The sequence below is a fragment of the Poecilia formosa genome, unplaced genomic scaffold, assembly GCF_000485575.1.
Source record: "Poecilia formosa unplaced genomic scaffold, Poecilia_formosa-5.1.2 Scaffold98, whole genome shotgun sequence".
Classification (NCBI taxonomy): Eukaryota; Metazoa; Chordata; class Actinopteri; order Cyprinodontiformes; family Poeciliidae; genus Poecilia; species Poecilia formosa.
The window spans coordinates 328,272-398,871 of NW_006800037.1; the positions used below are offsets into that span (position 1 = coordinate 328,272).

Genomic DNA, 70,600 nt, shown 5'->3' on the forward strand with positions numbered 1-70,600 from the left:
TTCATGTTTTATTGGAGTCTCAAAATCACATTTCCTACTATGCCATAACCTTGTACGTAACCAATGGATATCAGCTGCTCTTTCTCCGTACGTGACCATTTTCCATGAATTGTGGAGAAAAAAGGGACATGAAATTCCCTCACTTATGTATAATTAAATTTAGCTGTGTAATATATCTTTCTGCTAAACCTTTTTCCCATTTGTTTTGGCTCCGGTCCCTGTTTGGGCCAGTCGACTCTTATGAAACACGACAGGTTACGACCTCTGATCAAGTCAGTGACCTTCTGCTAACACCTACAATGCAGCCATATAACCGCATGTCTTTACAGTGGGCTATGACTAGATCATAAAAATATGACCTTATATAATCGGTTGTGAGCGCAGGCTCAAAACAAACCTTAAGCAAGACACATGAACTCCTGATGCTTTTCTTCCTTCCCGGCTTTCTGCTGCAAAAATGTAAAACTCCCCCCCGCCCCCGAGTTTTTTTCTTTTTTTTTGAACTGCCATAAATCTGATTATATACAGATGGTTTGTTGAAGCTGTCTGTTGTTGAGTTTAAAACCAGAACGCCTCGACTGACCCTTTCTGTTTAAATCAGCCGTTTGTGGGCCGACAGACGCCACTGTTATTGTTTTAACGTTTTAAGCCTGCTTAACTTAGGCAACACCTTTCAGCTGCTGCTGGATAAAAAACAGTTTCACTCAACTTGGACTGTTTTGCTAGAGCATGTGATTTCCTGACTTTTCCAGCTGCTGGTAAAGCTGCTTGTTTCTCCACGCGGGGGGGGGGAGGAAGCGCGTCCTACCAAATGCTGGTACGGAGGAAAAAACAGAGTATTAAACGCTTTTCCAGAGAATATGAGGCATTACTGTTTTCCTCTGCTATTATGCCCTGCATAATAAGATGCTGTGGACTGTGTTATTATGCAGCACAGAGGGGGACAAATTATAGGGCATTAGCTTGCTTTAGAAGTTTTCACAGAGTTTCTGTTTGACATAAATAAGAGTCTTGTATTTTGTCCCGTTGGTGTTTTTTTTTTTGTTTGTTTTGTTTTTTTTGTATGGGGCATGTTGGAGAACTTGGTGGGTATAAGCTGCACAATAACACAAAAGCCCTGCGGCTATAAGGGCCTATTGATGTATTGACAGTGGCGTGTGCTCCAGCTAATTAAAATAAAGTGGGGTGTTTTGATCAGTGCCAGCTACTGACCAGGGAAAGCAGGAGAAAATTCCAGCTGACACATCAGTACAACTCCCTGGATGTTATTGATTGTCAGCGAAGGAGAGAGCAGCTCTTAACGAGTTCAGTTGTGTTTACAGGATTTCAAGAGGGCAAATCGTGTTTATTTTTCACGCACTCGCTCTTTGTGACGTTTAAGACTCTGTGTGACCCAGCGGTGACTCAACTCGCGCAGATAGGAATCTTACTTGTTGCGTGTTTAGGCTCTTATCAGAGGGGAGTGGTGGGAGAAGTTTGCTCCGCCGCCGTCCTCCTCTGTGTCTGGAGGACCGGTGGAGGAGGGGCTTCGCTGTGATTAAAAGCAGATTGGGAGCGTTTCCTGTTGCAGCGCGCTAACTTCACCAAGGTCTCTCTCTCTCCTCTCTGTGCGCCCATGTGCCACCCTCCCACGGTCTCTCCCTGCCCTGTTTTTCGCTCGATTCCCCCTTCGGACACAATAGTCGGACACATCTGGAGAAACTGGGATTAAAAATAGGTCACGGCTATCAATGCTGTTTCCTCCTTATTCTTTGGTTATCAGAGATGGAGTGGATTGATTTTTTTTTATCTCAGACTATAATTTATAACCTAGTGTCTTATTAACATGTCGTGTTCTTGTTTTTTTCTGAACACGACAGAAAAATATGTCCTGAGTAAAACCAGGAAATACATGTTCCTATAGTACTAAATTTAGACAGTGTCATTAATGTCTGAGGCATTACAGTACAGAGCATGCTAATAAATAAATAAGAAAAAACATAAAAGTGTTGTGTAGCAGTAGTATTATAATAACTTATGAGATCATGCAAGCCCTTTAAAGTGTTTAATTTTATATTTGCATTTATTGGTGCAAAGATAAAGGGATGTTTGTTCATCCCTTTGCTGGTTTTTATGACAATTTCAAAGTGTTTTGCTGACATTTTGCACACATTTTAACCACGAGTTACAAATTTGTTTTCCTTTGTACTTCATATATAGCATAAAAATGATCATGAAAATGTCAAAATCAGAATTATAGATACATGTAACAGTTCGTTATATTGCTAGAACTTTTTATTGAACCCCAATTAAACTTTTCTTGGTTTTGATCCCTCTTGTCTATTTCCGAAATGTGAGACATGACCTCTGATTGAAGTCAAAATAACTCTATGAAGTTACCTCCAGCTGGTGGATGTTCTTATTGGAGTCCTTTTACCTCATTTGCTTCCAGTCGACTATGAGAAAACTATTAAAAATCGCTTTACATCTGTGTGAGACGTTCTGGTGGGGTAAGAAGTGATGAATGGTTGGTACAAAACGTCCTGTGGCTCAACTTTGAACCCAGAAAAGTTGGTTACAAAGTAACCAAGGCAACAATGCTAAATAATAACAAAGGAGGGGTGGGGGGACCTGCACTTGAATTTACTTGAGCATAATTTTTTTTCTTCAATTTCTTTTGCATAATTTATTTCATTTTGCAGTTTTAGTCATTTTAATCATCTATCTTAAGATAAATAATTGCATGTTTTATTAAGATGTGTATTCATTTCTGTCACTTCCTTCTTTGCTTTTTTTCTTTCATTATGTCTATTTATTTATTTATTTATTTATTTATTTACTTCCTTTTCATATCCTGGGTTTAGCTTTTTCACATCGATACCCATATTTGACTTTGAAGTCGGGTTTGGTGAAAAATCTCCAACTTTCCAACTCAAAACTTCAGGAGATATTCTCCTCAAATTTTTCAGTCTTTAAGCTCCGTTACAAAAAACAAGCAGGTTTGGAGATAAGCGGATAAAATTAGAAATCTAAAATGTTCACAAAATCTATTGGCGTAAAAGTTACAAATTCAGATTTTTCAAAGTTTTCACCAGGTTCATTCCAATGTGTGACACACTGTAAAACAAACAACAACAAAAAAAGCCTTCCTCGAGTATGTAGCGAAAAGCGGCGACTACAAAACTCCAAGATGCAGATGGAGGAATGTTAAAAGGAAATGCAAGAAATAAATAAACGGGAGGAAATGACGCGCAAATAAAGGGTTCAAATACTGAAAGAAAAACTATCATGGAAACACTTTTATGGTGAAGTTATACACTATTTGTTGGAGTTTACCTGCAGAAAATAGTAAATTACTCAACCTAAAGTAAAATCTTCTGATTATACTACTTGTTCCATCTGAGAGCGACCAAAAGAAGAAGCGCGTCGCAGGTGTTTGAGTGTGTTCTGCTGCAGCAGTCTGACGGTGTTTGCTCGTGTTTAGGCGGAGGGCGATCGCCTGCCTCCCGGCCACACGGTCAGCCAGCTGGAAACCTGCAAAATCCGCAGCATCCGCGCCGGAACTCTGGAGCGCCTGGTGGAGACGCTGCTGACGGCTTTCGGAGACAACGACCTCACCTACACCTCCATCTTCCTCTCCACCTACAGAGCCTTTGCCAGCACCCAGACTGTACTGAAGCTGCTGCTGGACAGGTATAGGCCGGATAATTTTTTTTGTTTGTTTTGTTTTCTTCATTTTTTAAATCTACATAAAAAAGAAGAACATGATATACATACGGAAGAGGATTAGGGCCTCTGGCTGACTTTTTTCTCAGAATTCTGACTTTAATCTCAGAATTCTGAGATTAAAGTCAAAATTCTGACTTTAAACTCAGAATTCTGACTTTAATCTCAGATTTTAATCTCAGAATTTTGACTTTAATCTCAGAATTCTGGGATTAAAGTCAAAATTCTGACTTTAAACTTAGAATTCTGATTTTAATCTCAGAATTCTGAGATTAAAGTCAAAATTCTGAGATTAAAATCTGAGATTAAAGTCAGAACTGTTTTTTTTTTCCAGTGGCCCCAATCCTCTTCCGTATATATATGATTGTGAACGGCTGCAAGTTTATTAAATTGATTTTTTTTTTTTTTTGGTTTTTTTAATCTCTGGCAGGTATGGGAGTGTGGAAGAAAATGATCAGGAAGGCACTGAAAGCAGTGAAGCCATTAGAAAGTGAGACTCGGTTTCAATACGTCACAGTCACTTCCAGCCGAGCTCCTGTTGGCATCAGTGATTAATTACACGCGTCTGTCTCTGTGCACCGACAGCGCCCTGGCTTCCATCCTGCGTGCCTGGCTGGACCAGTGTCCCGAGGACTTCCAGGAGCCTCCGGACTATCCCTGCCTCCACAGGCTGATGGAGTACCTGCGCAAAGCTCTGCCAGGTTCAGAGGCGCTCCGACGTGCAGAGGGTCTGCTAGAGCAGCTGCAGGGTCAGGCCAACATGGACGAAACAGACGGTATCGGTGTTTTTTTTGTTTTGTTTTTTTTGTGTGTGTGTTTAATTTCCTCTCTGTTTTTTGTCAATTTATTTGGAGACTAATAATTTATTTATTTATTTATTTTTTGGTCTGTTTTTAGTTGGTTTCCAGGGAAACAGCTCCTTCTGCCTCGGGGAGGACGAGGAGGTGGAAATTGAAGTCCAGGAGGACTTCCTGTCGTTTGAGGCCGACCTGGTGGCCGAGCAGCTGACCTACATGGACGCGGTAAGAGGAGGGAGAGGAAATGGAAACATTGCACATCTCTACGATTCTTTTCCTCTGAAAATATCCCTCCGTTTACAGCCTTCGTCAGAGGAGGCCGCTGGATGTTTTCTGAACACCAAATGCAGAAAAATTCAGAAATATTTTTATGTGATGATCCCACAAGAAAACTTTGGAATTTCATATGTTTGTTTAAAATCAAATACTTTGTAAAAAATAAAATAAAATTGATTAATGTATCCTAGTAAAGTCAGTGAAGCTCATCTTAAGTACATCTGAAAAATCTTCATTACTATTTATGAAACCAGATGATGAAAATTTCTCGTGTGTTGCCATCACGTGTGACAAAAAAGTGAATTAAAAAGCCTCACAGAAACTTATCTGTTTTGGATATTTTAAGAAATTTTTTTCTTAAAAAATAAGAAAATACTTTTTTATTTTTTTTAGAAAATGAGAAATGTGTAGATGTTTTTTTTCTCTCTCTCTATATATATATATAAAGTGAAAGTTTTGCTCGGCTTTCAGTTTTGGCCCCTTTTCAAGTACTTTGCTTTCCCGCCGATTCTTTGATACCTTACTTCGACAAGTAAAAGTAATTGAATAAAAACTTTGAGACTTGACAAAAAGTTAGAAACTTTTTCAAATATCTATATGATCTCAATCTGCACAAGTTGTAGAAGCAAAAGTTGAGCTGTTAGAGCACCAAACATCCATTAGCACCACATACGCCGACTAATTTGAGAAATTACTCAAGCTACTTGAACTTACGCTGCTCTTGTGTGGAAATCCAGCTGTTTCTGTGCTGGACTCACAGCTCCTCTGGCCATGCTCAGCAGCAGTTTCTGTGTCTTTTCTTTCCAGCTGTTGTTCAAGAAGGTCGTCCCCCACCACTGCCTGGGCTCCATCTGGTCCCAGAGGGACAAGAAGGACAACAAGCACAGCGCTCCCACCATCCGCGCGACCATCACCCAGTTCAACGCCATCGCCGCCTGCGTGGTGAACACGGTGCTGAAGCACAGACAGCTCAGGCCGCACGTCAGGGCGAGGGTCATCCAGCGCTGGATAGACATCGCCCAGGTCAGGAAAAGTCCCAGAAGCATCCCAGATTGCGGACGGAAAGTTGCGAGCCACGTTGTGACCGTTTGCTTGGTTTCTCTGCGCAGGAGTGCAGGATACGCAAGAACTTCTCATCCCTGAGAGCGATTGTGTCGGCACTGCAGTCCAACCCTTTGTACAGACTGAAAAGAGTGTGGGCCTGTGTTCACAAGTAAGCATTCAGCCTCTCCAGTGTGCATAGTAATCTGTTTTAAACAAGTCGGACTTTTGGCAGAATTTCCTGGAAGCAAGTTGCTGCGTTTTTGTTGTTGGTTTTTTTGCACTCATAGTTCAGCACCTGTTTCTGATCCTGTTTGCTGAAATAAGCCTGTGTTTTGATCCAGAGACAGCATGCAGACATTTGAGGAGCTCTCAGACATTTTCTCTGACCAGAACAACTATCTGACCAGCAGAGAGCTGCTCATGAGGGTAAGTCGGATCCAGATTGCCTCCCACCGACCCAACTAAATCCCAAAATTAATTCCTATTTAACTAGCGTCAAACTTCAGGTGAAAACCTTTCTTTCTTTATTTATTTAATTTTGTTTTTCATTTATTCACAGGAAGGTACTTCAAAGTTTGCCAGTCTGGAGAGCTGCGCCAAAGATCACCAAAAGCGCACCCACAAGAGACTGCAGCTGCAGAAGGAAATGGTGAGAGAATCCCTGGTGAAGTTCAGAAACAACAACCAGGCAGATGGATTTCTTTCCTTTTTTTTTTTCTTTTCTTTTTCAAAAGCGGCTGACACGAAAAGAAAAATGCAAACAACACATTCCTCCTGAGCAATGTAGTGAAAGGAGAATTCTTGCCTCTCCAGGATGCTGAAGCCACATGCTTAGCTTTGTTTATCCAACGCGCTGTGTGCTGGACGCACATTAAGTCGGGGCTGTAATTTGCAGGCCTGCCTCGCCATCTGTCAACAGTTCAGTGTAAATTAAAGCTGCAAGCAGCAAAATCTAAAACTTCCATAAGCATCAGCAGGAGAGAGCTAAGAAAGAAGGGCTTGTTGACTAACGCGCCTTTACAGAAGCCACAACATTGCTCTCTGTCTGTTCACTTTCTACAAATGAACTGACAATTTGTCAAATCCGAGAGGCTTCTTTTTCTCTCAAATATTAGAAACACATGTAACATATATTGTAAGATCAAATGCAATGTCTTATTTACTGTTAAAGTGACCAAAAAACAAACAAACAAAAAAAACGTTTCTTCACAGGGCGCGATGCAAGGCACAATACCGTACTTGGGGACGTTTCTGACTGATCTGACCATGCTGGACACGGCCCTGCCAGACATTGTGGAGGTAAATAATATATATTAAAAAAAAGGCACCAGCAGGTTTAGTCCCTCGCCGGTTTGCTGTGAGAACGGAACCTTGCAGATGTGATGTTGATGCCCGTGTTTCCGCCGTCCCAGTCGGCGCGCTCCACCTAATGCTGTTTGCCTGAGCGGTCGCCGGTATGTGACACCCCCAGGGTCTGACCGTACGCTCTCTTTGTGTCTTTGTGTCCACAGGGGGGCCTGATCAACTTTGAGAAGAGGCGCAGGGTGAGGAATCCTCCTGTTTATTGGCTGACATGAAGGATTCAAATGGCTTTTCTGGTGTGAGGCTTTTTTTTTGTTTTTGTTTGCCTTTGGTGATCATCCTTCTGTCCTTCTCCCTCTGCAGGAGTTTGAGGTGATCGCCCAGATCAAGCTGCTCCAGTCGGCCTGCAACAGCTACTGCCTGACTGCAGACCCGGCCTTCCTCCGCTGGTTTAAGAACCAACCTCAACTCAGCGAGGAGGAGAGGTACTGCTGCTTTTCCCTCACTGTGTCTCGTCTCCTAAACGTGTCAACAATCACATCAGTGTGTGAGCCACGGTCTGTTGGATCAATTGTTCGTGCTCATAAACACATGATGAGCTTCTTTCTCCCTGTTTTCCTACCATTCCTTCACTCCCCACCGATCTGCCGTGTTGATTCTGTCTTTTGTTTCTCCTTGCCGCCTCGCAGCGGACTTGGCTTATTAAAGTTTTATGATACTCAGGGTTTATTGCTCTGTCTTACAGCTACGCCTTGTCTTGTGAGGTCGAAGGGCTCGGCGACAGCAGCCCGACTTTACCCAAACCTCGAAAGAGCATGGTGAAGAGAATCAGCCTGTGAGTTCACTCTCAAAACAGATGAACGATAGAAGATCTGAGGGGGGACGGAGGGGGGTGTTAGTCATATCTAAGCATATCTTTCTTTTACTAACATATAACCCCCATTCCTCCACTGGGCAGACTGTTTCTTGGGCCAGACAGCAGCACAGCCAGTTCACCAGTCAGAGAGACGCCGCGCTCGCCTCCTGCTGGCAGCTCGGGAGAGAGCATGGACTCGGTCAGCGTGTCGTCCAACGACTCCAGCGGTCCGTCTGACAACGAGGGGCTCGCCAGTCCGACTCACAACGCCGACTCCAGTCAGAACAAGGTGAGTTACGACCGAAATGATTGTCAGGGATAGAACAAAACAGAAATATCCGTTACCGACCCACCGCGGGGAAATGAAAGGTGCAAGTGGAAGAGTGAATATTCACACAACATAAAAGATAAGAATGAGATGCAGAGTAAATTTAAAACATGAGAATCAGACTGTACAATTAAAAAAAAACTTTCTCAGATTAAGATAAATATGCAAAGGAGTGGTGTAATTCAAAGAGAGAACAAGATGTGAATGTTTATTTTGTGCATAAAAAGCAGACTATTTACAAGAAGTGAGGTAAAAACCCCGCAAACAATAATATACTACAAATAACAGCACAAATGTTATTTAAAATGAGATAGAATTGTAAATAACAGCAGGGATGCAAACATTTATTGAGGCCGGTGTGCAAAGTGAACAAAAACTTAGAATAATTAGACATGTTTCATGTGGAGTATAAGTGGAAATCAGCTAGAGACTATTGAAGTTTGCAAGTTTGCAGTCAAATAACTTTTTATAAAAAATAAACCAAAAGAAAACACGTCACCCCTCAGAAAACAAAAGCATAGAGTTATTTCTTCCCGTTTCCACGAATGTATGACTTTTGTTATCTGACGCTGTTTTACATTTAAAGTAAAAAGCTGGTGCAACACATTGCTGAGCTGGATGTCACGATTCTACGGTTACTGGAAGGAGGGAAAGGAAACAGTTGAACTTTCTAACGAGTTAAACTGTTTTTACTTTTTAAAACTTGCCAAAAGTATCACTTTGTTTCAACTGCATTCAGCTGCTGCCTCAAATAACTAACATTCGTACACGACCACGTCTGACTCTCCTCTCAGCTCTCAGAGTCGTCGTCCTGCACCTCGCTCCACTCCATGGACACCAACTCGTCGACCGCCAGCGGCTCCATGACTCCCGCCTCGCCCTCGCTGCCCGGGCGCCCCGGCACCCACAGGCGGTCCATCTCCCTCACGCCCATGTGTCCCTGCTCCGCGAGCCAGACCCCGGCGTACAACACCCAAGCCCAGGACGCGTGCATCGTCAGAGTCAGCCTGGAGCACGGCAACGGCAATCTGTACAAGAGCATACTGGTGAGCAAAAAAAAAAAAAAAAAGGCAGGATTTGTGCTTTTCGAAAGAAAAACAGCTTTGGGATTTTGAGGCAGTCTGCGACGAAGCAGGCGAAATCCTGATGTGTCTGTTGTTGTGTTAATAGCTGACCAGTCAGGACAAGACCCCGGCTGTGATAGCCAGAGCCATGGCCAAGCACAACCTGGAGGTGGAGCCAGAGGAAGGATTTGAGCTGGTGCAGGTCATCTCTGACGAGAAAGGTAAAAACATGGCTGCCAAAAAGTGTCATTTAAATACAAACAGATTCACACACACACATACACACACACACACACACAAATAAACAAAGATTTCAACTTTAGTGATATTTTATATTCCCCGCTGATTATTTGACCTTGATCCCATTTAGAAATGGATCACTGACAGCTTCTTAACACTAAGTGTTTGTTTTCTCTTTAACGTCTCTCAGAGCTGGTGATTCCTGACAACGCCAACGTCTTCTACGCCATGAACACTTCAGCCAACTTCGACTTCCTGCTGCGCGCTCGAGGCTCGGCCGGTCGACCCGTGCAGCTGAGGAGCCGCTGCAGCTCCACTCTTCCTCGCGCTCAGCATCGCTCCAGCCTCTCGGTCAGACTCAGCAAAGTCACGCTGTGACCTCCCACCCCAGTCCTCCCTTGGGCTCTGCGCTACTCTAATCCAGGCCACTTTGGATGGTCGCAGTGGGAGGATTCGTTAATAAACTAAGAGCTCTGAGTTATTTAACATGGACCATATGCATTTCAGTGAGCTCTCCTGTTTTCAGACTCTTCCCATTTGGGTCTCATCACAAACTCTGCCATCATCACCTTGTCAGCCTTAATGTGCATCTGTGCAACAGCGACCCCAAGTGGCCTCAGACAGATTTTTTTGCACAGGCGGGGGGAGGGGGAAGCAGCAGCCGAACTCCCCGACCTCCAACAGTATTGTGAAAACGACTCATCTGTGTAGATGAAGCTTTAATGTCCTTTGAACGGAAATGAAACAGCAAGTTTCTGGTGTTCAGTCCTGTTTGACTTTGTTAATACTGACCGAATGGACCTTCCACAGTATTTCTGAACCGTATTAGCTGACTTGAAAGAAACTTAACGTCAGTATTTTTCCCCAGTCGGGCGTCTTGAACAGCCCTCGTCTGGCTTGTGCACAGTGTGCACAGTGTATGTGTGTACATAATATATATGTGTGTATGTTTGTGTGTATGCGTTCATCCTCCCCCGCCCCAACTCTTCCCTCATATTGTGAGCTGTGTGACGAATGCCGCGTCGGTGCATTCTGATTGGTTCCTGTACTTGGTTTTAACAAGTCATTGGCAAATACTGAAAAGGCCTTACATGCCCTGTCTTCAGGGTGAAGAGGTGCAATTAGTGCTGCTTTCTGATGCAAATTTATCTTTTCGCATAAAAAAAAAAACAAAAAAGGAATAAAATGCGCGAGGACCGAAAATGAATTTGGCCTCCTACTGAAAGAGAAAGCAGATAAATGTCTCAGACTGATGCCAGTTGACAGATGTCAGTGTTATGTGAATCTGAAGGATGAATGAACCACTCTGTAAGTGGTTTTTCTCCCTCTTTACTAAATGAGTTCACGTTTTTGTTCTGTTTTTTTTTATTTTTATGTTTTTGTATTTTTTTTTTCATTCAGAATTGTATTCACCAATGTGAGGGTAACAAGAGATCTTCAACACAAGTGTTAATGAACTCAAATTTGTTATAAAAGACCATCTGTGCCAGATTTTACTTTGACTAATTCAGAAGGACACTTTATTTTATTATCCATCTGTGTCATATATAAAAAAAAAAAAAACTCTTCCCATCTGCAGAGCCAGGCCAGTTTTCCCTTCAGACTAAATCAGATCAGCATCAGCAGGCGCCTACAGGGTCGCAGTCTTGATGTGACGCTGACCAGTCTGACCGGTTATACTCCAGCAGCGCACAGTTGGGACTTGTGTCGCCGTGCCAGGTTTTTTCATGCAACACTTCACTTGGAGATGTTTTCCCAAAACCCATCCCCATTTCCTGTTCTCCACTGCCAAAGATTCTTATTCTACATGTTTAAATAAATTATTATCAAACTTGTCTGTTTGACTTTTGATTTCGAGGTATATATATATATATCACCTCTCTGAGCACATCGCAGCATTTCCATCGTCTTGTGATGCCCGGCGCTCTCGCTCCTGTTTGGAATAATAATAAAGCGCCGTTCTGCAGGATGAGCCATGGATATTTATTGGAGTGGAGGACATTTCTGCTGACTTGACTGCAGCAGTCAGGGCCTCTTTCCTGAATCTGTGTTTGCTCAGGTCAACTTTGTAAAGCCTGTTGTATAAATCTAACAGTGCAGCAAATGTTACAGTATTGACAGAAAACTGTAGACCAGTTAATTACTGGCTCAGTTTTGTGATTGTGGTCAGTCTTTGAATGGTGGTTTCCTGTTTTTTCCTACTTTTTTTCTGGTTTTGGTTTCCCTTCCAAAGCGTTAGGTTTAATTTAGCTGAGCAGACTATCATTTTCTTGACTTCTGAATCTCTCCAATCAACTGTTAAGTCAAAGTATGTTGTTGTTCTGAACAAAGTCTGAACTGACCCGTCCGCAGGTACAAAACTTTCTCCCTTCATCCTGTTTGGCACCAGTTTGTTTCAAACCTGTTTAGTTTTGGAACAAAATGATTCACAGTTTGGAATCCGCTCTTCTAATTTAGCCAAAATCAATTTAAATTATTGATTCAGTTACAGAGAGCAGCATGCATTGTCGGCTGTTGAGTTTTTATTTCTCCTATTAGCAATTTGTTTTCCATATTTCTACCAAAAACAGTGACTGATCTGATTTGTGATGTTGCTGCTATTCACTTGAACCCAACTGTCTGGTTGCATATAGTTAATCTGGACATAGATCACAACATCTGGATAAAAAAAAAAACCTTCTTGGACTCCATTGTGGCACATTAGGTGGTGCTGGTGGAGAGGAAGAGGGATGCCTGAGATGAGGCCGTGGGCTAGCATCAGTCAAGCAGCCGTCGGCATCGCTGACACACCGTAAATATGATTTGTCGGTCAGGGCGGATATTTATTACTGGCATTTGGCAGAAGCTGCTCTGTCCTTGAATGTTCGCCGAGTGAATCCGAGCAGAAACGTCAACCGGCAGCAGAAAACAGCCAACAGGAATAAACTCAAGATCAGGGGAATACGGCATAAATCTGTGAACAGGCACCACTGCAGGAAGGGTATTGGAAAAACCTCGCTTGCATACTAAAACGGAGACGTTTCTCCCGTCTCTGCATCATTTACTGGTTAGATTTGAATACGGCAAGGCTTCATCGAACCCTCTGCACCTTAAATGCCAATTCGCCGCACATCAGTTTCTCCCTGAATGCAAAACCAGCATTTAGACAGATAACTGCTGCGATCTGTGAATGGCAGCGAGCTGATTATCTCTGTCACAGGTCAACGGAACATGGATGATTATCTGTCTTTTCTTGTGCCTTCTGTCAGCCACGTTACAATATGCAGAACCTTCCACCGGCAGCTGTCGGACTGCTTCCTCCGTCGTTGTGGCTTGGCAACGTTCAGCAAGAAGGCGCGTCCGTGTCAAAGGGTTGCAGATTTGTCTTCGTCTGCAGCGGGTCAGCCTGCGCTCGCTGTGTCTTGTGCGCGGGGGACATGGCCACTGCAGCTGCAGCTTAGTCTGAGCAGAAGAAGGAGAGTGGCTGGAGCTGACCCTCCATCTGTCTCCGTTTCCCACAGCTCCCACCGCGGTAGCAGACAGAGGGGAGGCCGGGACGCATCGCAGTCCTTGTTGCTGGTTTAAATAACAAAACCTCATTTGAGCCTTCTCCTTTGTTCAGCACAGCAGCTAAAACGCCAACAAGTGACCAAACGGCGCAGCCAAAAAGTGTAAATAAAGACCCATTTACTTATCAGCCAATTATTCATTCAAGCCATTATGGGATATTCCTCATTAAACAATTGGAGGTATTTATTCCAAGAATGCCAGAAAAGCCTAAAGACTAAACCAGATAAGAAAACATTCTTTTAAACAAAAATAGAAGAAAAAAAAGAGACAGAAATGTATCTTCTGTCACGCTCCAGTGCACAGTCTTGATGAAAAAAGGAGAACAAAACAGCTATTAACTTCTGGGTATGTTTTATTGACTCATTCTTTTCAACTCTTGGAGAAAAACAAAATCTTTTAAAACCTAAAAAAAAAATCGTCAGTATAATAAAGAATTGGAGCATTTACATAAGATCTGCAGTTTGTAAGAAAAGAAGCCGTTTACATAAAGCTCCTGTGTCATGGTGTTTGATCAGCTCACATGGTTTGGTAAGGATTCAAACTCAAACATGGATGCAAACTTAGAACACATTAGATCACACAAATAAGAGACAGAAAAAAACAACTATTCAACTTTGAACCTTCCCCCCTGAAGCATATGAAGACAGAAAACAGCAACAGAAACGCTGGATGACATTTTGGTTCAGAAACTGATGAAGAACCCTGGAAATTGCTGCATTGCATCTCAGAGCTAAAAAAAAAAAAAAGCCCATAAGGGTAAACAGTGGTGTATTCTTAGCTTTAAACAGAGAAAGTTTCATTGTGATTTAAAACTTTGGTAGTTTGCAGCCTGAGGCTAAAGTAAAGAAAAATAAAGCAAAGTGGGGGGAAATTATTACCTTTTCTTCCCAAACTAAGGTCAAAATATCAGTCACATAAAAAAAACGGTTTTGTAATATAAAAAATGGAAAGGATCTGCAAAGAAAAAGAATACAGACTGTAAGAAAACCAAGACTTGTAAAAATGTAGAGCCTCTAAAATTGCGCACAAATATTAGAGTTTACAGATCATTAAAAAGAGGAAAACCCCTGAAAACATCTTTTAGCTTGATATTGTACAAAAAGGTAGTGCTTCACAATAATAAAAAAAATTACTGTACTTAGATCCTGCATCCCTCTGTATTTACAGTGGGGATTATTGTTTTTTTAATCAACATGTTTCTTTATAAAGAATGTTTTATTCACTGTATGATGGTAGAAATGCATCTCAGCAGTATCAATATTAAAAAGATGTTTGCAGGCCCGTTTAGTGTTAGCGCTGACCTTCCTGTCGCAGAACAACGTGCAAACGTGAGCTGGTGTGAGAGAAAAGACGAACAAAAAGGAACAACTTTAATGTTTCACTTAAAGAGATTCTGAATGTCTTTCTTCTAACCAATCCCACGCCCCTACTGGGATCTACACGAGTTGCTTAGAAGAAAAGATGGAGGTCAACGTTTCACCAATCTTTGCTGCGAAGAGTACCTTCGTTTTCGGAGCAAAGTTTGGTATATTACTTGGTTTACAATAAAAAAAAATAAAAATAAAAAAAAAAAATAAAAAAAAAGACATGAAATCACCTGTAGAAATATTCAGCTTATGAGAAAGAATGAGTCTGGAACGCTCCCATCCAAATGTCAAAAACAAGTTTACCTGAGGAAAACATCGAGTGCAGTGAAGACTAAATCAAAGACTCAAGAGTACAAACTTAAATCCGTACAGATGTCCCTTTAAAACCCGAAAAAATTCAGACCACAGTTCACGCATAAGACAGGAAACGTCCTCCAACGCAGTGCAGTCCAATGCCACGACAAACGACTATAGAGTAAACCAAAAGTAATCCGAGTCTATATTTATTAAGGTTTGCACTTGATTCTAGAGGTGTGTTAGAGATTAAACAAAAATCCCATGATTACTTGATCTAAAATCCGATATGGAGTCTCATTTAAAATTTCTGTTAAAAACGGAAACAAAAACAAAAAATCCTCATTTTTAGCATGAAGACTTTAAGAACAAAAGTGTTTCCCATGCTTCAATATTATTCTGCCAACTTTAGTTAACAGATTAAAGTTTTACACACAGAGACATAAACACACACGTGTGCGCACACACACACACACACACACACACACACACACGCACACACACACGCGCACACACACACGCGCACACAAAAGGTATAAGTAGACTAGAAAATCTCCATGATTTCTTAGCGGGTATCTTTGAACATCATCAAATGCCATCGTTCTGTGGACTGTGTCCATGTTATTGCACAGAATAGAGATACATTATCTGCCCTGTTAAAACATGATCAGTACTATTTAGGTTTCTGCTAAGTGAAACCGTCTAAACGTCGTCTTCCACACTTAAACAAATCTGATTATAAAGATCTCTTTGTGCCTCGTTGGTCCGTGGTCTATGTCGAGGCCTACAGTAGAAGTGCGGGACACTGTGGTCCAGCGGGCCATGATGGACAGTCAAGAAGACATTATTTCCATCTTCCACACGGGGAGGCAGCGCTTTAAGTGCCAGAGGAAGAAGAAAATGACATGATGATGTTCTCGTGAAGGTCAGGGGTGCTGAGCTGCCAATTCTTGTCCAATGAAACGCCGGAGGCGATCCAGATACTGAACGTACAGCTCAATGTCATTGTGTCCGGCGCCCTCCACCCAGAGGGGCTCCACGGCCTTCGGGCAGCGCTCGTACAGGGCCAGGCCGTGAGAAAAGTCGATCACCTCGTCCTCCGTCCCGTGGATGATGAGAACCGGAGAGGTGATTTTAGACACTTTTTCGATGCTGAAAAGGGAAGACGGAGAGTTGAGTTACGCATCGCTGAAGTTAATTTTCACTGGATGTTCTTGTGGTAAGCGCTAGCAGGTCACAGTGCAGAAAACACTCTTCAGTGCGGAGGTTAAACATGTTGAGACATTGGAATGTCACTCGGGGTTAAAGCGACAGCAAGACTTTCAGCTGAAAACAGGAAAGCTGAGCAGAAAAGATCTTGTTTTATCCTTGTTAGCTTCCTGCCTCATCAAGGAACTTGGGAGCTTTTAGAAATGTCAGATTTGAGGAAAGGATCAACATTTTAACAGGACATGCAAATGAAGACTGTTTTTGTACTGTTAGCTATGCTAAATATGCTAATAAAAGCATAGTAAAAAGAAAGCTGGTAAAAGATGCTTAAAATATGAACTAATTTTGTTTTTATTTTCAAGTAATGTCAAGTAATATTGTTTAAAAAAATCCCTTGTTTTAAAGTGACAGTTCACTCACAAACAATATGTCACAAATAGTTACTATAAGAAATATAGTAATTGGCAATATGGTTTTTGAAGATTTATGGGACAACTGAAAATCCCACTTTCATAACCAGCAATGTGTTGACGTACAAAACCCATGATGCAGCAGCACAAATATGTATCGGATCAAGCAGAAAAAAAATGCAAATGAAAGTTGGGATGACTGGTTTTACTGGTTCAGTCTTTCATGGCGATAATGTGTGGCCTGACGGTATTTGGGAAGTCGCCTCAGCATGCTTCTTTCCTGCTGACTTCTGATAACTCGGGAGTTTTCCGAGAAAAAAACAAAACAAAAAAACTTTTAGTGAAGCAACAGTTAGTTGTATGAAATTCAATCAAACATGGAAAACTGCAGGGGTAAAAGCGTGCGGCTCATATACGTCGAGGACTAAGATGGAGGTCTGCCGCATGCATTTCCTCTCTCACATCCCGCTTTCCTGTCCGACAACTATCAAAGGTCACTAGAGCCGACAAAAACCCAAAGTAATAAAAAAAAAAAAGAAAACTCTGTCTGTACGAGACTATTTTGCTGCTTTGAATGTATGCAAATGCTCAATGCTGATTACGTACACCACACATTAAACTTCATTCAACGTGGGCCTATCCCTCACTGCTCTGCAGAGTCCCTACAAGGAATTCTCAGTAGCTCTGAAAATAAATGTTTAGTTTTATGGTTCAGGGGAAGATTATAAAAGCCTCTCAGAAGTCTAAAGTGTTTCTTCAAACTGGAACCAATGGAATCAGGAAATGCAGCGTCACAGGCAGAGCAGCTGGTAAATCCAGGTCTGCTGGGCCAAAAAAAACCATATGCAGAGTATCATGAGAATGGCTGCCGATCATCTGTGAAGACCTGCAAGAACATCTTGCTGCAGAAGGTGTTTCAGTACCTCATTCTACAATATAGCACCTAAACATCTGCTAGGCAAGGCGATGAAGCCCCATCTGCCCTCACGCTCCAAACGCAGTCAGTCACCTGTTGTACGCAGGAGCCAGATTCTCCTCGGAACAAATTGCTTCTCACCCACCTATAGAATCTAACACTGAAGCGTGAATTATCACTGGGATTCTCCCGCTCCATATTGAGCCCCTAAAGTAACAAAGATAACAGGAAAACAGCTGAAAGCTGTTATTTGACAGCGCTTCTCTTCCACTGAATTATCTTAGCTCTCCTTTCCCTTCCACCGCCTCATATTGACTTATTGTTTATTTTCTGTATAGTGACAATAAATGTCACTTTAACTATAGAGCAGGTCTCTACATTCGGGTTTCAGATGCAAACACTCATTATTCATTCTTTTAATTCAAAAATATTTCTGGGGGGAGGGGGAGCGACACTGGCCACGCTTTGGACACCCTCAATAAAGCGCTAAGAGATAGATATGAACAATATATCGGCTAATAAGGTCGGTATTGGTCCTATATCATCAACCCATGTTTACTTCCATCTTGCTGCCTTTAGCATTTCAGTAGGGGAAAGGAGGCTGTTCATGTGTATTTGTCTGGTCACGTGACCACGCGATGCAACTGGTGTTTATTTTAATCCCATCAAAAAGGCAGGTGTAGAATACACATTTATAAATATTAGCCACAGTAGCAGTATTAATATTGCGCATCAACACTGGCCCAGATTTTTATTTCGGTGCATCTCTAGAAGGAGACGTGTAGCACTGAGCAGAGGGTGAGGAAGACTTACTTGGGGAAAACGTCAAAGCAGTAGGTTTTCTTTGTGTCAGGAAAGGCAACTCTCATCCCAGACGTTAAAGGCGAGTGAAGAATGACGGCGGCACACTCGTACCGCGAAGCCAAGTCCACAGTGGGAACCGTGCCGATGCTCTGTCCGTACAGGATAATGTTCTCTGGGATTATGCAGTATCTACATAAAATGAGTAGAGAAAGACTCGTTAGTAAAAGGACAAAAAAAATAAAAAAAATACAGCCACTTAATAATAATAATCACTTGGTTTATTTTAGTCTATTTCAGTAAAAAATTTGTCAAAACACTGAATATACCTTTTTTTTTTTCTCTAAATCCATTAGTCTTAACAACAGAAGGGTACAAAATCATATCTGCGCTTTGCAGACGAACAGGCATTTTGAATTCATGCCACATTTTGAGGCACCTGCACCAAAGTTTTCCAGGTAGATCTGGTAACAGTACAGAAAGTTTGTTTGGTTGAACATTTATGTCCTGCATTTAATTGACCTTCACAAAGCTGAATGATACTGACGTTACCAAAGGTTCAGTTGCAACTTTTAAAGACAAACCCGTAACTTTGTTCTGCAGCATGTAAACTCTCCAGATAAACGGTGTATCAAAACACAAATGTTTCCACCAATCTTTGTTTTCCCCTCCAAGCACAACTTTTGCCATTTTAAGCCCCATCTTCTCACGTTGATGTGAAAAAACTGTACCTGCAGTCATGTGCAAAACTGAGGACAATATTAAAAGGTTCAAGTCTTTCACATTAGATGTTCAAAGAACAATATCTAATCTTTTTTTTCAATCAGTGTCAGGGGGGAAAAAAAGGGATTCAACTACATTTTAACAACAGAAAACAGAAAAATTACAATTTACTTTATAAACCGTCTTAACTATATCGTCATTTTTATTGCATGTTTTATGCACGCTTGTGCACTGTAATTTAGTTCGGCATGGAGGTGGCGCTGAGTGACAGTAAAGTGAATCTTGAATTTAGTTGAATTTTTGTGCACAAATTTACATCATGGATTTTAAACAATCCAGTGGATTTAGTTTTATATCCACTGTTTTTATTATTAATGGGCAGTAATTAGTTTATGAAACTGTAGATTGTTGAGTTTTTATTTTGAAAAGATACAACAAACAATAAAACGGCTAATTTTACTCAATTAATTAAAAAACTGGAAAATCGATTAATATTAAATTTTCATTCCACTAAAATTAAAGATGACCTAATTTGTGGTCTGTAGATGGGGGCCAGAAAAACTTTTTCAAATAATATCAGGGCTTAGAAAACAGAAAGAAATAAGTGAGAAATGCTCAAATGGATTTCTTTAAATGTTTCCTACTTTCTTTTTTTTTTTTTTCTTCTTCTTTTTTTTTTTTTAAATAATTTGAATTTATACAAATTTCTAGTGCTTTAATGGACCCTAAGGAAAATAAAATGCAGTCCTGTGAGTCCGGGGCGATTCTAGAACAACATACCGCGTACGCAGGGCATGCCAGGCAGCGTCTATGTCCGCGTACAGGTTCTTCTCGGTGGGCTTGCCGGTGCTGACTCCATAACCTGAGTAGTCGTAGGAGAAGATGTTGCAGCCGATACGGCTGCCGAGGCCGATGTAGAAGCTGCTCATCTGGCCGAGGTCGACTGCGTTGCCGTGGGAGAAAAGGACGGTAAATCTGAGGAGAGGCAGATTCAAAGGAAATGTTGGTAGATGCACTTAAGATTCCTGACATGTCGTTATTATATGGTGAGAAATGCCAGTGTAGATTCTGACCGATAAGATTTCAGCTAATAGCCGAGAATTGTTTCGCTAATAAGAATTTTGTTGTAAATAAATATAGTAAAAAACCGCTCTAATGCAAACGGGTTCTCTAGTTTTTGCCACGATGAAATAAAAACATGTCGCTCTCCTTACGGATATGCGTCAAATATATATTTTTCTGTATTTCTGCTCGCACAAACCCAGATGAACTCTGAAGATTTATTCTTTAACTGATTTTAGAAGTTAATCAGCAACTGCATACATTACCAGGGTTGGACCCTCACTGAATCTAAATTATGTTCCTATCTCATAACAAACTGTTTAATGTTTAAACCAGCGCCATAAAGCCGTGTACGATTCTTGAACACGGCGTCAACGACGCAGACCTGTGACGACTTTGTCTCCGACTTACTGGAAACTAATATCACTGAGGGCAACGCTGCTTATTTATGATTGCAACCATAAAAAAAAAAAATAAACAAACAAGAGAAACCAAAACTTTACATTTCTTTAAAGAGTCAGAAGGAAGGAAGAAAGTTTAGACGTTTAGGGAAAATGAGTGTTAGTTGACAGAGATCAATTAGAAAAACCTAAACTGAGGAAATTTCTGAGTCAGTTAATAGGAACAAGGGGAGGACGATAAGCCGAATCAAATATTTTTTCAGATTTCAGTTTCTGTTTTTGATAAATAAATAAAAAGTCATATCTTATACTTAACCTTTACAAAAACCAAGATCAGAAATCATTCTCTCTGACTGGTGCATCTCTACATTAAGATCAACAGCATGAACGTCGGGGCTCAAGAACCGGCCACCAGCAACATTTATGCTTCGCTTCCGCTGAGCGGCACGGCTCCGCACGGTTCGGTTAATTATTTTAAGGTCCAGGATGTTCGGGAGAAGTTTCTACCTCCGGTTGGACTGACGGGGTTCAACCTAAGCACCTGTGTTGTCAGACTAAGACATATGTGACACAATAGCATGTCTCAGACTTGTCGCTTGTTTCTGTCCCACCATGAATGGACAGTGCTGTGCGGCGCCAGTAGATCCACCCTAAGCATGCCGTATTATTGTGCTATGGACAGTAATACGGCAATCAGGTTCTACAGATACCTGCTACCTACCCGTCACACTCCATGATTTAGATGCATTTGAGGACAGGAGACCAACTTTAAAATTAAAGAGAGAAGAAATCTCAAATCTGGAACATCACAATCTCAAAAAAAAAAAAAAAAAACAGTCGAGACCATTCCGAGCTTCTCACCTGGCATTCCCTGCGACGCGAATGTACATGCAGCCGACTCGGTTTCCTCTGCTGGAGCGAGTGAAGAACACTTCCACCTCGTCGAGATCTCGCTGATTGTACTGAAACTCTGCTCGGTCCGTCAGGTGAAGCTTCCACTTCCCCTCCACGCCGCCGGCTCCTCCGGAGACCGAAGCGCCGCTCCTCGACCGCATGCTCGACGTCCCGGACGCGCCCAGTGCGGGGGGGTCCGCTTCAGGGTCTGGAAGAAAGGCGTAGGTGGGCTCCGGAGGCAGGAAGGCCAGCTTGGATGCGATGCGGCTCGGACATGGTGGGCAGCAGAACAGGCAGCAGAGCTCTTTGAAAGAGAGGCCGTTCATCCTTCACTGCGGTGCAAGAAGACAAGAGGGTCACTGTACCAGAGAATATACATCAGCTCCATGCTAACACAACAAGAGCTTTATGACAATGTCATGCGCGAGCCACTTTACTTTGCCTGGAGGCGACAGTAATGAACATTTTTGCATCTCTGGCAAGTTTCTCAACATATGATCAAGTCCACAATCCTATATTAGAAGATCATGGTGCAAAATGCGAATTGTAGCTTTGAACTTCTATTAAGATGAATATGTGACCAATTTAAGCATTTGCCAGCTATGCAGATGAGTCGATGTCAGCAACTAAAAACAAAAAAGATAAAAGGAGCTCTAGATATTAAGGGTTTTGCTTTATAATGACTAAATATATGTTTGTTTGTTTTTTTCAGATTAACTTGGAAGATTATTTTGTTTTGTACAAACATTACTATAACATAGGATTCACAGCACTGTGCAATGGGGTTTTTTTTGAGTCGTTGACTAGAACTGGTCAATATTCAGTTTGACCTACCCTGACCGATGACCAGTCTGTGAGAATTTCCATCTATCTATATAATCTAATCTTTTTCTGGTCAGTGAACGCACCACACAGAAGCTCTACTCTTTATTGCAACACTCTTTGTTGGGGACAGAGTTACTGAGGAAAGATTGCTCAAAGTTAACAATTTGCAATATCGAAAAGGAAGCACAAAAAGGCGTAAGAAGCTTTTGAAAATAAAATTTAGCTTGTGACCACATGTTTCTTTTTTGTTGTTTTTTTTTAGGACAACACGTAGGATAAGTGGAGTACAGCATTATTATCTTTGTTTTCAAGCATTTGTTAAACATGGTGACAAAAACTGCTCCCGATTGAATTCTTAATTAAAAACAACTCCTCTGGATAAAAATCTACAACGAAACATTGTAAAACTTGTGTTTATTTCCCTCTTTTACATTACATGTCTTAATGTAGCAAAACTGGCTAAAATTGGTGTTGGCGTGTCAAAAAGTTTGGAAGCAAAATCTTGAAACATCTCTTGCTTTAACTTATTCCTTATTTCATTACAGCCTACTTTTAAAAATCTGGTCCTTTTCAAGTGGTTTAACTCTAGAGCAATAATTCCTTTGTCTTTTTTTAAATCTTATTTAATTCGTCTCTTTTGTCACAAATTTCCAACCTAGCCAGACACCTGTAAGCATGACTGAGCTCTTTTGTGGTCTTCTGCATATCCAATTTTGAAATTGTAAGCACCTACTGCACAGTCTGCCGTCATTGTCAGTGAAATAACAATTGATATGGAAAAACTGCTCTAATTCACATTATGCTGAGCAGGAAAGCTGACGTACCTGTTGAGTTGAAGAGCTCAGCGTATGAAATATAAACTTTCCTTAGACAAACGAGAATAAATAAATAAATAAATAAAAGATCTTCCTCTTCGGTTTCCAGCACAGGGTGTAGTTTAGGTCCTCTACCAGCAGAAAAAGAAAAAAAAAAAAGTCGTGGAGCCAAGAAGCTGACAGGGAAGTACTATTTACAAACTATAGGCAGGTTTTTCCTGGAAGAGACTGAAGTCCGGGGTCCAGCCATTTTGTAAAGTTCTATAATTGACTTTAAACTCTATTTACCTTTTCAAATAGCAAACCCGTGGGGCTTCATGGGCCAAAATCCTCGTTTTTTGTTCGCTTGATTACAAACCCATCGGCTGTGTTTTAACCTAGTACAACTCCCCCCCTCCCCAATGTAAACGCTTCTAGAAAACAACCAAACACGCAGACAGCTGCACCCCACTGAAGAAGGAAAAGAGGGAGTGCTATATCAGGTTAAACGCCAGCGAGTCCGATTATCATCTCACAGAGAAGCTGCTTGTCTGAGCGCCCGCTAACCGAGGCTTAAGCTAGCAACTCGGAGATATAAACACTCCGTAAAAAAAACACATACACAAAAAAAAAAAAAAAAAAACCCAAACAGCTCACATGAAGACTACCGTAACAAACCGTCTGAAATGACTTAAACTCCCTACATGGATCCCATGTGAGCTTTGCTGGTATCGCAGCTAACTGCACCGACAGCGTCTCGTCCTTTAAATTAATCCTAGTAAGAGCGGTGTTTTCCTTCGTCTTTGCTATTTCACCGCATCCGGAAGCGTAGTTGACCGGATATGACGCGAAACTTTTTGAGTGTGTGTGTGTGTGTGTGTGTGTGTGTGTGACGGAAGCTCCCGGAGTTAATTTGACAAACCCCACGTCAGTTTATTTGCATATTTGTTATAAATAGAGATAAGTCGCACAAGAACCAAGTGTTAACGAAACAAAGGTTCAAGCTAGTATGTAGTGTTACAAGCTGAACTGGGTAGTAACTTACACTTATGCTTTTAGGAATAGTTTTATTACACCGTATTATTTACTTTTACTTGAGTAATAAAAGTAAAAGTAAAGTAAAAGTAAATGTGCATTTTATTTGAGTGCAGTAGTGAGTATTAACACTATTCTTGAATAAAATTTCTGTCTCAAGTAACTTCAATTAATTAAAAATAATTAACTGATTAATTCTTTTTTTCTTTTTTTTTATTAATTGCGCCAAGTGATTTCCACCAAACATTTGGTGGAAAATGTTTTGTACATTTTCCGCCAAAAATGCAACGAACACAGACACACGGTTTATGTTTGTGAGACTTTTTGTTTGTAAACAGGCTTGGTTGAATGTTATATTCTGATAACCTGTATTGCCTAAATATAGATTGAATTGCAACTTATGTATCATTTTCTACAATATACATTACTGTGTAATGTTTAGAGAAACATGTGAGCATTGGTTTTACATGTTTGATGTTGAAAATATTTGGTTTAGAGGTATTATTGTTGCTATGTACTGTATCAATAGACTTAATATTCTTTGTAATTGTTGATCGAACCTTTCATTTAACCATCACAAAGGAACTAGATAAACATTTTTTCATCTGTTATGTTATTAAGATTAGAGCATGTTCAAATCCTTATTCATGCCTTTGTGTGCTTCAAGATTAGATTACTGAAATGCTTTTATCAGTTTTACAAGAGTTTGCATGGCCGTTAGATGGTTCCGATTGCTACAGCTTGCGTTTTACTTTTGACAGCTAATAAATATTCTCATATTACTCAAGTGGTGATTTTTATGGACTGGTTTTGCTGTAAAAGCTAGATCGGATTTTAGGGTATTGCTGTTCACATGCGTGTTCTACAATCCCCATTTAGCATCCCGAACATTGACAGAAAAACTAAACTGTTACAGGAAAAAATGTTTTCTATTCCAAGCATCATTGCTAACCTCCTGAATCGCTTGATGTTAAAACCTAGTTAGTCCAAATGCTTTCAAAGTTTTTGAACTATGCAGAAGTTGCTTTTAGGAGCAACTTATCTAATTAATTACAAAAAAAATTACTTTTCGTCTAAAAGTACATGGCAAACGTGAAATTAGTTTTTCAAAAGGGGCAATTACAAAGTCAAAAATTAAAACTCTAAGCAATTTCTACAAAAAGAATCAAGCACATTGCAACGAAATGCTTAAATTCAGCTTTAGTTGATGAATAATTGTTTTCCTCATATTAGAGATGTGCCCAAACAAAATATAATTTAGTACAGATTTTAAGATGCTAGATGCAAATTTAACTCATTTGAATCACATTTAGTTATTAAAACAGAAGCCATCTTGTCTCAGGTCAGAAACAACTATGGGACGCAGTTTTATACTAGAGAAGGTTGAAAAACACGTCGCTTCTTGTAACTACTTTGCATGTGCTAAAGCACTAGAACTATAATTAGAACAGCAGCGACAAACAGTTTGGAAGTAGAAGACTCAGACATGGTTATTATCACACAGTCGTCCTTTATACCAGCAGAATGTTGCGTACGCTGAGTTAAACATCTAATTTCTTTAGGCCTGCGGGGCTTCTGTGAGGACTCATTCCAGGTGCTTGAATCTTGAGTAAAAATGAATGACAACCATAGCTGAAAATAGGGAACTAAATTGATGTCACAGAGTGTGCACAGTCTACCAATAACATTTAGATTTCTGCAGCACATATTCAAGTACCTCTGTTTATATTCTGTTTTTTTGGAGGAGTGCGGGGAGAGGGGCGGGGGGGTTTCTGGATGTTTTAGTAAGAGACAGCACCTGCAAGAGTGCTCCACTTATTTATACAGGCCACTTTACACAGACCCATTTTTATATGATTTAGGATCCCTCAACCAACAGCTGTTTTTGGTGCGAGTCTTTGCAGTACCATCAGAGAATGCACAGTTTCAGCAGAGCGCAATTGCTCATGTAATTATACTTTTACGATATATTACAAAAGCAACCATTGGTCACAAACAGACAAGACAGCCTCATTTCCTTTGGGCAGGCTCTTGGCGTCGCTGAACACTAAAACACATTATGTGCTGCTGAATGGTTGCTTTTGTGCCAACGGCATTTTGTTGAATCTCAAAACAATAAGTACAAAAGCAGACAAGAGCGCTGGTTTACATCGGCAACGCAACATTTAGCGCATGACTGCCTCACAGAAGCATTCACGTCCATTAGTCTTTTTCCACATTATGTTACAGCAAACAAGTTTCATTGCCTTGAGTAACTTTATACAAAAGACGAGCAGTTTGTGCACGAGGAAAAGGATAGTTTACAAAATTTGGTTAAAAATAGAAATCAGAGGAAATGTGGGGTGCGTTCGAATCTGCCTCTCCCCAAAGCACTATTTTGTACAGCTGCACGTCTCGGGGATGCGTCAGCCATGTTCATTTTTATCTTTGGAAGTCAGCTAAGACCGAGTAGAGAAGGTGTTTGAACAGCAATTTCCAAGGCATGCCACATATTCTCAGTTAAACTTAGTTGTGGAAACTGAACAGGCCAATCCAATGTATACAAGAATGCTTTGACTTAAACCCTTTTGCAGACACCAATGAAATTTCTTCAAAGACTGCAATCCATTTAATTCCATCCAGTTTCCCTGTTCCTCCCGAAGAAAAGCATCCCTACAGCTTCATGTTTCTAGTTAGATCAAATCGAATTAGATCATCTTCCACATGGATGCTCTTCACCCTGTCTGACTTGAGGCAAATCACAAAAGTGACCTCTTTTAAAATGAATGCCTTTCTCCTTGTGAAATCTGCCAATTAGTAGCCAGGAATTTCCTTAGGTGTGCTGGAGTAGAGAGGAGGCAGATCATTTTTATTTTAGCAAAACATAATTATGTGTTACTTTGTGTTGTTCTACCACTTTTGTAGTTGTAATGCAAGAAAAATATGTATAAAAAGTAATACACTTGTGCATAAAAATGAAAACAAAAGACAAGTATACTTTAAAATAAACTTTGTGATTTTATTGTTTTATACTTAATCTTACACATCATACAATCCTAACTCTTAAAAGAAAAGAAAAAAAAAAAAAGTTATCCGGTGGTGTCTCTGGGGGATTGGAGTGCGAAGGGACAAGAACTATATCTCTGAACAAAACTTTAATCTGAAATCTCCACAATTCATCTTTAAAGACAGTGATCAAAAAATAACCTTAATCTGCATTTACACCTGTGGTGAAGCGGAACTTAAACCAGTCATAAGATATAGATTTATCAATCAAACCTCCTGTATGATGAAGACATTTATTATGAAAAGTGATGTTAACATTGAATTGAAGACAGCAGAACATAATCAACACACAGGAAAAAAAAAGAAAAAGAAAAAAAGCTAATGTACTGATGGAATCTAGATTATGTAGGAATGCTAGTTGCTGGTGCCAAATCACAGTCTAAAACGATGTTAGTGGTTCAACTGACACTTGCGTAAAAATGACAACTGGCTATCCATTCTCTCCCTGAAACAGTCAAAATAAAATCCAAATAGTCTGTTAAATTGACATCATAACATGTTGTGTGAAATATTGTGGTTTACATTCAAACTGCTCGTAATTATTAGAAAAAGCCTGTTTACAGGGTCGGGTTACTGATATGAGCAGTCATTAATAAGCACAAACCATGGGACCCCCCCTCCCCCATGATTTACGCAGCCGAACAATCTTTTTACAAGTCATCTGTAAAGCAAAACTAAATGTTCTGCATCAAACAATATTTGAAAGTCTGGGAATTATGTTTAAATGTATATGGATGCACCAGCTATAAGTCTTCGTAAAGCGAGACTGTTATTTGTCTCGTCATCACCCAAGATTCACCCCATCGGGATTTCAATTTTCCACTAGATGCAAAACGGCAGGAGAAATTAATCACAGTCAGGGTTTATAGACGCACAGCCTATCGCAGGTAAATGGGCTCGGTATTGGCATGCCAAGTCCTCACCCCAGCAGCCATTCAGACATGTCCATCACCAACACAGAGACTTCAACTGGAATTCAAATCGAGGAGTTAAAGCGGAAACTCATCTCAGAAGAAAAGCTTCACATCGATCACAATCTGCATTGGGTTCTTTTCGGGAAAAAAAAACAAAACAAAATAATCATTTAAAAAAAAAGAAAGGAAAAAAAAACAAACAAAAAAAACACCTTGCAGTTTCCTTTCAGCTTTTCTATAAATACTTAATGAGCAAGATCAAGCGACGTTTACGGGGAAAGCTTAAATAATGAAAACCTGAAACCTCAACTGCTACCTGAACGACACGGGGGCCTTTTAAAACTTTTAATATCAGTAACAGGATAAAAGCGTGGGTCGGAATACAGAGTAAGGGATGTTAAATGTGTAAGGAGGCGGGTTTTTTTTCTTTTGTTTGTTTTTATTTTAAACATTATGATTGTAAAAAATAGAAGATGCATGGCTTGGTGAAGATACAAGTAGCAGGTGGCTTACAGAAAACACAAAATTTTACATGTTATAATTGTACATTAAATGGGGTAATAAATTGGTAAAATTGTCAGTGCCAGTAAGGGCACTTTTTTTTTTGGATAATTATGAAAAGCACTTTAATACACATAGTACTATTCTTCACCTCAATCCATCACCTTAGTTACCTGGCAATAATCTACATAAAGATTATACTATATGAATTGGAGCCATATGTTATTTACATTTGGAAAAAAAAGAAAAAAAAACAAAAAACAAACAAACTGTTGAGTCCTGATAACTTCAGCCCCAAAGGTTTCAGCCATGCATTGTGCTACTGCTGAGTGTTGCCTTTTTTCAGACCACAGCTCCGACATTTCCAACTATGCAGTCAACTTGCAGCGCTGCGCTTTATGTCCCAACTGCACACATGCATCAGGTCAGATCTTCCTGAAAACAAGCTAGCCAGAAGCGATCTTTGCATAAGGACTCGTCTGAATCAGACTATGTAAGACAAAAAGAAAGAAAAAGAAAAAAAAAAAAAAGAAAACAAAAAAGGAAAGCACAGCACGGCGACAATCTTTGCTGTAGCTGAGCAGAACATGTTTTTGTGTAGCTTAACCGTGACCCAGGTCAGTTTTCATTCAGCATGTGTCAGTGGTCTGCTGGTGGTTAGAGAAACATGGAGCCTAACTGACTCCAAAAACAAAAAAGCACAAAAAAAAAAAAAAAAAAAAAAGGTTTTCAAGGAAAACCTCATAATACACCTCATCACTAAAACAAGGCTTTTTATTTCTGAGCCTGCTGTATAGCTCAGATATGAACTTCAAATGACCAAAATGCTGAACAAAACCAAGTAGGGTTGGCACATAGTTTGTGCTCTGCAGTTGATATCCATTGTTGTGCTTTATTTCAATGGAAAAAAAAAAGTGAGAAAAAGGCAATCTTAATGCGCAGATTGCAGCAAAACTGCACTCCAATCCATATGAGAGGTTGTATATTATTTTACTTTCATGGTTATAGAGTAAGGATGGAATTAATTAAATAAAACTGCAAAGTGCAAATCCTAACAATCTGCTGACACATGCCACCAATCCTCCAGCACATACCAAACAATATAAAATAAATAGAATGCAATCACACAATTCAAGCTAACTAGAATATATTAATATAGATCTTCTGAAGTCATACACTCATTAAAACAGGAAAAAAATAAAAATAAAAAATCAGGATTCAATCACTCGGTTAAGTCAAGGTTTTCCGTCAGCTCTGACCTTTCCCTCCCCAATCAATAGCTGTTCATGTACCCAGTATCCATGCATGTCAACATAAAGAAAGAAATGACTAAAAAAAAATAAAAATAAAAAATGCTGAGCCTTCGGACTTCAACATGTGGTGATCCAAAGGCTGAGAGCTAAAGAGGGGGGCGGGGGGAAGCAATTTCAAAATTAAGGTTACAGAAATTTTAAAGTCTAAGACAAAAAATATTCCAAAGCCCTTAAAAAGGTCTGACACATGATTTCTTTTTGTTTCTCCTTTTGAACCAACACCTTCTGAATAAGATGGTTTCATTATCCAGGCTGTGGCACATTCCCAAACTCCTTATACCCATTTTATTTCAATGACCCACAGGGATTGTACAAATAAAAATGACTAACACGATCCCTCTAAGCTGAGAAACAAAAAAAGGCCTAAAATGTATATCCCCTCCCTCCCCATGGCAAAACAAATGTCCGTCAAGCCCCTACTTTACTCTCTCCCCAACTCTCAAGCAGATGTATGCAAACACACACGCGCGCGCGCACACACACACTTTCATACAAGCCCAAAACACAGACACTCAGATTTAGCTGCAGTCACTAGCAGAGAGAGAGCGAGAGAAAGAGAGGGAGGGAAACACTAGTAAGGGACGTGTCTTGACTTTTTGCTGCGACCATGTCGCCCCACCCCGCCTGCCTTCAACTACCTTGAACAAATGAAGCCACGATGTCGGGTGTTTTTCATCCAAGTTGCCATTGTTCAAATTCACAAAGTCTTAGAGACTTTTATTGCACTTAGTCCTCATAACTTCTGAATTTTTTCAGCCACCACGATGGGGTTCTCCTTGCGTATGCGTGCAGCCGCTGCACTCCGGTAATCATACGGACAGTCGTGTTTGTCAGAGTAGCGATGGATGGCACAGAACAGGTTGCCACAGCGACAGTCAAAACCTGATTTAAAAGAGAGAGAGGAAAACTGTTTAAACCATTAGCATAAAGAAATATAAATACACAAACTGATGCTTTGGGGTTTTCTGGACTTAATAAAATGCTATGCAAGTACAGGCCACTTCCAAACAGCTCTGCTTTACGTGGATTGTTGCACTGAACTCTGAACCGCAGTGAAAAGTTCAACTACAGTTAACTACAGTTTGTTTTTAAAGTACTTTCATATAGATCTTTCAGACAGCAAATGTTTTTCCATTAATAGGAAATTTAGCTTGATTGGCAGCTCAAGAATCCCTTTTTCAGTGCACAAGTTGTTGCATGTCGAAGACAACTCAAAGTGATTAATAAGTGCTAAGATTTGACGTAAGAGGAAGTACTAAAATGGAAGAAGGCCTTTTAGAAAAACAATTTCCTGCTACCAATCTACTGTTCATTCAGACCGAGGACAGACTTCAGATAAGAGGAAGGAATGCAGAAAATTTGTTCAGATGTTTTCAACATCAACACTGGAAGATGTTGGCAGCGTTTTAGAAATGCTGAGCGCTGCAGTGTGAATTTACAATTCCTAAGGGTTACATGCTGAGAACACCAATCGTCCTAATTGTGTCAATAAAGAATAGTAAAGACAATATTGCATAATAGGATTCTACAGTCAAAGTTTTGTCATTTCAAGCAGAGAAAAAAGACCCTTTCAAAGATCTTGCTAAAATCAGTAATCTGCACAGTAGCAAAACAAAGCACCAAAATATGCACCAGTTAAAACTGGTTTGAACACTACAAATCCCTCTGACAAATGAACATCTCAACATCAAATGCAACTTTCTGCACATCAACAGCTTTTGTGCTTTTAATATAACAAACAAGTTTCATCAGAAAATATGTTGAAATTTATTGATCTTGACTGTAAATGTTAATGTGAGATGAAGATGGCACTAAAATAAATACAATATCCAGGATGCAGAGGAGTTGAACGTTACCTGGGACATTTATAGCAGGGGACTCCGATCTCAAAACTTTGATACGTTGCTAAGCAACGTATCAAACACTTCACATTTTTACAATATTGGTTGCATGCTGTGTGGTCGACTGCGAGGACATTGGAGCCATTTCCTCCTTTAACTGTGATTAAAGTTTTAAACACTTTTCAACTGTCCCTAGTTTCATCTTTTTTGTGTGAAATATAAATATATTTTGAGTGTTTCTGGCGTGAAACCATCTTACATATTTTCTAAAGCAAAATATGGAGCGCGTACAATACAAACATCCAATCAGAGCCAGAAGGAGGGTCTTAGTGCTGTGAATCATCACCCTTGTGTATGTGCTGCTCACAAACCCCACGTGTCCTGCTGTGTTGTTCACCACAACAGAGCTGGTAGAAGTTGGATCACAGATTTTATCGCCAATCTTCTACATGGTTAGAGAGATAACGCAAGAATCTCTAGCAACAAAATATAAATATATGATAACACTGAAGAAAAGCAATTTCCATAAAGAAAATGACAAAGTATATGTTGCATTAATACCAATTTCGAGGGGTCTACTAAGTGTGGGGTTTAAAGTAAAGATTTGCAGCAATCCTTGGCCACAAGTTGCAAACTTATTGAGCCCAGCATCAAGGCAGAGCTTAATAATTACCCCGAAAGTGTGGAAACTGCTTTCCCTACTTACCAGTAAGGCCCACTTTCTTCCGGCAAGAAAAGCAGCGGTTCTTTTTCTTGTTCTTATCAGGGGTTTGGTCACCTTCAGAAGATGCTTGCGCATCGTCAGTCACAGGTTCTGATGTTAGAAGGAAAACAGCACATGCTTAGATGAGGGAGAACCCCTCAGTCGTTTTTCAAAAGAGGCAAGCCAAAAAAGAAATCCATGAAATTCAAGAAAGACAGTTGTGTGTCACAGTTACAAGTCAGGAAATGGTCAAGAGGAAAATCGCCACATATTCAAGACTGCTCTTATCTAAGGTTTCAATTAACTGGAGCTATTACAAGCAAGGCAGGATGAGGATCCAAGTTTATCCTGTTAGCATACAGTACGGGTCTGCAACCTGCGGCTCGTTGGATTCTATGCAGTGGCTCTTGTAAAACCAAATAAGATGTTTTGTAATCATAAAGGCAACTAGAAAGGGTGGCTATTTTCAGTTTTTTTTATGTTTTCGGCATTGAATATTCACAAGAGAAGACCATAGATTGTACGAGGCTTTAAAAAGTGATGTAATGTTTCTTAGCATCCAACTATGTGCTTTAAATTTTGGGTGGGTTACCCATCTTTCACAATGTTATGGAAAGGGTTCACTTAGCTGACTTTATTACACAAAATTTAGTTGTTGTTTTTTTTTGCCCCTTGTAAAGGTCAGACGATTAATTTTGTTTTAACATCTAAAAATAAAAATACATTTTAGTTTAAATCTCCCTAGCTTTCAAAATACATTTCATTCAGCACATATTTATAAAATTAATACTTTTTTTTGGCTCTACACTCATTTTGTAGCAGCGGGTGAAAACATAGCTCTCTGAATTAAAAAGGTTGCTGACCCCTGGAATATTACTGAAGCAGACGGCAGCTTGTTAAACAAAGCATGATGAAATCTTCTCCACTTTTAAGAATGGTGAAGGTCCTGTGATGCTGTGGACTGAAGATAAAAAGCCCTTTGCTACTTATATGGACTACTTGAAGCATGTTGAGGGAATAACCACATTCCCCCAGACACACACACACATTCAAACACCAAAATGTGGGCTTAGGTGCCCAAGAGAACATCAACAAGGGCCAACGGAGGAAGCTGGAATCGAACCCAAAACTCTATCACTATAAGACTACTCTTCCCACTGCAGGAGTGGACATAAATAAATGTGCTCAACTTAAAGGTTAGCTTTTATTTTAATGCTACTGTGATGAAAGATTAATTTATAATGAAACATTTCACACATGTTTACCAAAAGCACCAAGGACAGGTGATTTGTTGTTAAAAAAAATAGCTAAAATCTGATATGAAATCAAAATAGTTCACATTCCTTCACTAGAATATTACTCATTTGCAACAGGATTGTATTTGTGGTGAATAACCATAAAATATTTATCTAGTAGTTAAAGCAATCTCATTCTGCATTAATTTCACGAGTCAATATAGCATTTTGTAGAAGTGGACATTTGTTTTTTTTTTAAAGCTTAAAATGGTAGGAGCTTAAACAGATCACTAAGCGTTAAAGCAAAGTACCATAAGAATTTAACTCTTCTTTATACAAATAGTATGACGACTACTAGCAAGTTTCAAAGAGTATGCATTAAAGCAGTATCGTCTGAGACAAAAAGTGAAAGCTAAGAACTACACATTTATTTTACCAAAGACTGAATACTAGAATACTAAAGCAGTGCATAAATTAAGAGACATGTTTTTCCCATTTACACCACTATAAGGACTTTTCTTGGAAACCCTTTATGTGATGCTCACCTGCGCTATTGGATGTGCCCTCCTCCTCGTCTTCCTCCTCCTCTGCTTCCTCGACCACTGCTCGATCGGAGTCTACAGCCCCCGAGTCTGGGGAGATGCTCATAGCTGTCATCTGTTGAGTTACTGGGCTCGGAGAACTGGGACTATCACCACAAAACAGGAGCACAGTTTGAAATTAGACAGATCAAATAGTCAAAAAAGATTTATGGAGAAAGAGTATCTATGAGAGGGAGCAGAAAGATGAGACAGATAAGACAGAAAAATGAGGATAAAATGAAAACCAGAGTAAAGCTGCAATTAAAGTTCCTTGCACGAAATCTGATAAGGGCACAATCGTAAAGTTATACATCACGTGTCAAACTCAAGGCCTGTGGGGCAAATGCTAGTACATCTCAAAAAAATTTTAATATTAGCAAAAGTGGAATGTTTCTTTCCAGTCGTCTCAGACAGTGAAACGGTTATTTCAGGCATTTCACGCTTTTATTTTTTTTGGCATTTTAATGATCATGACTGATGGCAAACCATCACTGACCGAAAATATTACACTGGACCTCTAAGCAACATGGAGTCTGTGCCTCTCCACTCATCCTCCAGACCCTGGGACCTCAATTTCAAAATAAAATGCAGAATTTATTTCAACTTGGAAACAGGACTCTGGACCGTTGCGCAACAGTCCAGTTTGCTTTCTCTTCAGTCCAGGTGAGAGACGCCTCTGACGACGTCTATGGTTCAAGAGTGGCTTGACATGCAAATGTGCAAGAAATTGTGCACTTTCACACCACATTCTAACTTAGTGAGACATATTAGTATTTCTGTAGCCCTTTAGAAATTGGAGACCCACAGAAATAGAACTTCAAGATAATGGTTGTTTGATGAAATATTATTTTGTATAGGGACATATCATAGCACTGTGAATAGAAAACAAATATTAGAAGTGTAACTCAAATTCAGAAAAGGCTATACTTATTGTAACAGTTTGTAATTTGGTGGTTTTATCTATGCATTCTGTCACATCTGTCCCATAGAGGACATTCATGGTCTTGATGTGGTCTGACATGAAAATGAGTTTGACACCCTCCAATACACCAACCAAACAAAGACAACATGTATTTTCCCTATGCTGTAACTATTTAGATACAAGCAAGCTACAAGTTGACAACAAAAGGACAAAAAAAAAATCCAAATGTATCACTCAACCAATCTAAATACTGCTTAAATTTGATTTTCATAAGTAAGCCTGCTACTAAAAACTTTTGGAAAGGCTGAAGAACTAATGTGACCACATGTTTTGAAAAAAAAGAAAAAAAAAAAAAAGAAAAATGTGTAAAGAAGCAAGTATGTGAGGGGGAAAAAAGAGACAATTTTCCAAGATTAGAGACATAAATTTACAGCAATAAAACTAAGACATCCTCTGACATTATGAAGCCAGAAATTGGCCAAAAAGATTTGTTAGGTTTACTGAGGTCAAACATTTGTGACATCATCTAAGACTGAAGTGGCAAATTAAAGAGGTGCACATCTGGATATTTTCCAAAGTGTAAATAGTACATCCAGGCTCTTCCTGTACCAAACGACACGTCCCAGGTGCAGAATCACCATGAGCGCCTCGAACGGGATACGGATAGTCAGGAAAGCTGCAGCATGGCTGTGTCGATTCTGCACCCGAGAGATATTCCGATACCGGAAAAGAGCTTAGATGTCCCACTTACACTCTGGAAAATATCCAGATGCACAACTCCAATTTTTCCCCACTGCAATCCCAGGACTTCTGTCATGTTTTGTTGCAAATGTCTGACTTTATAATCTCACTAAACTTCTGAGTTTTCCTCTGATCAATTCAAGATATTTTTCTTTCTTGCAAATTTCTTAGTTTAAACATTGTACATTTTTGCCTTTAATCAAGGGGAAATTATTGCTATTTCTTGTAAATGTAGAACTTTTGATAGAGAATATCCAAACCTTTTCTTGTAAATCCGAGAAATTGATCAAGAAATTTCTGAGTTTTTGGCAGAAATTTAGTCATTCGTGGTCGCATTATTTTTTATTTGATCTACAAAGGCCCTAATACTCTGTCGCACATTACTTTATAAAGAGTAGAATTAAAAAAAAAAAAGGTAGAATATTCTAATCAATAACCAACTCAAATATGCTGTTTTTTTTAAAACACACTTCTTCTCAACCTTCAGGCCAACATTGTTTTACTAATTTTTATGCCTACAAAAAGGCTTGCCATCCCATGTTGTATTGGTAATCAAAGGAACAGATATTGGGGCCATGATAAATGAGACAGATTTTATACATGTAAAAGAGAGAAATGGTCCAGGAGCTTGTCAGCATACCTGGTTGTTTGTTCCTCAGCTTGGGTTCCTGCTGCTTCTGTACTAAGCTCTGAGTTTGTGTCTTCCACGGTTACACTCGCTGATGTTGCTGATCCTGACGGTGATGTAGCAGCTGTGTGGAAAGAAAAGTGTGACAACAGAGAACTTACAGAGAGATTTTTTTTCTTATTTCAAGTGTCTTGATAAAGAAAACACACTGCCTTGGTCAAAGAAGATCAATTGTAAGTTGAGTTCAGGTTAAACAGCACATGACAATGTCACTCTGTTGCTTTCTTATGCCACGGTGTAGGCAGCTGTTCTCCAACCCCTTTTAGCAAATTCAGGAGCTCTGAAGCTCCTGAAAGCAAACCATATCAGACTGAAGCCAGTTGTTGGCAGGTTTTCTGTCCTACCTTTCTCTCCGGGAGGGCTGGTTCGTCCCCCTCCCTGTTGTCTCTGCAGGTGTTCCTTGTAGCAGACAGAGCACATGCCATTGGTGCGGGGGTTACCATAGAAACCACATCCCATAGTGCAAAGCATTGGCACTTGCGTCTGATTGGTCTCCTGAGCCATGCTCTGACAGAGGGGGAAGGGGGGTGGGAGAGGATATTCCTGAAAATGTGGGAAAATCAGTTAGTCAAAATTGTCCAGCGGTTCCCATCTAACCAGATGAGATTTTTTTCCATTTTTCAGCTAAAAGAGCTTGGAGATTGGCATTGCGGCATGAGAACAGAGCTGAAGCAAATTCAGGGTTTTAGATGACTGCGGTCCAATATCATTTTGGAATGTTAAATTTCATAAAAGTTAGCCGAACAGATTTATAAGTTCAGCAAACACCAATAACTGAGTGACAAAGTCCAGTTCACTCTTTACGGTATCAAAGAACAATAAAGCAAAATCTGAATCCAAACCAAGTTTTAAAAAGAAAGCAAGCAACAACAGTAACATTTTCAGATCAGGTGACAAATATAATAAAAGTAAAACAGAGCTACGTTTTCACGTATTAAGGCAAAGCCTGAAAATGTGCTTATCCTATTAAGCTGAGGATTTATCAGGAAAGAACCAGAAAGGATCAACAAACAAAAGCTACAAAAGAGTCGTTCACCGCTGCCGTTTAAAGGGGGAGCGACGGTATGCGAAAACAGCAGCTAGCTGATGGATTACACTTTCTTCCGCCGCAAAGCAAGATGTAGATCAGGAAAAAAGTTGCCATAAAAGGAACAACACCGAAAGACATGGCAACTACGAAACCAACTCAAAAACATACCCCAAACTCTTACATAACAAAATATTCGGCAAATATGAAGGGAAGATTGCTTAAAATTAAGCTAAGCAACTTCCCACTGACAGGCTGTGGTAGAAAACAACAGCCGTCCAGTGCTGGCATAGCTCAAAGCAAACAGTAACATTAGCAAACAGCCGCGACGGCCGTTTTATCTGTCTGACACTACATACCAACGCGAAAAGAAGAACAAAACTTACACGTTTACCTTTCGTTACAAAGGAACTCACACAGATAAAAACTAATGTATCCCTGGTAACAAACAACAATCAAATCCGGGTTGTTTTTAATCGAATAAACTCTAGCTTTAGCTGGCTAACGTTAGCCGCGCTACTAGCATAGTCAACCTAGACGAGTGCGCTTCCCGACACTCTTCTGGCGAGTTTAAAATTGGTAATACGCAGCGAGACAGTCCTATGCCTTTCTAGGATAAAGACAGTACCTGAAATCCAAGGTACCGGAGGCTGTCAACGACCTTGAGCTTTAGATTTGAACAAGTTGTGTCCCCAGCAGAACGCGCGGCCTCCTACCCAGGGCGCGTTCCCGACATTCGAAACAGGGACCATGACGTCATCCTCATCGATTCAGATCATAAGAACCAACAGAAACCACAAGATTGTGGACGGAGGCTATTAAAACTGACTAAGGGATGGATTTAGAAAAAGTAGAACTACAGCAACATATCTTCTTCAAGTAAAAAAATATTTTAAAAAACAGTAAAAAGATTTAAAAAGTAATTCGTAAACAACTAATTAAGTAGGCCACTGAATAACTGATAACATCTGATTAAATATTTTAAAATGACGTCAGACAAATATAAGGTCATGTGCAAATTTCGTATTTTACGGACTAAAAGAAAAAAACAAAACAAATGGTACCAAAAATATAAACAGAAATACTTTTGCAAAAATGTTTCAATAGAAAGCTTATGAAAGCAATATATAGGCTTAATATGTTTGCTAAATTGAACAGAATAGAATATACTTTATTAATCTCCAAGGGGAAATCGCTTATTTGTTTACAAGCTACTCCATCTGAGGTAATAAATACAAAGTTTATAAAATATATACACCTAAATGCCACAAGAGTGTGAGAATGTCAGAAATTTATTTATTAATGTCTTCAAAAGCAAAAGTTTACATACAGAATGATTACTATCTCATTAAATGATGAAGGGAAAACCCAGATGATGTCAAGGCTTTGAAAATGTCTGATAGGTTAATTGATATGTTCAGGTTAATTGAATGCACACCTGTGGATGTATTTGAAGGCCACACCTGGAACACATTTCTTTATTGTTTGACACAAAAAAAAAGTCAAGACAAGTCAGCTCAGAAAGACAATTGACAAGTCTGGTTCATCCTTAGAAACAGTTTCCATATGCTTGAAAGTACTTCATTTATCTGTCCAAAGTATGCAAGTATAGATATGATGTCCAACCATCACACTGCTCATGAAAGAGTTATAGGGTTGTATGTCCTGGAGAAATACACATATTGGTCCAAAAATGTGCAAATTGTATATCGCCACTCAGCACAAAAGGAGCCATTATTCCAAAAGAAACAAACAAAAAAACAGATTGCAGTTTGCAAATGCACAGATGGACAAAAACCAATTTTTTTGAGACTTGTCTTGCGTTGAGATAAAACTAAAGTTGAACTGTTTGGCCATAATGACCATCATTACATTTGGATGAATAAAGGGACCCATTTGATCTGGGAGTGGCACCATCATGATGTGGAGCTGTATTGCTGCAGGTGTACCAGGAGGAAAGTACTATTTGTGGACATATTGAAGCAACATCCAAAGATATCAGTAAGAAAAGTTAAACTTCAACAGGTCCTCCAAATGGGCAAAGATTTCCAACAGTCGTACAGTTCAAGGACAATTGTGCGTAATACTGAGGAAATGTATGTAAACTTCTGATTTTGGATACTTAATAAATGGATCACCAAGACATTATTTCATTATTGTGGAATTTAGCAAATAGAAATAATTTTGATCATTCTGACTGACAGCAAGAGATGTTTGGTCTGATTTAACTTCAGACAGCAAGAATTAAAGGTGTGCGTCTTTATTTGGTGTATGCAAGGATATAAATACAATTGTAAATGTTTGGTGAAATAAAGTTAAAATACAACAGCATTCTATGAAGGGTCTTCAAAGATTTGAAACAGCAATGCACAACACTTATCCAATAATTCCACCATTAGCTAATAGATCAGAATAAATACTAAAGAGAAACACAGAGACAGTCTTCTGTTCAAGATTTATTGAATACTTTTTAGTGACAGCTCATTCACATGGAACAACTGTGAATGTTATAAACTCGTGAAACTGTGCTCTCAACTCCTCTTCCATCTTGTTCCTGGTTCTACTGTTGGAATGACTGGAATGTCAACAAATGTCCCGTCTTAAAAGGGATGGGTTAATACTCGACAAAGAAAAAAAAAACGTGCAAATGTAAAAGACAAAAGGAAAACCGTCTTTTTATGTCAACCGTGTTAAATGCTGCGTGATCAGTGCAATGTCAGTTAAGTTTCATTTAAAAGCATCGACATAAAGATGTGATTAAATGAACATTATGCAATGTTTTAGAGAGGATATTCCTTGAAAAAACATCAAAATACTGGAAGCTTTTGTTGAAAAGAAACAAAAGTGAGGACAAAAAAAACAAAAAACAAAAAAATCTTGAGTGCAAGTTGTTCGTGCTAGCCTACTCCATTTGCACTTCCCCTTGTTCGCTCTCAGTCTTCTGAGCAACAAAAGGTCCCACGATCCAGTTGAGCGGCGTGTTGTGTAGCAAATAGTCCATGACTCCATCCAGTGAGTGTTGAACCTACGAAAGGTACACACCAACAGCAGTTAAATTACAGCTACAGGCTAATCTTTCTCACAAGAAAGACAAAACTGTGACATGCTAAGTCTTATACACCTTTAGGGTGTAAGGTGCCTCTCAAGAAATTAGAACAGCAGCAAAAAATTTAGTTTGAGCAATTCAGATCAAATGTGAAAGTTATATCAATATATATATTAATTACACTTAAACTATCTGAATATTAGAAAGATCTTTGTTTGTTTGTTTTTTTATGACTTCAAAAATGTAATGTTCTGTTTTGGCATTTGTCAGTTGTCTAGAAGGCAGTCACTGACACTCTCCACAAGGTGGGTTCATTACATAAAACTATTTAAATATATATGGTATGACTGGAACGTTAATAAATATCTTGTTGTATTGGAATATTAAAATTTCCTGAGAAGCCATAATTGACAAGTTATAACCACCAATATTAATAGAAGAGACCATCTTAACTGTGTAATAAATGTAGATTGTTTTTTAAACTGAAATTCCTAAAGTCCTTTTTGATGATATTCTAACAGATACCCGTAAAAGCCTGTGTGTGGAGATAGTAGAAGACCTGTACTCATGCAAAGTAAGGAAAAAAGTTGAATAATAAGTCAGACATATCTTCCCATGCTGACGCATACAAAAACGGTGCTTGAAACGGCATGGAAAATTTCGTACTTGTTTTAGGTGATGGCGGCTTCGCTCTAGCAGGACGGGAGTGAGAGCGCTGGCGTTTCTGAGCGATGACTGCAGTTCTTCGGCGGCTACCCGCGCACTGGTCAGTTGTTCCTGGACTGTTCCTGGCAGACCCTGAGCACTGGAAACCACGCTTGAGCATGATGCCCTCAGTTGGTCACTCAGGCCTTGTACCATAGAAAGGGCGCGTGATTCCAGCTGCTGTCAGAGTGAAAATAACACATTTCAGTACGCAGCTCTATTGCAGAGTTTACTGCGGTAGAGTGAGCAAAGGGGTTTCAGACAAGTTGATAATAAAATATCTGAATGTAAAAGACTAATTTAAAATATAAAAAGTAAAAGTAAGTATGAAAAAAAGCCATTGAAATATAAGATGTAAGTCACAGTAAAGTTGGAAAAAAAAAAACTGACCAAATAAACATTTCAGTCAATTAAAATCAGGCTATAAACTCTGAAATACAAATTCAGGATTAGGACATAAAGTCGGTGTCGGTATTTGAGGAAGTACATTGAGATTACAAAACCAAACAATGAATTAAACTCAAAAATGGTTAAATCCTGACCTCAGCTTCATCCTTGGACCCATCTGGTTCCGACTCGGTCAGTCCCTCCCCCTCCCGTTTCTTCTTCCACTCGGCCCAGTGCTGCAGCAGCTGTTCTGGAGCTCCTGCTATTTGGCTGCCTGCTGTCCCCAGACTGGCACGGGCGCTCTCCACCAAGTCCAGGGTACTGGTAATCTGAGCCACCGCAGCGTAGGTGGCATCCCTGGCCTTTCGTGCGCGGCCCAGGGATTGCTCCAGAGCTCGCTCCTGCACCTTGGCAGAGAGCTTACCCAGACGGACAAAGTAGCTGGGGTTGGCTGACGTGGTTGACACCTCAGCGTTGGCAGGTTCGGCCACAGCAGCTGGAAGAGAAACGTAATAATCTCTTAGTCACATGCTTTATTTAATGGTTGCAAATGTAAGGTAGTGCTGTTAATTTGATTTTTAATGGAGTTAAAAGTTTAACAGTTCAGATTTAATGTCCCCACAGTCAGAATTTAATGCAGGCAATATTAAAAGACCTTTTTGGTCTCATTTTTCTTGCACACAATATTCAGAATCTCTTCATATTTGGGGCAGCAGCTGGATATCATTATGTCTGCTATATATACACACACAAGTTTTTTGTATTCTTAATTTTGAAAACACACATATACCTTTTATGTGTGTTTTCTTAATTTTGAAAACACACATATAGTGTGTTTTGAGTTTGAGGGTGCACCTCAAACTATGGTGCACCCTCTGCACCATAGTTTGAGGGTGCAATTATTTAATGGAACAAATACAATTTATTGTCTACCACGTCACTACATGTTAGGTTTGATTTGAAGCGCTTTAAAGCACATCTAATTTCAACCTTTGTGGATTAGAGAAAAATCTCAATTAAAACTTATAACATTTTTTTAGATTGTTTGTTGAATAATTACATTTTACCACCTTCCCAATAAGAAATGTTCAAATTATTGACATTCCTGTCCATGTTGACTGAAGGTAAACTTCAGAGTGCTTTTCTTCTGCCGTCATGCTTCCGGGTGTATTTTCACAGCGCACAATCACTCGATGTCCCCATGAGCATCATTTCTAACCTGGAGCACTGCAAGTTGTCACAAATATATGACATCACAGTAGCAGGTGTCAAAACTGTGTGCTGGAAATTACAGGAACTATGTGAGCCAAAGGAACAGAAGGCAAGTTCAAAGCAATGCCCCGACTTCCTCTCTATGAATAGCACCTAACCATTGATGACATCAGCTCGTAGCATAATTGAATGCAATAAAATCCCGTCGTCCGTCCTGTGTACAGTCCTATTAATCACATCAGGATGTCATTATCATCAAACCGTCGGACCACCCTTCTCTGCAGGGGCGGACATGTGCCATCAGTGGTTCTGTTTTTGAACAGAGGCACGATCATTTCCTCATTTAGCATTGGTACTGACCCAGCTCCCTCTCAGTAAGTGGCAGGTTCTGATCAACCCAGTCCTCAGATCGGCTGAGGGCCAGACCCATCCCGCTGCTGACCATCTGGCCCATCCTGGTGCCCATGACTGTGTTGATGCTACCACTGACCGCCGCCCGGGTCAGCTCGACGCCACTCATCACAGCGCCCAGCACCGCGTCTTTGGCCCCCGTCACTGACTGGTACACCATACCTACGGTGTCTGACACCACCTGTGGGGAATAATGAAGAGACAAGGTGTCAGAGATTATGAAAATTTAATGCATGTAGCTCCAGTAGAAAAATCTAAACAAAACAGAAAAAAACTAAACCAAATTCACTGCTTTTTAAGTTAGGGCTCAGATTATATTCAAGATATTTTAACAAAATTACAGGCCATTAGTGAATACTAATGAAACACTGGATAAACAAGATTATTTAAAAAAAAATGCAGCTCTTTTTTTTTAAACTGTTGTAGCTTTGTCATATTTTACAGTCACAGGATGTATAATATAACGTGAGGCTATCTTGTCAACAAGATTAAGCTCGACAGAGACTACATCCTCATCAGAACAATGACCCCACGAACACTAGCAAAACAGGATGGCTGAAAAGAAACAGTCATGGTGTTTCAAGGGTCCAGTCAAAGTCCAGACCAAAACCTGACGGAACTGCAGTTCAAGATCCAGTATGCAGTTTTCACTCCAGCCTCTCAGGGGACAATATACTGGTTTATAAATTATCTACTTAGAAGAGGAGAAGAAAAGAGATGTATGGAAGTTATTTATACAGGTTCTTCTTGACCTTGTCAGCTGGTTGGTGAAGAATCGGCAGCTTCTCTTCCATCTTATCGAGTCCTTTCAAGGCATACTCATTCACTGTGGCAACTGAAACAACATGCAGGATAGAAGCTTACTTCAAATATAAAAATAATAAGAGCTACTATTGTAGTCAGCATAAAAATAATGACTCTCAACTAATGTGGTGGACAGATACATATTTTTGTTTACAATACAACAGAAGCAAAGAGCTTCAACGAAATGTACAGTGAAATACAGTATGTGCAAAGTTTGTTTTTAGCAGATTCCAGAAATTCATTTTAAAAATGACCCCGAAACTCTCAGGCAACAGGCCAAACTCAAGCTCATTTCACACTGTTTTTTCCCCATAACCATAGTCCCCATTTAACTTAATGGCAGATTTCAGAGAACATTTAGGAACTTTTATTGCATACACATTACATCACACTTTGTGGAGAGGAGAACCTTACGTTGTGGTTCGATCATGCCCAAAACAGGTTTGGACCCCGTGCTGGCAGCTGCTCCGAGAGTCCGGACCCCACTCTCTGCAACATTCATCACCCCCTTCAGCAAGGGCACGTTGTCTTTGGTGCTGCTGTAGGCATTGGAAACAGCCTCACAGGCTGAGCTGACCAGGGGCAAGTGGCTCACTCTTGCAACAACATTCTGGAACCAGAAAGTAACAATTAGGGTCGCTTCGAGAAAAAAAAAAAAAGAAAAGGGAAAATACACTTTTTTTCTGAAACAAATCGGATTTCTTAAGCTTTCATTTACATTTAGTTGCATTATTACGCCAACTTTTTTTGAACCTGGAGATGTTACAAGCGTAAAATAAGTTATAATTTGTAGTAGGTGTGGCGGAGGGTTTCTGTGCTCCTCACCTGCTGCTCTTCATTAGCTGGTTCAGTTGCTGCAGCTCCAGCCTCATTAGTTTTCCCGCTGTCTGCCATTGTGACTGCTGGGTTCAATCTCTGACACAGAATACAGAGAGAGTTAGAAATTGAGATTCACCTCACTTTGCTCTGAGTGCATGATGAAACACAGCTCCGTCTCTGGAAGTCTTTGTTAAAGTGGCTGATGTACTTTATCTAGCAGGAATAGCTGTTCTGTCAGATGGTTTAAATGCACGAAGAAAGAAAGCTCAGCCATGTTAAATCCATTAGTCAACGCTATGATGCAACAAGGATGAAACTGGTTTAAAACAATAAAACTGGGCCTAGTACCACTACAAACACTTCAAGCCTCCATATTCCTCTGATATTTAAAATATTTAACTTTATTTTCCCATTGACTTTGCTCCATTTTTTTCAAATAATATCAATATTATTGGTATGTTCCTGGATGTGATTTGCATGCTTAAAGTCAAAAACGTCATTTAAACAGGAAGAAGAAATGCTTTGAGAAAAAAGTAAAAGCAAAAAAGCCCAACATTTTTTTTTTAATCTTCAAATCTGCTCCCAGGACCAGAAAAATAGTTCAGTCTTGTTGTGACCCATCCATTATATCTGTTGATTTAAGGTAGTTCAACTTCTTTTTGAAAAAAGAAAAAAACATTTTGCTTTTTGTTTAAATAAAACTGGAGATTTCATAAATACAATTCAGCTTCAGTATTTTAGATTTAACAAGATTTGCTCAAATGCAGTCCAGAGACTAAAATAAAACAGTAAAACACGACTTCCCTTCAGCACAAAACCGGAAGATGTGAATTGGATTCCTTCAGCATCAGCATCACTGCCAGGTTTAAGCAATATTTTCTTATAGCATTTCTACACAAGGAGTCCCTATTCCTATTGACTCTACAAGCAGGCAACAAAAGTCGTCATTTTAGATGCAACACGCCATTTTTAAAAAAAATTCTCATGCTGCTCACCAACAGCACGAGAATCGCCCGTATCAAACACCACCACCAGTTTCCACCATTGTAAAGCCTGAGGCTGCATCTACTCACATTTTGCCCAGACAAACAACAAGTCAACAAGCCTTCAGGAATGATAGGAGTGGCAGCAATTTCCAAGCAAAAAAAAAAATCGCTGACTCAGACGCCTAGTGGCTGACAACAGTTTCAGGTTAAAAGTCTAAACGAAGGCGGCTGGCGCAGATATAAGGTGATGGAAATCCACTTTCCTCTGACTCAACTTAAATACTTAAATTTTCATATTTGATTTTAAAAGCACAAAGAACATTGTCTTTGTATACTAAATAATTTAATTTAAACTAAGTTTAAACTGCAACTATTCTCAAATAGATCTCTCTCACATTAGATACTTTAAATCAATATTAAAGATCTACATGTTGCATTTATTTATGCGGGAAAAAATCCCACATTGAGAAACATCTGTTCTTGACAAAAATCAGCAGGGTCACAATTGTTGGTTCTCCAACTGTCAATACCTTGTGCAAAACCTTTTTGGCTAATGAGAAAGCACTTGCTCCTTCTTTCATAATATTTCAAATAAAGGTAGAAACATACAAAGAGAGGAATCAGTCACCATTCCTCCTCCTTACACCATTTTTCTTGCACAGATATTGGATAGTTACTGCATGAATGTTCGTCTTCCGGCTGGCAACAAGTTATTTAACACCAACCGATGCAATGAGGTGCTTCTCATTTCTTAAATAAGCGTGTCGAAAGACACAGCCTGTGGTTGTGGAAAAGACGTTAGTAAGAAGGGTCAAATCACTGGCATGCATCAAGCAAAGAAAATATCAAAAGGAAAACTGGGTTAACAACTGTCCAAAGCATTATTAAAGAACGGAAGGAAAGAGGGGAACAATCAATTTCACAATTGGTGATCATTTCAAAATTTGGTGACATCAAACTGGAGGATTAACAGTAGAATTCAAGAGTCACGTTAAACATACACAAGGGAAACTCAAGGTATCAGGACTGAAGTCTTGGGTAGCCATAAGAAAACCATTCATCAGTGATGCTAACCAGAGAAAAAGATCATATCAGGTTACTCTACTGAAATAAAAAATGACAGTAGCATGTGAGGCATCTATCCATCTTAACCAGTGGTGCCAAATGCATTTGTCTGCATCTGAGCGTGTGAGGTGACACGTCAGAGAGCAGGCAGTTTCTGGTTGAATTTTGATACGACTCACCGCCAGGCAGTCAGGTGTTGAATCACTTCAGTGTTTCTGTCAAACTACGACCAGAAAGAGAATTTGCCTAATCGCATGACCAACCTCAGCAGGCAATTCCTTCTATTGATTAATTTCCTCTTTTCTCATCTCTGCCTAGCATTAGGGCACAGCAAAAAAAAAAAAAAAGGGAAAGAAAGAGGAGAGAGTCTACTGCAACAACCTTATGTCTCTCTGGTGCCCTGAACATGTGGATGACATCTGATTTTTGCTCTACCAGATGGCACATAGAGACATAAATGGACTCCACCTGTCTTCACCTGTCTTGGGACACAGCTAACAGCTGCTCGACTGGCTTGGCCTGATGTTTTTGACAAATAAGTCACAGAAGGACATGAGTTTGAGCAGAAAGAGTGGGCTGACCAGCTGCAACATGTAATCAGCCAGAAGAAAATGCTCTCGTAGACCCGTTACATCCACCTGACAAGAGGAACTGCTCGAGGAGAAGGCAAATTGTGCTGCAAGAAGCTCTAGCCGATTTTAATAAAGAGCTGCTGTTTAATCATTTCACATATTTGAGATGTCAAAGGGGATGAAATATTCCCTCTGATGTTTTCACAAAACTGTTGCGTTCCAACAGCCTCTGTGAGCTCAGAGCAAAGGAAGATTACATTTTATTGCAACAGCTTGGTTGAGCAACAGGCCTTCTTCCAAGTGTCAGCCGGTGACATCTTCACTGCCTTTATTCTAAACCAAAGTCTGACTTTATCAGAGCTGAAGTCGAGCACAAGATAAACCTGAGATAAATATTCTTGAGATACGAGAGACGTCCAGGAGAAAAAAAGTTGTCAGTTGTTCATAAATAATCAGCCCGCCGACAACAGATTCCCATGAAACACTCGCAGGAATCCTGCCAAACACTCTACCTAGTGAATGTTAAAAATCCTCACAGAGCTCACAAATAATCTGTCGGGAAAAGAATGCTAGACTCTGTTTGAACCCACAACTCAACACGACCTTTGATATTAGGGCCAGCACTGATTATGAGCTCTATTAGGGTATTTGATTCACTAGGTCTTATCATGGATATAAAACATAAGACACAGATTGAGTTTGCTAGTTAGAGCTGTGATTCTCCAACTCTGTTAACAGGTTTTTCTGTATCCTGTCAAAAAAAAAAAAAGATTTATAGAAAGATATACGTTCTTAGTAATAGGCACAGTCTGAGCTGTTAGAAATTAAGTCTAAATTTTCACTTCATTAGAAAAAAAAGATCCCCCAAAAGTTGGGATTCAAGAAGGGAGAATAAGTTTTTTTCCCCCAAACTGAAAAATCCAACAAGTCTGTCTAGTGTAGAGAACTGAGTGATGGGCAATGCAAAGAAAAACAACAAAAAAAAGAAACTTTAAAAATAATAAAATATTTTACACACAGTATTATTCAATAACCTTCAGTGAACGTACTTCTACAGTTTTGGTGCCAAATATAGAGAAATGCATTATTAGCTTATATTAACCATATTTAGCTTGATCAGCAAGAACATTAATTAGTAAATCATTAAACTTTTAGTCAGGTTGAACGTCATTCCAAATAGCATTTGGAGGCAACTCTGACAGGTGATAAGGACTCGAAAAATTACAATATTTTGTGGCATTTATTGAGAGTACAATAAAAGTAGTGACCAAGAATATTTGTGCTATAAATCTATGTACAGAGTCAGACCCTCCCTAAAAGAAATACAATTTCATCTTCATCATAAGCCCCATTTGCTACACTTATATCACCAAGTAGCAAAGCTGTGCCGTTAAAACGGCATAATTGTGCTTAATCATATTTTGAAAGTCTTTCAAAAGCAAATACCATAAAGGTGTTATTGTTATCACAGCATCACAAACTCAAAGGATGTTTTTTATTCTCATATGATGATGATGATGATGAATCATATGATAAATGTCTACTCCTAACTTTTTGTTTGGCTTTGTGACATATCAGGAAAGAGATTTAACACCACTAATTTTAAAATTTGTGAAAAGTTTAGAAACCAATCATTTGGGATCATTGGAGTCATTTGCGTTTCTTTAAAACTTCCACCCCCATCGAAGAACACGTAGCACTTTCTTGGTTACATTTACTTGTAGAATTAAAACAACATCTCCACAAATTAGTTTGTGTAACTTTCAGGAAGTCAATTGGAAATGACAGATCAAACCTCAAGCAGAACTGGACATTATTATTATCAATCAAATTTTATTTGTATAGCACATTTCAACAGCAAGGCATTTCAAAGTGCTTTTAGTCTGTAAAAGCCTGAATGGTGCTTCTTTATCAAAACAAAAACAAAACAAAAAAACTACACTGTAGAAATCCATATTCTACCAAAGTCATGGCATTCACTTTTGATTGCCGTAAAAAAATTAAGTATGTATTTGAAGCTAAGATGTTTCTGGATAAAATAAAACCAATTTGTTAAAAAACTGAGATTTCTTTGCTTAAAAATATAACTGCCACATTCCCGTCTACAACAATATTAACATAATCTTTTTAAATGTCAATAATAATACAGACAATAAGCACCTAAGATTATCTTATTATTGGCGTTTCACTGTCACGCCTTTCACTTTGTGGCTAACGAACTTTAACCCAGATGAGTACATAGAATTGATAATGTGGCTAACATGTTGAAATCAGCGTTTCAGACATAAACCCACAGCTGAACATATGTTAGAGAATATTAATTGAAAAAAACACATTATATCTGCGGGCTGAAAATGACAGCAACGCCCTGTTTATCACACAAGCTGGCGTCATTATAGCTAGCTTAGCAGCAGCTGGGCATTTGAGGTTTCTGGAGGAGCTTTTAAAACAACGAAACAGTGAAATAAAAACACTGACCTCACTGACGGACCGGTTCCTCTCTGGCCTGTAGTGACCTGCGACGTCAATGCTGTTCAATGAATGGACCCAACTTTTATCAGTCTTTCTACTGAAGTGTTGAGCAACTAGTTAATGCTGGACGGGGGCGGGGCCTTCAAATGTTTTAGCAACTTTCAGCCAATTAAATCACAGCACGGATATGACACGCACTACACACATGGTACTTCCTGTAACTTCTGATTGAGTGGGTAATACTACACTAAAACATCACGTTAGATGCTTTTTAAAACTGTTTTGTAAGGTACCTAGAGACAATAGTTGTTGTAAACTTGATAGTCTGTCAAGTTGTAGCATCTCAATTAGATGTAATTCTGGAATTTGACTTGCATAAATTACTTGATTCCTTATTTCAATGATCCAATAATGCATGCATTATTGTAAAGCCAGGTGTGTACCATTGTAGTTTAATGCAAGCACAATTTCTGTTTTGTTTAAAGAGCCAGTTTTTTTGTTTTGTTTTTGCTGCTCACTATTTCTCAATTTACTGACCGTTCAGTTTGTTTCGGTTTATATTTATTGTGAAAAGCAACATCAGCACTAATTTTCTGACATTTTGAAAGTCATGACCTGATGCTGGTTGATGTGGCAAACAACATCAACCAGCAAAAAAGTAAAAAAGAAATTACATGTCAAAAGCACTTTATTTTCACTGCTTTTAAAAGGAAATAACAAAATGTATTTTTTAAAAGCAATTTATAGACTCCAAACAATATTACATACCAGGTCAAATAACTTATTGAAATTTGAAGTTTAGAGTTTGGGTTTGACTTAATACTTGTGTGCCATTGTCTTAGGACTTGACTTGAGATTTGAGGGAATAGACAAGAGACCTACTTTTGGCTTACAAAACAAATACTTGGTCCTGGCTCTGGCAGAGATATAGGCCTAGCAGTAACTTTGTACTTTTGATTGCGTGTACACACATTGCATACACACAAGACCCACGTTAAAACACGGTGGAGCTCTCCTTGCACTGTGGTGTGCAGCAGTGACTTAAATACTTATGCTCTTTGTTAACTGAAAGCATCACAGCTCAATACTTGCTCTTCGACACTGTTGAGATTGTTTCCATTATGGTCTGAAGTAAAGAAAATGAGAGCACTTGCGGATACCCCAAGCCAACCTTTTTTGGCTCAATGAAGAAAAAAAAACAAGACTGACAACAAAATCCCTGTTTAACACAATGCCTAAGTGTCTGGATAAACTCCCCAAACACATCACACTGAGCAACTCTCTCAGACAAAAGAAAAAAACAAAAAACGAATTCCCCCTTAGGATATAACACACCAACACAATTTACAGCTCTGTGGATTGAGAAATGTAAAGACCTTTATATGAAGGAGTCTTTCAGGTCAGGACTAGCAGTCAGACTGCATCCAACTGATAATGGAGTTTACTTTGTGAACGGTTAATGTTTGTGAGTGAAAAAGGTCATCTGAGTTAAGCTGGGAGATCATTGCTGTAACACTAAAATCCACACACAATACAAAACAGTCATCTCTATCGCCACTGGCGCCTTGATTTATGACATGCTCCGTCTCACATGATGTCTGAGTTGTAAAATGGCCAACATGTGGCCTTAATGACTTCAACAACCTGCAACATTGCAGTTTAGGTCAAGAACACAGAAGAGCTCTTTGACTATCAAGGTTGAAGGCAGCAAAAAGAGGACAAATGAACAGAAGCACTCTGAAAAGTCAGACATGAGAATATGTCCAGTCCAAGCTGAATTCAGTTCATGTGTAAGACCTATAGAGGGCAGTCTTTACACATTGAGTGATCTTATTTCCACAGCCTCACCCACCTGGAGATTAAATCTCATTTTCATTCGTAGGATCTCTTTTTCTGCAGATGCACCACAACTTCATAGCAGGGAGCTCATTTTATGTCAACAAATAAAATATTTAAATATATGCTTGAAAACTGGGGTTATGGAAAACGAATGAGGACACGCTGTAGCAAGTACTGCATTAATTACAACCGTTTCCAACATGCACTGGGATGGTGTTAACTCATGGAGCATTGAAAACACTGGGATGGTGTTAACTCACAGAAAAGCTGCAGTGATTGCCCTGACTGAGGACAGAAGAAGACTATCAGCTTATGCCTTTCATTCAGAGGGATTTTTTTTTTTTATCTTTCAACTCATTACAGTATTCATTATTTGTTCAGTTTAATTTTTCCAAATGCTCCTACCAGACTTCTGGAAAAAGAAAACTGATAACATTCACTGAAATGGTGCAGTTGTGACTGTGTTTTACAGGTTCATTTCCCAGGTTATAAAACCAGACCAGGAGGCTAGACTTGGCAGAATGAGGGGAACAGCATGAGGAGGGCTGTCTAAATCTAATTTGTGTGTCTCCTTCAGGTTTCTAACACACAGGACTCTTCACAATTTGTCTGCATTTCTGGTGTAAACCCCCCCCAAACACTGAGCCTTGGCGTCCTCAAATAGCAACACTTTTGCTGTAGTTCCCTTTCAATGACCTTTAAAGAAAATGTTCCCTCTTACACCATGATCCTCACAGTGAATGATGGCGAGATAAACCTGGGTTCTTGTCTAGCCTCGTTGGGCACAGTTGCACTTTTGAATGGTTTAAAGTTATTGCTTTCACTGTATACATGGCTAAGTTTAGGTGACAACTATTTTTTGTAGCCATTTCCAGACTTATGAAGCTTTACACATGCATTGGAAAAGACGTTTTCATCTTTAGAGATGGGATGATTTAAATGTCTTACTGGTTGGATGTGAATCTTTCTGGATTTCTATGTTAAACACCTTACCTTGAAAGGTTTAAAGCCTAAATGTGACATTTGATATTCTTCATACGTTTTCTATTTTATCTCATTTTTAAATCATATATTCTGATGCATGTGATTTGTGTGCTCACGTTTTGTGAGACATCTCTATAGTTGCGCTGTGTGTATATATTTTTATATATTTTGGTCTGGTGTCTATACCAGTAACACATTACGCCAATATGACCAGTTTAATCTAACTCATTATTTTCAAACCAGTAATCAGCCTAAAGTTACTTATCCAAGTCACTGTGCCTAACTATTTTAAGATGAAGCCTTTCCTATTTTAGGTCTGCTAGGACACCCAAAATGATTAATTATTAGACCTTGGGAAGATACTGGATTAAATGGTAAGAGAGTACCATTATTAATATTGAAACGACTACTGAACCAACAAGAACTAAAAGGCCACTCAGAGAGGAAGAAGCCATTTTTGAGGCAGTTAGCAAAGAAAAAGATTTTTACTGACTAAAGTTTTGTTTGATTAAGACTAAACTTTATTCTTCTCTTTGACTTCAATTAAAAATGTTCTTTTCTAAATATAATGTCACAGTAGTAAAAGAGACATTTATTTTTACATTTTTGTTCGTGACGACACTAAATGTCTGAGGTCTCTGTATGTGATGGACTAAGCAGTTCAGCTTCATATGATCGGTGCCAATGCTCCCACACTCCTTTCCTCTGCCAACTTTTTGCCTAAAGGGGTTCATCTGTTACTGCTTTACTGATAAGTCTGCTTCAGTGGACCAGCTGATTGTGAGCAGAATTGTTCTGGTGAACTGGTGACAGAAGATTAGTGAATAAGAGGAAAAGCCTCAATCCCGTAGAGTATAATGAACGTTCCCTTCTGCCTCCACTCTCTATTTTCTTCCTTCAAAGACTTACCACTCAGCAACTAAGCATTAGATTGTAAATTCAATAACATTTGTCAAGGAATTGAGACAAGAACATAAAAAAATTGAGTTGTATAGATTTCGTCACAAGGTGGTTTGTGCGTTCTTTGCCAGAATAAACAGAAATTGTCTTTTGTAGCTATTGAACAGCATTTAGACTAGTTCATATTGATCAGCCCAACCAAAATGATCCACGGTCTATTTTAGCTGAAAATAGATTCTCAAAAGCCTCAGTAAATTGAGGTGAAGATTTCTAAAGGAACAACGTATACTTTCAAGATGCTCAAATTCCAGATGTGATTTTAGGTCTTTGAAGAACTTTGAAGTGGTGATTAACCCTTAACCCTTTCAACAAGAAATCCATCACCATTAAGAAGCACTTCTGAAATGCAGTTGGGCAAAATCAAAGAAGCAGAACAATTATCCTCTAATGAAATCCACTTGTTCCTGTTCATGTTTGCTTTATTAATCTACGGAGTAGAAGGTGTTTTGGGAATAGATCAAACGGTTCTGATTGACTCCACATTTGTTGTGCTCACTGCTCCACTTACTGATCTCCATTGTCACTAGCCCCGAAACCATGATACCTTATCCAATAACAGCTGACCAACATTGGTTTCATTGACATTACACAGTTGATCAGAATCTCATTTCCAACATCCTGCAACAAATTTCCTGGAGGCTTGCAACACAAAGGTATCGGTAACATACAACTCAGTGGCAGGTTATCAGGGGGTTGAAAGACGATATGGACTTCTGCATTTACAACTCTCCGTACAAAACCATGTTAGCAAGGCATCACAAGGTCAAGATGTGAGAGTATGTCCATATAAAAATAAGAAAAGATTGATTTTTCTTTCTTTGCAGAAGTTAAATTTTACTACTGCATAATTATTGGACCAATTGCATTGTTATGTTTGTCAATGAATAGGTCAGCCAGTTACACAAATAGACACCTAACTAACTAACCAACTAACTAACTACTTACTTCTAAGAATTACTTGGTAACAATTTAGTTGGCGTATAAAAAAAACCCCTCACTATGTCTACTGTCTGAGTTGAAACAGGAGTCTCCCTGTCTTTTAGAACTTGCGTCTCTCATCAAGCTGGCAGCCAAAAGAGGCCTGTGCCTCGTCTCTCTCTGTCAAAGGAGGATGCTTTGCTCTTAGGAGGAGGAGGTGGCAATTTAGTTTTGTAAGGCAGACTTGGATGTTAAAGAATCTTTAGTAGGTGATAATGAAACACAAGAGTTTACGTAGAAAATGTGTTGTCTTAGGTACTTACACATAGAGAGTTGTTAAAAAAAAAAAGTTCAAAACCAGGCAGTTTTGAAAACAGATTCACTTGACCCAGATGATCAGGCAATGCTTTGCAGAAAGCCATTATCCCACTCATAGATGTTCTGGTCGTATTGTCAGTGTTACCATCAGGTGGAGAAATGAACAAAAGACAATGTGTGGGAACCTCCAATTTGCATGGCTACTCTCTAACATTAGTACGGAGGAGATCTTTTCTCCCACAAGCCCTCAGGAAACAGAAAAGATGAGTCCTTTACTACAAAAGCCATTAAGTTCTTGAACAGATCTCTGAAAGAGCATAGGGTTTATTTTATTTCTTCTGACAGCAGGCCTGAAGCAATAAAATCTTTCATGTTTATTTGAAAGGATGTTTAAAGTTATCATGTATTTAATACACTGATGACCTGACACTGGACGAGTTCTGTACATTACGATGATGACAGCTTTAAATTTATCATGTCAAGAGTTAAAAATAAATATTTAAACATTTTGTCATCTATGCATTCACTGAGAAAATATTTTCATAAATCCTAATTCCATTACAGTTGTGAAATCTATCCATTTAGCATCCAGAATGTTTCTTGGTTTTGATTTTCAAACAACTCTCCAAAAATGTTGACCCTCACCAAAACACAAACCAGTCCAGCAGAGCCATGTACATGACAACTTGACCCTGAGGTGAAATCCTGGAGAATAGTGCAGTTCCCTACAGAGTGTCAGCGCAAACGGGCCATCCTAGCAGACACACAACCTTTTAGTTTCAAATACCTTGTTCACATGCTGTTAGACCGTCTTTTCCAGGTAACACTGAAGGTTTCCTATCTCTTTTCCATAGCTCCTCACACATGCTTGTTGCTGTACTATTTTTGAAAAGATGACAGGGGAAAAAAGCACATTACTTACTGAGTTGCCTGCTTTGTCCTTTGGTGAGAAGACTCTCAAAAGCAGGCTGCATCTTTGACCCCCCCCGGGATGATGAGAGCAGATACTGAAGATGCTGTTCTGATTATTAAGGTTTATCATTACCGCAGACGTACTACAGACATACATAAGGTCGGGTTTCTTTTATTATTGATATTTTCCTATTAATTCTATTAATTATATATATGTGAAAATGTAGTTTAATCTTTTCTTCCCCTGAATTGAATACGTTTTCAACCTCAAGCACAGAATGCAAGCAATTAACTATATGCTCTGTCTCTGCAACCTGAACATCATAAGGAGGTCCAGTATGTTCATTAAAAAATGGAAGAGTGAAATGAAAGCTCATAAAAGACATTAAATCACCTTCCGTCTTTAATCTTTAAAATTATTTAGAGAGGACAACCTAACTGGCTACAGAGCTTTTACGACTTTTGTGCCTTCAGCTTAAAGGATATTAAAAAAAAAAGGTGATTTGTGGCTAACCTCTTGCAGACCTTGAAGCACATAATCTAAAAGATTTGTAGGCACCGCCAGGGGACCTAGAAAACAGCAGAACCCATATATGTAACATACAAACTAAAAAGCGAACCATCTCCCACCATGAGCAACGGGCTCCATTTTCCTAGTGCTGTGTTTAATCACTGTGGCTTCTTTAATACCCACAGCTGTCAATGTGTTTCTTTGGGTCTCCACTGTTTGTTTTAGAGAGCCTGGTTCACCCCTGACATCTCATCAGTTGACTTAAAGGAGGTGGAGAGAAAATGTGTCTCGCCAAATGAGAAATGCATGGTTCCTTAGTGTTGAGTTAGTATGAGGTTTGGCAGAAAAACACAGACTTGTCGTCACACTAAAGGCATGATGTTTCGCTACCTGTTTTAACTTGGAAGGGTAAGTTAAAGTGCATAAGTCAACCATTTATCCATTCTGCTATATCCTTATTTACCTCTCTTGTAGTGGATCTTTCCGATGTCAATTAATTTCTTGAAATTTTAAAATCTCTTTTAAGTAGCTATGTTCTTCTTTTCTGCCATTAACTTTGATTTGTTTCATTCATTGCTTGTTTTAGATTGACAGCAGCCAATTCCTGCGCATTTTGTGACTGAGATTTTGAGACAATACACTGTTTTTCAAATGCAACTTTATTAATGTTTTTAGAAAGATTTTCAAAACTGGATCTTGTACAAGAAATCTATTCACTTTTCAGTTTTGATTTAATAAAATTTGGTCTTCTAACAGAGGATGGAGAGTTAAATTATGATATTAACTATTCAATCCTCTATGTGTTTATTCACAAATGCCACTTTCTAAAAATCACCTCCATTTTTAAAGTGAAATAATTTTATTTAAGAAAGTGCTTAAATGTTGCAACATCACAAAAGTCTAATCTTTATACCATTATGTTAATTTTAAATTCCTCTTGCATTTGTAACATTTTCAGATTTACCTTCTTTGCAGTTAATTATTTTTTCTTTTTTCTGCACAGTTTATCATATCAAACTTGTTGTTACTGATGTGTGCTTTGTCATAATATTTTCAATAAAAACAACAAAAAGAAAACAAACATTGCCATAATTCCGCCTTTTAACTCAAAACGTCACATGCTGCGAAGAATTGTGGGTAATACACTTCACCGAAGTCCACCTGAATGGAGAAGGACCTTGACGTGAACTTAGCAGAAGGGCGGAAACGGGCGGGGCGAAGGCCGGATGTGGAGAATTGGGATGCTCAGACTTTGAGTTATTTGTACAGGCAAAACTGATAAAGGCGCTACGACGTAGTCGTTACCTTGGCAAACTAAAACCAAATGCCGTGCCCACAGTTTGTATCCACTAAGCGCCTAAACATTGGGGGTAGGCAGCGCTCGAAACTGTCGGAAATAATAACGGAACTATTCCTACTGCCGCCGAACCCTAAACAGCTGCTACCGAACCAGATACAGAGCTACAGAACTACTTACTGGATCACACAGTCCGACCAGAGGCAAGTATCATTCATTGTTTCATTTATGAAGTCGAAGGTGGTAGCAGCAGCACAAACACAAGCTTCTTTAGCCTATTCTTTCCTCTTCCTCTGTTTGGTCCTCCTCATCCTCATTATTCCTTTTTTAATTCTTACATTCCCATTAATTTCAACGCTCCCCGTTTCAAATTCAAAAGGCTTAACGATGTTTTGGCTGAACAGTTAGCGCAATCGGACCAACCTTACCTGATATACCCAGAATGCATTGCAGTGTAAACAACATGGCGACTTCCATGTGACAGTATTTATTTTATAAAAACTGAACAGCCTACTATTGTTTTAATATTTAAAATGAATATTTCTCAAATAAAGTCTATTGTTACAACTAATTGTGGTTCCTTTTAAGGAAGAAAACTGAAAGCTGCATGCCCCTCTATGAAAATATAACTACAACACACTTTCCCTGATGAATTAACTGTGATTAAAACATGTTGGTTCAATTTTAGCAGAGACACACAAAGGCCTGATGACTACCAGACCGACAACATATTAAAAAATTATTAGTAGGAACTGTCTAACAGCATAAAATAGGCCAGAAATAATCTGATTTGCTGATCTAATGAAATTTAAGAACAGATGAGAAACAAAATCAGTCTGGAAAGCATTACAATGCAATTTCTAAGTTTGGGATTTCAACCAATAACAGTGAGAGCATTTATCCATAAATTAAGAAAACATGAAACCACTGGTATCTTGCCAGGTGTGGCCAGTACCAAAATTACATTGAAATTACAACAAATCAATATTTATAGAGCACTACTGTTCTCACTTTCCTCAGTGTTCATGATTATAGAGTGAGAAAGCTTAGTAAAAACAACATCCATGGAACAGCTCCAAGTCAAAAATCACCAGTGTATAAAAGCAGCACAAAGAGCTATTTCATATTTTCCCAGAAAAATCCAGAACATCTTGATAATGCCCTTTACTTTTAGGAAAATGTCCTGTGGACTGCTAAAACAAAAGTGGATTTGTTTGGGTGTGGATCCTACCAAAATAGCATTTCAGAAATAGAACATCACACCAACTATTAAACATGGAGATTGTGGTGCAGTGGTCTGGGAATGCTTTGCTGCTTCGCAACATGAAAATGTCAATGTAGTTTAAAGAACCATAAAATCACAAAGAAGTACGTCCAGTCACGTCAGTGTGGCAACAAGGTAAAAATCAAAATCAGTATCACAACAATTCTTCACAACATAGTTTACAACTAAGCAATAAAGTATTTTTTTTAACATTAAGTATATGTGTAGATCATAAAATGTTAGTCTATTAACTTCTTGTTAATGAACTAACAAGAAGTATATGTTTAAGTCAAAGCAAATAGGATGAGATATTAGCCTGTGCAATGTGACATTACTGCCAGTTCCACAAAAGTCTCTGACATAGAGCAAACATCCATCATTAATGAAAAGGGACTCTCTTGCTCTCACTAAAGGATTACTTCTAAACCCTGATTGCTTCGCTGTTTACATCCCATGCTGAGAATAAGAGCCATTTACCAATGAGCTCCCTGCCTTGGCGATCTGTATTAATATGCAACTGCTCACACACAGAGAGCTGAAGCTAATTTTACTGATGTGGCTACCAGCTTGCATGAGGTCAGTCTGGAAAATTGGCTAAATTAATCTAGTGCATTTGTTTACTTGCGAGGAACCACTCTGCATATATGAACCACGAGAACAACAGAGGGGTTAAAGCTTAGGCTATTGACTGTGTAATAATAAGCTAAAAAGAGGTAAGTAGACTCAAAACTGTATTTTTTTTTCCATAAATGGAGGCTGTTAAACAGGAGAAACATAACAAGTGCACTGTTTACCCTTTGGATTAGGTTCATGTTATATTTGTGCATCTTTGTGCACACACAGATTTAAGCAAGCTGACAGGAAATGAGTAACTAAATTTAACTACAGAAGAAAAGACAAAACAACATGTGAAGGAAAACAAAGATAATGCATCAATAACATTCACATCATCAGTTTTCCTGCCTTCCTTTTTTGGGGTTTTTGGGGTTATCTTTGAGCACAGAAAATGTAAACCCAGCACTGAATTTATTTCATTACTTTTTAATTTTAAATTTAAAATGCCTTGCAAAAGGATTTACATCGCTTAAAACTTTTAAATTTGTTGTCATGTTATTAGCATACATTTTAAGGTATTTAATGGAGACTGGATGGACAGCTCAACATAAAACGGTACAAAATTGAAAAACAGAAGGAAAATGTCAGACATAGATCTGAAAAGGTTGGCTAAATCAGTATTCAACCCTTTTAGCTCTGATATCCCTAAAAAAAGTCCAGTGAAACCAGTTTATGTCAGAATCACATTAGTAAACATTGTCATCTGTGTGTAATTTAACCATGTTACATAAACAGTATATTGGTAACAAGTTGTGCAAGATTGTTTTCCAAATTGCCATGAATTCAGTGCCCATCTCCAGAGCCAGTTTATGTCTAAAGCTACAACTCACATGGGTCAAACTGAGGTGTTTAGAAACTGTTTCACTTAACCCTTCTTGGGGAAAACGAAGGAATTTGACTTGGTCTCAAATACTAAAATGGGGTTCCACTAAATGAAATTATTTCACAAGTCAAAATGGGAGCTGAGCCGGCATCTGATCACATGAGCTCAATACCTGTCTCTATCACTGCCTCTCTGTTTGTGTCTTGTTTGCAGCTTGGTGAACCATGTGATTACTGTAGAGACAAAAGTGCTCCCACTAGAGAGTTGGTGTCTTTATTTTACATACACATTTCTTCTGATTCAGAAGATTAAAGACTTTATCTCAACCCGCATCAACATTTCCTCTCGTACCCCTAGTCACATATACACAATGAGGCTCCTCAGCTTTGCTTCCCCCATGTTATTGAATGATTACAAAGTTCATAAACCATCAAAGGTTGTGGCTTCTGTTCTGTTTTGTTTACTTTCTTGTGTCAGCCCTTTCTCCTTGTTTTTTCCCCTAATTATAATCAGGTCCGCTGCCTGGTTGCTACAACACACAAGTAGGATGAAAGAAAAAGCACGAACAAAATGAGAACTTCTTTATTTATTTACTGTCGGCACACAGACTTTGACAGGAGATGAAACGGCAAAGTTCTTTTGTTGAACGTAGCTCAAAATTTTTATGCAAAGCAGCAGAAACAGAATAGTAATGCTAATCTGGGGATTTTGAGAAAAGAACAGAACTCTGGATAGCTCTGGTAGAAGAGTACATTTTCAGAATTATTTTTATGAATATTAAGAGTGACTGTTGAAGTTCCTCTGCACCTCTTGCATTTATTAGTAGCACAGCAGGGATGTTCCATCTAAGTGCCGTTTATTTTTTTTTTAGAATTTTGATTTGATGCAAATTCATTCTATCCACTTCACATTTAATCTCTGAGCTTGTTCCAAGTGTAAATCCTACTATCACTTCTTCTTAGACAATATTTTTAATCTCCACAAACTTCTGAGGAATGTGGTTTCAAAGGAAATGTGATGTGATGAAAGAAACTTTAATAAAGCCCCTCCACAAATCTGAAGCCACTTTATTACTTGTGTTTTAGAAACATGCTTTTAGTTAAGGAGAAATGACCAAATCTGTGCACAAAAAGTGAGACTGGTCAAACTTTAACGCAGTAATTCTTGCTTATATAAATGCAACATCTACAGGAGTGTAGATGGGAACACATCCTGTATTTTAAAAGCTGTTATGTTAAAAACAAACCAATTTGGCCAGAGACCAAAAAGGGTCTGAGATTGATTTAACACAACAGGTTGATTCAGTTTGACCCAATTGACTGATTTCGTTTTTGTTTTTTTCCTGTTCTTTATCATGGCATAGGTAGGTTACCAGTGTTAATGGCCCAGTTTTTAAAAGCATGATTTCAAAAACAATCAGATTTGGATTAGGTTTTGCTAACTTTTCCCCTTCCTTAAAAAAAACAACAAAAAAAAAATAAGAATTCTATCTGTTCACGCTTGTTATCTTTTGTTACTCAATAAAAAGGACAACTTCAAAAAGGTTAAGGGATGGATTTGAACCTAACTGGACCAGGTTATTGGTTTGACAAACTATTAATCTTGGGGGAAAAAAATGCACTCAACATTTAAAATAGAATAAAAAGTCCCTAACTGTATTGGCTCTAAGATCAGTTCTTTGGGGAGTCTTTTCATTGTGAATATACTCTATAAATCCTTCCAGAAAAATGGAAATGTCTCTTCTTTTTCTACGTTGCACCAGTTTAGTCATGCTCATTATGACCCGAGAAGCTCCATTGACAGCATCTTTTGAAAAAAAAAACAAAAAAAAAACTTATTGGTTTAAGTTCTTGCAGACACACGAAACATTCAGGTGAAAGCAGAATTCAAGGAAGAAGGAAGAGCTCATCAATATTCCACAGTTTTATGGGGCCTGAATAACGATGCCACTGCCAAAAAGAGGTGTCCTCTGTTCTCGGCACGTTTTTTTTCTGCCATAATGCAGTTTTTGTTTTAAGTTGTAATTGCAGAAGCGGCAAAGTTAGAGGTGGTATTTGGCGATAAGCTGGATGAATAATGTTAATGAGTATTACACTGCTTGGGAACACAGAATTTTGCCTGTGTAAATAAAGATAAGGGGGGAGGGGGCGCGGGGGACGACCAAATACTGAACAACAAAACAATGTCCTCCAAAAATATGAAAGTCAGACAAGAATGGGACATTTAATCAACTTCACATTCAAGACTTTTGAAGGTTTTCTTGCTGCATGACGAAAAAACTCATGCATGCATATAACGAGCAGGTCATTATGTTAGGTTAGATAATATACGGTGTGGTTTTCTTGTTTGTGTGTGTCCTCCCACACACACACACACACACACACACACACACACACACGCACACACACACACACACACACACTTGCACGCACACACACACAGAGGCTGTGCTGTCTGATTTACCACAGCTGATCTGCAGCTTGTCTGAAGGCTGACAGGCTGCAGAGGAGCAGATTTGTTGGGATTGTGAAGGGAGCACTAGGCACAGGAACCTTCAGCCAGTCGTAGTCATTATTTCAGATATTAATTATTCATACATCAAATCTTAAAAGTGGCTTCTGCAATTTGATGGAAAGGTCCAGTGGGCTTTTGACTGCTTTTGCACATGAAGCACCAGACGTATCCACTTAAATTACCCCTGTGGTATACATACACACACATATATATATATAATCTTTAATCTTTTAAAACATTATGTGAATATCAATTATATTTCAGATCTGATTACAATCTTTCTTTTTTTTCCCAAGTTCAAAGGGTTTATATGGACTTTTGTAAGACAGACTTCCAGGATCTCTGACTAAAACATTTTGCTTGTAAGCGTGTTCTACAAATATGAAGCTACGTCACCGTGAAAACGAAGATAAACGGACTGAAATCTTGTGAAATTAAATTGCAGACTGTCTCTGTGCTTTGTCTGTGCAGCCTATTCTGGAGCCACTTTGTGACTTACGGAGCCGCTCCGAGGTAAATTTCCCTGTTGTTTGACCACCTGATCTTTCAGATACAAAAGATAATTTTTGGGGGAAAATGCTTCGGAGCAGCCCCGTGATTTTCTTTTTTCCTCCAACATCAGCACAAGATATGTCACGAATAAAACCTCCTACTTAATTTTAATGCCACTGTTTTTATAACCACAAGACTTTATGAATTTTGATACAGTCCATCAGGAAAATGAATTCCTTTTTTTAATTGTCATCAACCATATATAAATATTTTTCACTGTTCAGTATTTGCTAAATTCCAACATCAATTAAAATCTCTACCTAAAGATCCTGTAAAATTTAAGTGAACACGTTGGCTCAGTCAAACATTGACTAAAATACAACCAAGTGATTTTTATTAATCAGTTGTCATGACAAAAGCTGCCATAGTATTTCCTGCAAGAATGGCCCCAGACGTGAGCCCCTCCTTCTGTCACTCGGTTTAATCAAGCTGCAGAAAATGGTTAAAATTTCTTGTGAGGGGTAAAATACAAACAACTCTGAATTGGCTACACAAGCATAAACTGAAACTGATGGGTAGATATCTTTTTTTTTTTTTTTTCTCTGTCTGGTACTTCTGGCTAATGCTGACCTGGGCAGCTGCCCAGGTGTCATATGTCAAATATGTCAAAAAAAGGTGTTGGTTGTGGCAGTTTATTTCTTTTCTGGCTGATATATTATCTGCCGGTTTCATGCTCAACGAGTTTTCTATTTGTACCCCGGTCTCTTTGGGAATGGGTCGGAATTAGATGTCGAGGTTAGGGTTGGTTTAGGCGTCAGGGCATGAAAGCAAAGGATTTATGAACCAGAAAAAGACAAGAGAGAGCTGGGACTTGAGAATGAGGGAGTCCTGAAAATGGTGGCTGCATTCTTCTCAGCTACAAGGCTGGTTTTGTTTTTTCAGAAGCCTGCTGGATTTGGCCACATCCACTTCAAAATTTGACGTGGTTCTTTTCACGCTCCAAATGCCAAGAAAACACAGAGAATGCTCTTTTTGAATGTTTTTTTTTGTTTGTTTTTTTAAATTGTGTTGTAATCAATTGCACTTATTTTATTGGATTTTAAGATGGCACTCTTGCATGGTTTGGGCTGGCCATGCACCTGAATTAATAGGCCAGACCAGGAAAACATTGACAGAGAAGATCTGTAGGGTAACTCTGGAGGCGCTGCAAAGATATGCAGCTCAGGCAAGGGAATCTGTTGACGCCACAGCTATTAGTTGTGTGTAAATGTAATCTTTAATTAAGACTGGCTATAGAAACTTCAGCTTTAAGTCGCCACAAGCAATATGGAAGACATTAAACATGTAAAAGAATGTGGTATGGTCAGATAAGATTAAAGACGCTCTCTGTGACAAACATGCTAAATGCTATGAATGCTAAACCAATTCCACACATCAACTGGGACATGGCATCCTGACAGTGAAACATGGTGAAGCTTTTCTACAGCGGGGATAGGAAAGGTGGTTGGAGTTGATGTGGGGATGTATAATGCCAAGTTCAGGACAATGCCAGCAGAAAAGCACTGGGATGCCGCAAAAGGTAATGACAACCATCTTAAATATTCAACCAGGACTCCATAAATGGCTAAATCAAAGCGACTTTGTCTGTTAGAATGACCAAGTCAAAGTTCTAACATAAATTCATCAAAAATTCTGGGGTAAGACATAAAATTTTGTGTCCAAAGATGCTCTAAAAAAATAAGTATGGCTTGTAAAAAAGAAACAAAAAATACCCAAAACAATTACTGCTGCAATAACTACAAAGGTTGAATGAAAAGGTAACACACTCATTCATATTTTTAATAAAAAAATAAAATTGAAAACCATTGATTTTCGCTTCAATATTTAGATCGGAAATGTGAAATTCATTGTAATCAGCCTAAAAAGGATGGTAAACCAAGTTTCCCTGTTAAGTTTTGTCTTAGTTTTTAACAGAAATGAACCTAAAGAATTTCAGGTCTCCAAAAGAGTCCTCGCGTGTTTAACCTAACTTTGACATGGGTGATATTTTTGGCAACGCCAACACTCCCAATTAACCCTAATTAGTCCCTAATCAGTTCCAGTCCAGCCGGTGCGTAATTCTGCTTCAGGTTTTGGCACGAACAGTCTCCAGGCGTCTCGGGGATGACAGCAGCGCTGTGGATACTGGTGCTCGGAGTCTAACCCATCGGTCCTCCCACCTCATCGAAGCTCCGGAGCGCAGCTTAAGGGAGCAGGAACTGTTTTTTTTTTTTTTCTTTTCAATCAGCCGATGAATGGGATTTCTGCCTGTACGTGGAAGTGGAGAGAGCGCAGCGTCCCAACACCCCCCCCCCCCAACCCCAAAACACTGAGAGCTGAGGTGGAGAGCACGCAGCAGAGACAGAGACCGAGCAGCGGCGGTGCGCAGCGGGAGAAATAAATATACCAACTATTGTTGGGTACAGCAGAGACATGATCTCACAACTGGAGCGGCTGAAGAGGCAGATGTGATTTCCAAACGGATGTGTTTGTCTTTTTATTTTTAATTGTTCCGTCTTGCTGTTCTGTTTTCTTTTGTTTTTAACCAACCACTGCCTACAGACTACTTTGAGATCTCGGTTCGAGGGAGTATATTGCAGCAGAGACTGACCATGTGTCGTTGCGCCACATAGGCGCTCTTTGTGGGCTGCTCTGCACCGGGAAGAGACAGGTGGTGCATGTGTGCGTGCATATGTGAATGCTGAGACCCGTCAAAAGAGGGTACGGAGACACGCCAGCCGCTGAGACAGTTGTCTTCTTATGGATGTCGGGAACAGTTTTTTCTTTTTCTTTTTTCTTTTTTTTCTTCTTCGCCAGAGACAGGTGCGACAGGAAGGGACACTTTCTAAAGCCCAACACGGGATCTGATAACGCTCTAGATCGCGCTCGGATATTTGGTACCAAGTGGGACAGAGACAATTGAGTCATACTGTTGTTGCCTCGGCGGCGCTTTTTCCCTCCTGGTAATCAGAGGTAAGTGATCCGAGGGGTCCGGTGAAGGGCTGCGCTGGGGTGGCGCTGGTGGTGCGCTGCTTTGGCTCCGTGTCTCGCCTTAATGTTTCGGATGCATTGATTAGCGGAGGGGATCCAGTTATCTAAATTGAACCAACTCATCTCGTAGTCAGTAGTGGGTGCAATCTGTGGCATCTGCGCGTCCAATTTCATACTGCGTAGCTTGCAGCCGCACTGAAAACTAGATTTGAGCCATCTCCATCCACATATCAAATGTATCATGATGGGGATTTTTGTTGTTCTCCGTCAATTGAAACCAATAAACTCAGTTTCTTAAAGAAACCGTGTAATTTGACAAGCTCGCACTTCATTGGAGCTTGAATTTCATTTTTAAATTATGTGTTGCAGAATTGCACTGGAGGTTTTTTCCTCTTATCTGTCGTCTGTTTAACAGTCCAACCTTCCGGATCTCTAATGTCCATTACAATTACGCCTGGAGGCTGTACCATGTCCCTCTCCTTTCTCTGCAGGATCTAGTCTTAACACTGTACGCTGAGTTTACGATTAACGCCCTGCTCCTACCCTAGCTGGCTCCAAGTCGCCTCAAGTTTTCCCATTTGGGACTTACACATTTTTTCCTGTGTCCCCCCTCTGTTTCAAATTCAAATTGCCTTTCAAGCTGCCTTTTGTCCGGTGCTGAGGTTTGTGGACTGGAAAAGAGAGATGGAGAACTAACTAAAGCCCCCAGGGGGAAAGGGGTGCTCTTAAAAATGAGCCCCAGTTTGTGTGAGAGGAGATAAGTGAAGAGTTACAGGGGGCGAGAGAGAGAGAGAGGGAGAGAGGCATCTAAAGAAAGTGAGGCAGTCCAGTGTGAGGATAGAAGACCAGCAGCTCCTTTAACCTTGCTGTCACTCTTAACAGTATCAATCAACCTTGGTGTAAAAGAGGCTCTTTAATTCCTTTTCCTCTGGGGTGTCGCCTGCTCTGGCAGCCGGAGCTCAGGGAGGCGGCTGGAGGTTGCACATAGGATCATTTTTCCCCCTGCTGCTTGCATCAGGCAATGACGTGCTGGATCAGGCTTGGTCTTTTTTTTTATTTTTTATAAATTAATAGACGGTGCAGTGTCTTGACAGCATTCACACGGGTGACGTTGTTCACATTTTGTCATCCTAGTTTTAGTTCAAGTTTTTTTATGACCAACATAAAGTAGCTTCTAATTGTGAAGTGAAAAGGACAAGATGCATGGTTGTTAAAAGCATTGGGGAATTGGAAAACTGTGGCACGAGTTTGTATTCCGTCTCTTATGCTCTGTTAGCCCTAAATAAACACACAGCACGGGTCAGGGATGAGTTTAAGAAATTTAAAAACGGGGTTAGTTCAAACCACCTTTGATTTCAAAGAGCGCACTGGTCTGACCCAACATCAGAAAATGGAAAGAATATGACACGCCTTCATACTTTTGGCCACTCACCTAGACTGACAACATTCATCACAGGAGAACATTCATACGAGAAGCGGCCAAAAGGCTCGAGGAAACTGGAGGAGCTCCATAGATCCAAATCTAAGTTGGAATGATCTGTTAACAGGACAACGAGAATATATATATATATATTTTTTTTTACTCCACAAACGTAGCCTTGACAATCGTGAAAAAATTAAATAGCCACCGTTCAAAGCACAATAGACGTGTGGAAGAAGATCATTTTGTCAAGTGAGATAAAAATTTTCAAGTGCAACCTACAAGCAAAGCAGAACAGTAGGCATTACCCAGAACACATCAAGGTGACCCATGGTGGAGCAGGACGTTTTGCTTGATCTTGTGAAATCTTTTAAGTGTGATGGAAACAGGAAAATAAAATAATTTGTAAGGTGGCAAGTAGGTTTTGGTAGGTGTATCTATTCACGAAATCAACATCACAAACTAATTGGAGCTCACCATCTACACAGTGACGGTGTTGGTGGCAAGGCCAAGCTTTTGGACCTGCTTTTCTTTAGCAGGTACAGAGAAGCTGGTGAAAGATCACAGGATTAGCTAAAGATTGAATGGTTTACATCAAATTTAGTCAAAGTCCAGACCTGCATCTTGTTGAGAATCTCGGACAAGAATAGGAAAAAGGGAAAACTCACATTCCCAGAATCTCTTCATTTGGTCTGACTGAGCTCGAGTTAATTTATAAAAGAGAATGAGCAAGAATGTTCATAGTTTTGCAAAGCTGGTAAAGACATAGCCTGAAATGTTTTTCAGCTGAAATTCCAGCGAGTTTCTAAAAGGATTGACTTTTAATATATTATACATTTTGAGAACCATGTGTTATTTTCCTTACCCTCTGTAGTTAAGCACGTTTTTTTGTTGTTGTTGGTTTATCACATAACAATCCTACTGAACACTTTGAAGTCTTGGGTTGTAAATGACAAAATGTTACATTTATAGGGGCAATGAATGCATTTGCAAACCGCGTTAGATCTAAGGAATAAGTATTAAATGAAACCTCAAATGACCATACAAAGTATAGATGTAATCATCTATACTTTGCAGCTTTCTCGAGATAACTGTGAAAGAGAATCAAAGTCGCATTCCACTGATGTGCTCGTCCCTCGTCGCCTAGCAATTATACGAGAAGTTGTGTCACAAGCGGCAAATTAAAAGACAAAAGAGGAATAATCTACATGGCTTGATCTGTGATCTGTGTGTGGTAATCTAATTTGTTTAGTGGCCAAGTTTAGATTGAAGTATGTTCGCTGTCTATCCTTATAAAAGATGAAGAGGAAGGGTATCCGAACTAAAAAGCTGCTGAAGGCTCCCTTTAGTTTCACTTTGAAAACATAAGCTGCTTTTCTTGATATGCTTCTCTTGCAGTTTCGTAAGATATCCAGTAACACTGAATCAGTGATAACCCTTAAATCGGTGAGGAAATTTGCTAGAAGAAGTGATTATTCTTATCTGCTGTTCTTCCGCATGTGCAGGAGAGGGGATAAATATTGTGCAGGTCCATGTATAAATAACCTCACTGTAGGAAGCATTACTCCTTCCAAGAGAAATGACTCAGTTGGATGCAAGACGGTGCAGAAAAGAGATTTAGGGCAAACGTAAGGAGAGAGCACTTTGAAAAACTGGCTACCTGAGGGTAGAGCTCGTGTTCTGGACAATAAGTGTTTAGTCTAAAATCCCCTACAGAAGCAAACGCCATAATTCCATGTAAAGGCCTAATAGCGCTGGGATTTTGTGTCAGCGGAGAACTCTGATAACAAGGCTAAATGTGTGCCCAAGAAACCAGGCGGCATGGGAGGGTTTACTGTTCCAAGGTCCTGGAGCTGATGTCAGTTTTGGCGGGCCTCTCTCCATCCCCAGTGCTGCTTCTCTCTGCAGCTTAACAAACTGCTCGCTGGAGCTTGCCTAATCCTTGGCTAGCAGTGCCCAGTGATTTATTATAAAGTTAGCTCATTTAAGGAGATCTGCAACATCGCTTCCCATACACGGGGCCCCTGACAGATTCCCGCTGTCTCGACTCTGGAGTCTGAATTGGCAATTAGTTTGAAGAAGTCGTGTGTGTGTGTGTGTGTGTGTGTGTGTGTGGGGGGATCAAAGACACGGGAGAGAACGGCAGGGTGAGAGTTTGTCCGTGTCCATCAGAGAGAAACATAAGGGTCGGTGTCTATCTTGTTGTGTCTGTTTGCCTTCCTGTATTGTACGGACTCTGTATGTGTGCACATGTGTGAGTCAGTCTGTCTGAGTGTGATTCAGCACTGCCAGCCTTGGTTGAATGGGTGCCCTGTTTGAGCCTCGCTTCTGATGCTAACAGCCGCTCCGGGCCTCTTGCTTCGGAGCAAATGCTGTGTCCTGTGTGCAGAAATAACAGGTGCCTTTACACAGTCACTTAATCCCTCGTCTTTGCCGAATCGTGTTGGCGGGGGGGGGTTAACTTCACCTGTGTGCCCGGGGCAGTTCCCACATGGTAGGACAAGTCATACTGTAGTTTAGCGCCGCTAAAGTGACGATGTGCTTTGAAGTCCTATCCCTTCAATTTTTCAATGTATTTTCACATGAGAACAATTAACAAGTCAGGTATTAATTTTTAAAGCACATTGAAGCAGTATTCTCCTTTAGATCACACAGCACCACCTCTCAGAAACCTGGGAGCCCAAACGGCAGGCGTACTCGCCTATAAGAAATCGGCGTGATTGCTTGGTCAGCAGTGTCTCCTCACCAGCCTTGGCACATTGTAGCTAGCTGCTGCACTAGCTGATATCAGTAATTTCAACCGCTACTATTAATGCTCTGA

The 70,600-nt window shown here is 39.5% G+C and overlaps 5 protein-coding genes across 7 annotated transcripts in view; 2 read left to right on the forward strand and 3 right to left on the reverse strand.

Moving 5' to 3' along the window:
* Window positions 1-1,070: 1,070 nt before the first annotated feature.
* On the forward strand, window positions 1,071-11,447 carry LOC103142611 (ral guanine nucleotide dissociation stimulator-like 1). Its single transcript, XM_007558758.1, has 17 exons — window positions 1,071-1,085; window positions 3,464-3,672; window positions 4,136-4,195; window positions 4,291-4,481; window positions 4,603-4,727; window positions 5,586-5,801; window positions 5,888-5,991; window positions 6,164-6,248; window positions 6,382-6,471; window positions 7,035-7,121; window positions 7,334-7,366; window positions 7,488-7,609; window positions 7,870-7,959; window positions 8,083-8,269; window positions 9,103-9,354; window positions 9,479-9,593; window positions 9,803-11,447. The coding sequence occupies exons 1-17, from the start codon at window positions 1,071-1,073 to the stop codon at window positions 9,988-9,990; spliced, it is 2,169 nt and encodes a 722-aa protein (XP_007558820.1). The 3' UTR covers window positions 9,991-11,447.
* A 2,048-nt stretch (window positions 11,448-13,495) lies between these two features.
* Window positions 13,496-23,470, reverse strand: LOC103142541 (protein ABHD17A-like). Of its 2 annotated transcripts, none has more exons than XM_007558649.2 (6): window positions 23,167-23,470; window positions 22,888-22,928; window positions 21,206-21,570; window positions 19,662-19,856; window positions 18,171-18,350; window positions 13,496-15,974 (listed from the first exon to the last, which is right to left on the reverse strand). In XM_007558649.2, exons 3-6 carry the CDS (start codon window positions 21,562-21,564, stop codon window positions 15,749-15,751), a joined length of 960 nt encoding a protein of 319 aa, XP_007558711.1. In that variant the 5' UTR covers window positions 21,565-21,570; window positions 22,888-22,928; window positions 23,167-23,470; the 3' UTR covers window positions 13,496-15,748. The 2 variants fall into 2 exon arrangements, with proteins under 2 accessions (XP_007558711.1, XP_007558710.1); XM_007558648.2 differs by having other exon boundaries at window positions 22,888-23,009.
* Window positions 23,471-26,869: 3,399 nt separating this feature from the next.
* LOC103142543 (AN1-type zinc finger protein 5-like) lies at window positions 26,870-38,151 on the reverse strand. Of its 2 annotated transcripts, none has more exons than XM_007558650.2 (6): window positions 38,032-38,151; window positions 36,721-36,919; window positions 36,329-36,440; window positions 33,990-34,132; window positions 32,213-32,320; window positions 26,870-30,547 (listed from the first exon to the last, which is right to left on the reverse strand). In XM_007558650.2, the coding sequence occupies exons 2-6, from the start codon at window positions 36,878-36,880 to the stop codon at window positions 30,399-30,401; spliced, it is 672 nt and encodes a 223-aa protein (XP_007558712.1). In that variant the 5' UTR covers window positions 36,881-36,919; window positions 38,032-38,151; the 3' UTR covers window positions 26,870-30,398. The 2 variants fall into 2 exon arrangements, with proteins under 2 accessions (XP_007558712.1, XP_016530139.1); XM_016674653.1 differs by lacking the exon at window positions 38,032-38,151 and adding an exon at window positions 37,798-37,822.
* Window positions 38,152-39,844: 1,693 nt separating this feature from the next.
* On the reverse strand, window positions 39,845-50,038 carry LOC103142544 (perilipin-2-like). The gene is made up of 8 exons (XM_016674587.1): window positions 49,889-50,038; window positions 44,794-44,881; window positions 44,383-44,578; window positions 43,917-43,999; window positions 43,114-43,345; window positions 41,697-42,037; window positions 41,116-41,334; window positions 39,845-40,428 (listed from the first exon to the last, which is right to left on the reverse strand). The coding sequence occupies exons 2-8, from the start codon at window positions 44,860-44,862 to the stop codon at window positions 40,306-40,308; spliced, it is 1,263 nt and encodes a 420-aa protein (XP_016530073.1). The 5' UTR covers window positions 44,863-44,881; window positions 49,889-50,038; the 3' UTR covers window positions 39,845-40,305.
* A 15,431-nt stretch (window positions 50,039-65,469) lies between these two features.
* The window catches only part of sema6bb (sema domain, transmembrane domain (TM), and cytoplasmic domain, (semaphorin) 6Bb), a 170,049-nt gene continuing 164,918 nt past the window's right edge, over window positions 65,470-70,600 (forward strand). The window contains exon 1 of the mRNA XM_007558652.2: window positions 65,470-66,341. The gene's annotated coding sequence lies outside the window, so the exon portion shown is untranslated. The remainder of the gene's footprint in view (window positions 66,342-70,600) is intronic.

Excerpts from the sequence above, each read along its gene's own strand:
- LOC103142611 (XM_007558758.1), top strand. Across the intron at positions 4,482-4,602 it reads CAACATGGACGAAACAGACG|TTGGTTTCCAGGGAAACAGC; the intron begins GTATCGGTGTTT and ends GTCTGTTTTTAG. Across the intron at positions 9,594-9,802 it reads GGTCATCTCTGACGAGAAAG|AGCTGGTGATTCCTGACAAC; the intron begins GTAAAAACATGG and ends AACGTCTCTCAG.
- LOC103142541 (XM_007558649.2), bottom strand. The coding sequence starts at position 21,564 with ATGAACGGCCTCTCTTTCAAAGAGCTCTGCTGCCTGTTCTGCTGCCCA. Across the intron at positions 19,857-21,205 it reads CGCGTCGCAGGGAATGCCAG|ATTTACCGTCCTTTTCTCCC; the intron begins GTGAGAAGCTCG and ends GCCTCTCCTCAG. Across the intron at positions 15,975-18,170 it reads TGCTTTGACGTTTTCCCCAA|CATCGAAAAAGTGTCTAAAA; the intron begins GTAAGTCTTCCT and ends TTCCCTTTTCAG.
- LOC103142543 (XM_007558650.2), bottom strand. The coding sequence starts at position 36,880 with ATGGCTCAGGAGACCAATCAGACGCAAGTGCCAATGCTTTGCACTATG. Across the intron at positions 36,441-36,720 it reads CAGCCCTCCCGGAGAGAAAG|CTGCTACATCACCGTCAGGA; the intron begins GTAGGACAGAAA and ends CTTTCCACACAG. Across the intron at positions 34,133-36,328 it reads GCTGAGGAACAAACAACCAG|TCCCAGTTCTCCGAGCCCAG; the intron begins GTATGCTGACAA and ends TTGTGGTGATAG.
- LOC103142544 (XM_016674587.1), bottom strand. The coding sequence starts at position 44,862 with ATGGCAGACAGCGGGAAAACTAATGAGGCTGGAGCTGCAGCAACTGAA. Across the intron at positions 43,346-43,916 it reads TTCACCAACCAGCTGACAAG|GTGGTGTCAGACACCGTAGG; the intron begins GTCAAGAAGAAC and ends TATTCCCCACAG. Across the intron at positions 41,335-41,696 it reads GGTCCAAGGATGAAGCTGAG|CAGCTGGAATCACGCGCCCT; the intron begins GTCAGGATTTAA and ends TCACTCTGACAG.